Consider the following 72,089-nt stretch of genomic DNA (forward strand, 5'->3'; position numbering starts at 1 on the left):
TCTTTGTTTTCTTTAAAATAGACCACATTTTGCATGACACAAACACACCATCAACCAACCTCTTTACTTTTATGTACATGGGGTCTTTTCTTGGTCGATTGTTTATTGCTAAAAATGACAAAGATGGAATTTGGGATATGCTTTTCCTTTCTGTAAAGAGCATAGAAGATTATGATGAGTGGAAAGAAGATAATTTGTAAATCTGACATCCATAACACTGCAAATTTTAGACAAATATCTGAAATATTCAAATACATAGAAAGAAACAGTTTTGTTTGTTTGTTTTGAAGAACCCCATGAGAACTGCTGCTGGCTTTCTGTATCTTGACCTTAAGCTTTCTTTCAAGGGCGTTGTTGGGGAGATATTCTGATGTGTCACATTGAGAAGTAAGCCTACATAGAATTAACTTGATGAGTCATTCAGGGTAGCTCCCAACCTGAGAATGGGTTACACTCCCATCACCCTTTCCAACCTGATTGTTTGCAGTTAACGTCTCTTTCCCCAGGTAACCACACATGGTGATTTAGACTACCTGGCCAGCCCACAGAAACCCATTTTACCCAAACTGCCGCTGAGATGGTCCTGACCAAGAGCCATGGCTCCGGTAGCTGTGGCTTCAGCAATGTGGGGATAGCCAGAAAAGCCCACTTGTGCTGTCCAATGACTCATATGTCAAGGATTCATGTACCAGAGGCCTGCATGTCCAAGCTGTCTCTTTGTTGACATGCATATTCTTTAGTTGCTGAAAACCCTACAGTTTTCATAAACACCAGGTTCTCTCAGAACAACAAGAAGGGTTAAAAAAAAAAGTTGTCTCAATAAGAACTAGTATTTTTCTATTATTAGAAATTTAAAAAAAAAGAAAAATTGGTTTCAATCATCATATTCTTAATCACATTATTTAAAAATGACAGAGCTGTGTTCTCGAAATAATAACCATTAAATAAGTTGTCAGCCAAATTATATCTGAACAATAATTGGTCTTTCTAGACCACAGTAACTCAGAGATCTGTGCATAAACAAAGCTTCCTAAAGTGACAGGAGTATTTGCTGATGCCCAGCTACCCAGGATGGAAGCGTTCTAAAGGCAAATGCGTGCCATGGAAATAGCTGCAAATTGGCACGGAACCTCTCTTGTCAGCTTGCCTGTGCTGTGGTTTTATGATTACTATTGCCTGTATCATCAATTTGTATTTACTATGTTCCACTCTTAAGTGAAAACACAGTTTACTGCATAAACCACAAAAGCCTCTTGTTATTCTTCTCAGTTGGGCATTAATAATACATCCTGATGTCCTGCTCATAAATGCAAGTGCATTTACAAACTGCACATTAACCACTGAGGCCCCCCCGAGCCCAAGGCCCTCTCACAGGCATCAGAGGGAAGAGAGAGGGAGCATCCCGCAGGCCTCAGCCCAGCCCCTGCTGCAAGGCCTACCGACGGCCCAGCCCTTCCTGGTTCCTCCACCTGCCTGTGGAGACTTCTAAACTTTGGATCTAATCAGTTTTCCTCTCTCAAGCGAGGGATAATTATTTTAATAATTATTTTCAGAATTTGATTGATTCTATTTCAGCCATGGAAAGCCAAGGCCAAGTAAGACACCCCAGGCACATAAAACTTTTCCCTTGGGGCATCCTTTTTACTATCCTTTTCACTATTTCAAGACAATCCTAATAATTTTCCGTGCCCTTTCCCCACAATAACTGATTCAAAATAATATTCTTTTGCCAGGCTCCAACCTGATTGTTTGCAGTTAACGTCTCTTTCCCCAGGTAACCACACATGGTGATTTAGACTACCTGGCCAGCCCATAGAAACCCATTTTACCCAAACTGCCGCTGAGATGGTCCTGACCAAGAGCCATAGGTGATTTGAGGAAAAGGGAAACAGCACCCTCCAGGAGACCCACCCCTGTCACCCTGTGAGTGCAGTGGATCTGCAAGACCCAAACTGGACGCTAAGCCACCCAGCACCTCCTGGTGGCATTCCTGCCTGTGTCCACCCTACCATGCTGTGGCCCTTGATTCGTGAGTATTTTCCTTCCTTCCTTCCTTCCTTCCTTCCTCCCTCCCTCCGTCCCTCCGTCCACCCCCTCCCACCCTCCTGTGGCCCTTTATTTACCAGTATTATCTTTCCTTCCTTCCTTCCTTCCTTCCTTTCCTCCCTCCCTCCCTCCCTCCCTTCCTTCCTTCTTCCCTCCCTCCCTCCCTCCCTTCCTTCCTTCTTCCCTCCCTCCCTCCCTCACTCCCTTCCTTCCTTCCTTCCCTGCTCTCTCTCTCTCTCACTCCTTCCCTCCCTCTCATCCTCCCTCCTTCCTACCCTCTTGTGTCCTGTTGGAATCAAGGGCTTTGGTGTCACATAGGCTTGGGTTTGAGGTCAGCTCTCTCATTTACAAGTTATGTGACTGACCCCTCAAGAAGTGTATCCAGTCTTCCATCAGTGGGCCTGAAGAAATACCTCCTTTGCAAAATTTCTGTGAAAATTAAATGAAATTACACGTGTGAGAAGAGTACCCAGCACAGCCTGGCACATAAACATAATCCTTTCCTCCAGCTCCTGCTCACCTTTCTCTCTTCCTGTGTCTAGTTCCCCTCTATTCAACTACGCCATCTAACTTGCTCTGAGAGGTTTGATGCCAGGTCTCGTTAATATCTAAGCATGCAGTGAATTCTTATGATTTTATGCTGCCTCACCACCCATTTTTAGGCCTGCCCTGAGTGGTCTGAAATCCAGTCATACCCAGTTATTATATCTTCAGCTTCTTTAAAACTTCCCCTTCCCATGCACTGCAGTCATCTGGTTCCTTATCTCACCAACCCCAGCGTATCTCACAGCTGCTGACCCCGATGAAACCTGACCAAGCCCAGAGTCAGGTAAGAAAGGTCCCCATCATGTGTGCTTTCTTGAAGCCAGCCAACCACCGCTCCCCAGGGGAAGGCCCGAGGGATAACGCCCACCAGCCTCACTAAAGGCCCAGTCCCGCAGGTCCTCGCTCTCTGGGACTCCCTCCTGCTGGTTGGGCCCTCTGCTGTCTGCAGACTTCCTGGCGGCCTGGTGGGCAGCCCACTTGCCGCTGGGGTCTCCAGGTGATGACCCGCTTCTGTTTACCAGGTGCTGTGCCACGCTGCCTCCTCTGAGTCTGGCCTGACCCACACACTGGCCTAACGCCGGGAGCCCTCCAGGCCAACTAGAGGAAATTACAGCAGCAACCCTGATTCTTATGAGGATTGCTTTCTCCACATTAATCCATAATAACAATAATTACGCCGGGGAGGAGGAGCTCACTGGCAGGGTCTGGTGGGGAGGAGGAAGCGGGGTCCCAGTCGGGTTCCATGGGGTCTCCCACCGCCCCTGCCGCGGGTCTCAGGACCTCCAGCGGCAGGAGGAGGCTGATGCCCAAGACTGTCAAAGCCTCCCACAATTAAATATCCTGCACTATTTTCTGGTTGTTAACAACAACAACAAAAAAATACATGACTTCTTAGATTATTTTAGATACGTATGTTAAGAATTGCGTACAAATTCAAATGTCTGTCTACTGATCCTCAACCAATAAGACCTCAATGATGATAACAATAGTAAATCACACTCATATCCCTACTGTTCACTTCAAAGACTGTCACGCCTTCATCAACGCCCAGGCTAGATTTATTCACTTTCACCCACCTATTCCTTTAAAAATCCAGGTGAATAAGAAATCCGTGTGGTCACCCACATTCACTCAAAAGTATTCATCAAGTAAAGTTCAAGAAATAATCCAGTTAGCTGTGACTTTTCACCAAATTTCTTGGTGCTTGAATGGTTAAACTCCATACTGGCAATGGCATTAGATTTTTAGTAGAATTATCTAGATGCACTCATCATATGGAAGTGCTTTTTATGACCATTAAGTTTACATAAGCTAAATGGGATGTGCTCTTAATAGCAAAAGAAGAACCTTCTCTTTCACTGGTCTTACTCAGCTATCAATAAGCATGTTTCCCCTACTAACTAATTTATAGAATCTTAACAATGGGGAGAAACGTGGAGACCATTTATCTATGTACTAACTCAAAGCAGAAATTCACCTGCCCACCCCATCCCCCCAGTACGCTAATCACTAAGAAGGAACATGATATTTAGTTGTCTTGTTTTCTTGTGTTTCTCTAAATAATAAAATGCCTAAGCGTTGAGAAGAAAGTTTAAGATGACCTCAATAAATTATGCATGGATATGAAAGTGGTAACTAAGTTTCATCATGAACAAGTTTTAGAAGGAATATTAAGTTTTAGAAGGAATATTACCTGAAAGAGTTATGTAAGAAATATTTACTTGGCTTCTATTTTAAGTAGAGTATATTTTAAGCAATGTAAGAGCAACAAAGCTAATACTACATGGTTTGTTCCTCAAGGAGTTTACAATCTAGTAGAGACTATTTACAGAAGATATTTACAAAAAAAAAAATTGTAAGCTAAAATGTAAATGCCATCAGAAAGATAAAATATAAGTGATCTGGGTGTTTAGAGCAGAGAAAATACACTTCCTACTGAAGAAATGAGTTTAAATTGTTAATAAAATTTTTAAAGCATTAGAGCTATGTTTCTTCATTAAATACTTCCCTAAACATCTGAATCACTGGAGTCCATTAGAGACCTCACACACAGTTAGTGCAGAATAAATCTTTGTTCCATGAACCAATGGGCAAAACATTAGAAATAACAGACATTATTCTAAAGGTGAATTTTTACCTGAAATATAGTATGATCCTTTATCCTGAAAAGGACAACCTCAACAACCATGGAAATGGCCACATTTTCCTATGGGGATAGATTAAAAATGATCAAGATCCTTTGGAGCTGATCCTGTAATGTTCTTACCCTTCTCAAGCACAGCTTCAATTCATATAGAAGAATCAACATCTAGAGTTCATCTCACTGGGACTTTTTAAATACTGAAAAATAATATATAAAAAGAGTGAACGTAGACAAATCATCAAACTGGGTTAAGGAAAGTTGCTTTTGCTTTGTTAGTAGTGCTTGCTGTAACTACACAGAGAGTGATACAGGTCGAAGACTTTCACAGCACCGGGCAGCGGTCTGTAGGTCTAATGAGCGTCCTCTCTGCAGCTGCTCAGCCTCGCTCCAGATTGTCACTAAAAGTGACTTGATTTGCATAATGTCTTAGTTTGGTCCTCACAGGAGTAGACCTTGAGACAAGGATTTGAGCTCAGGTAGTTTATTGGGGAGGTGAAGGAAACATCACGGTGCGAGCAGGGCCATGAGACAAGGGAGTGAAGACAGCCAGTGCGTGCAGCCTCATTAGACCGGTAGGCCCTGAAGCCCCAGAAAGCTCCAGGAACCACAGCAGAGCGTGTGCCCAGAGGCCTCGCCTTGCATCCAAGCGATGAAATACTGAAGGGATTTATCCTCCACCTCTCTCATTGGCTGAGAACGACTCCTATGGGATATTAATTCCCTCCCCAACACATCAAAGTAACCCCAGTGCTGCTCTGTTGCATGGGCCAACACTGTGGGTTTTGGTGGCCAGAAAACAAGCCCATAGATAAAGGAATGCAGGAGCAGACAGTAAGTCAGGCCAGGGCACAGCAGCAGTAAGCAAGGAGACACGTGTGGGCACCACAATACCTGTTCCACTTTGAATGTGTGACTTGGCCATGACAAGCATTTTAAAAGCCATCATGCTTGAGGTCTGAGAGGACACAGAGAAGCCTCCTCCAAAGCTCCACTGTGGAGCCTACTGTCCTTTGTTGCACAGCGTTGGTAATAAGCTAACTGACTCACTCTACTCTTTTCCTCCTTTTCTTATAACTCTGTAAAAAAAAGAACACACACACACCAATCCTAAAGTCAGGTCGGAAGCAATGCAGCCTCACTGGAATCACAGAAGTGAGCTCTGAAGTACCATGATTCTCCCATAGCAATTTCCCCAGACCAGCTGCAGAGAGAAAGGAAACTGGGTGCTCTGGCCACACTGCCAACAGGATGCAGGCAACCAATGACACCTTTCTTATTTGACTCCAGTAATTTAAGAAAAATTATCAAAAGTTTATGCTGACAAAGCTGAAAACATTACTGGTAGTTCTAAAATACATTAATATATCTGAAGCCTGTGATGGTTTTCTGTTGACTATCCAGAGACTTAAAGAGGAAGCTTTCCCTCGAATATCCAGCAGCCGTCCTCAGCTCCTCCCAAGCATCCTGCCCACAGCCCGCCTTCCAAAGCATCACTTCCATGACGATGCCTCTGTCAAACTAGCAACTACATCCCTCAAACGTCAGTGGACAATGACCCTTCTAGTCACATTTTTAATAATTGTACTCTTCTGCACTCGTGCCCAAGCAATGGAATTTGACTCACGAAATCTAAAGGAGAAATCGTTTCCATCTAGATTTGAGATTTCTGAAAAACATTTCATTTTCAGGGTTATCACTTTTTGAATTTCTGAAAGAAAACACATTCTCTACAGTCTACCTACGTTTCCATCAGGACTGCCTCTGTGACTGTCAGTGTCTGGGGTTGGAGGACACTGTGTGGCCAACAGAGACACACACAGTTGGAATCTCTTGAAAATACTATAAATAGATAAAGTTGGTTTCTTCTTATGTAGGTTTAAGCATGCTTCCTAATGTATATATTTCGATTGTTTCTTCCTCAGTTCATCTGCCAAATACTTACTGTCCAACTTCCTCTGAGTGCTCATCGCTGTGGTAAGCGTGAGGTATGCAACAGTGAAAAAAACAGTCTCTTGCACTGCATAACTCATTGCACAAACAATGTCAGAATTGTCGTGATAAAAATCAAATACAGAATTGAACAGAATGCTGCCATCTGCATCTGTTTGATTTTGTCACCCCGTGCCCTTCAGTGCTATATAACATACTGTCCTGTGATGAAGACCAAGTCCTTTACATGGCCTGGGAATACCGGCAGATCTGTCTTTACTGTAGCTACTAGGAATTTTTTTCTCAAAAAGCACGATTAAGAATCAATTTTAGGGCCAGGCACCGTGGCTCATGCCTGTAATTCCAGCACTTTGGGAGGCTGAGGCAGGTGGATCACTCGAGGCCAGGAGTTCGAGACTAGCCTGGCTAGCATGGTGGAACTCCATCTCCACTAAACATACAAAAATTAGCTGGGCATGGTGGCACACACCTGTAATCCCAGCTACTCGGGAGGCTAAGGCAGGGGAGTTGCTTGAACCCAGGAGGCAGAGGTTGCAGTGAGCTGAGATCGCACCACTGTAGTCCAGCCTGGGAGACAGAGCAAGACTCCATCAAAAATAAATAAATAAAATAAAATAAAATAACAATTTTAGGAAAATTTTAAGAACATATTCCACTAAAGAAGAGATCTTTCATTCCACATTCCATAGTTCTTTTGCATACATAGCAAATAGGGTACCCTACGTGGTTTTTCTAGAGAAATATGCAGAGATGTGTTTCAGATACGCAAATTAATTCCATTTAGAAACCCTAAAATAGTGGTCCTTTAGTTCTTAGAAAAGCATGGAAGTAAAACATAGACATGAATTCAACAAGAAGGAAAAACTTCCCAAGGTTTAAATACAGCAAATGCAAATGTACATTTTGGGCTTAGGTTTGAATTTGTAAAAACTGGAAAATTCTAAAAATATTTCAGAAAAAAAGTCATAACCTCAGGCCAGTTATCCAGCATACTTGATGCCAGCTGTCATCTGATAATGATATAGGTAGAACATATTTTAACATATAGGTAGAGAGATTATTATTTATATATTTTTTCAGTTATGTGTGTTTCTCTAGCTCATTTAGAAAGATTTTCTTTTCTCAGGTTTTCTCAGGGTAAGACAAACACTTTCATAATGAACTCCCACATGTACTGTAGCAGAACACTCTAGAAGTCTACAGTTTGATCTCATAACAATGCTACTTCCTCTTATTGTACCACAGAGGAACTGAAAAAGAAAACATATTTTGTAACTTAATTCAGTATCACTATGGAAAAATAGCAGAGTGCAATTAGTATCAGGCCTTCCAATCTACATAATTCCAGCTTTCTATTTGCTTCTCATAATACTCAACACTTAGACATATTATACTTTTATTTCTAATCTCTATTTGTTTAAATAACACAAAAGCTTCTTCAAATTTCAACTATTATTTATATAGAGTCCTTTGGAAGTTTTATTCTTCTTTTTAATTTAGAAGTTTAGAAGAGAGGGTCTTGGGGAACCTGAAGGCCAACTTCACTTGCCCGAACAGTGGGCCACACCAGGATAGAGGAGGTTCCAATTCAAGCCATTTCCAGTCCATCCTTGAAAACAATTAAGTATGCATAGAATGCATAGGCTCAAAGCTAAGTCCCTTTTAGCCACTGAGATTACATATTCTACTATTTTAAGTAACATAACCATTATGCAAGTCTACAATCATTTGATCCTAGAAAAAATTATGATTACAGGCATGCGTTGGAGATACAGTTGAGTTCCAGACCACAATAATAAAATGAATGTCAAAATAAAGCAAGTCACATAAATGTTTTGGTTTCCCAGTGCATATAAAAGTTAGGTTTGCCCTATACTGTAGTCTATTTTGTACTAGCATTCTGTCTGAAAGTATACAGACCTTAATTTAAAAATATTTTATTGCTAAAAAATGCTAAAGATCACCTGATCTTTTAGCGAGTCCTAATCTTTTTGCTTGCGGACAGCCTTGTCTCGATGTTGATGGTCTTGACTGATCAGGGTAGTAGTTGATGACAGTTCTGCTAACTGTGGTGATTTGTTAAAATTAGACAACAATGAAGTTTGCTACATCAATTGACTCTGACTTTCATGAAAGATTTCTCTGTGGCATGTAATGCTGCTTGATAATATTTTACCTGCAGTGGAACTTCTTTCAAAATTGGAGTCAGTCCTCTCAAACACTGGTGCTGCTTTATCAACTAGGTTGTGGTAATATTCTTTACTTTCATTTCAAAAATGCTCACGTTCAACCTTCACCAGGAGTAGATTCCATCTCAAGAAACCACTTTCTTTGCTCATCTATAAAAAACAATTCCTCATCTGTTCAAGTTTGATGATGAGATTGCAGCAATTTAGTCACATCTTCATGCTCCACTTCTGATTCTAATTCTCTTTCCATAGTCAACACATCTGCAGTTACTTCTTCCACTTGAAGTCTTGAACCCCTCAAAGTCATCTATGAGGGTTGGAATCAACTAAGTCCTGTTAATGCTGGTAATCTGACCTCCTCCTATGAACCACGAATGTTCTTAATGGCATCTAGAATGCTGAAGGCTTTCAATTTACTTTACCCAGATCCATTAGAGGAATCACTGTCTATGGCAGCTATAGTCTTACAAAATGTATTTATGAAATAATAAGACTAGAAAGTCGAAATTACTCCTTCATCCGTGGGCTGAAGAAAGGATGCTGTGTTAGTAGGCATTAAAAACATTAATCTCTATTTCTATGTCCATCAGAGCTCTTGGGTGACCAGGTGCATTGTCAATGAGCACTAATTTTTTTTATTTTAATTTCCAGGATACATGTGCAGGACATGCAGATTTGTTGCATAGATAAACGTGTGCCATTGTGGTTTGCTGCACCTATCAACCCATCACCTAGGTATTAAGCCCCACATGCATTAGCTATTTATCCTGATGCTCTCCCTGCCCCCTCATCCCCCCAACAGGCCCCATGTGTGTTGCCCCCCTCCCCGTGTCCATGTGTTTTCATTGTTCAGCTCCCATTTATAAGTGAGAACATGTGGTGTTTGGTTTTCTGTTTCTGTGTTAGTTTGCTGAGAATAATGGCTTCCAGTTCCATCCATGTCCCTGCAAAACACATGACTCATTTCTTTTTATGGCTGCATAGTACTCCATGTTGTATATTTGCCACATTTTCTTTATCCAGTCTATCATTGATGGGCATTTGGGTTGATTTCACATCTTTGCTATTGTGAATAGTGATGAGCACTAATATTTTGAAAGGAATCTTTTTTTCTGAGCAGTAGTCTCAACAATGGGCTCAAAATACTATGTGTAAACAGATGTGCTATCATCCAAGCTTTGTTTTTCTATTTCTAGAGCACAGGCAGAGGAGATTTAGCATAATTCCTAAGGGCCCTAGGATGCTTAGAATAGTAAATGACCATTGGCTTCAACTTCAAAGTCACCACATGTATTAGTCCCTAACAAGAGAGTCAGCCTGTCCTTTGAAGCTTTGAAGCCAGGCATTGACTTCTCTCTAGCTATGAAAGTCCTAGAGGTGATATTCTTCCAAGAGAAGGCTGTTTTGTCTACCTTGTTCAGTGTAGTGACCTTCATCAATGGACTTAGCTAGATCTTCTGGATAATTTGCTGCAGCTTCTCCATCAGCACTTGCTGCTTCACCTCGTACTTCTAATATTATGGGGATGGCTTCTTTCCTTAAAATTCATACCAATCTCTGTTAGCTTGAAATTTTTCTCTGCAGCTTCCTCCCCTCTCTCAGCCTTCAGAGAATTAAAGATAGTTAGGCTCTTGCTCTGGTATTGGGGGAACCCACCCCCAACATTTCAACGTAGGTCCTTTCTATTTTCCCTAACTGTTGGCTGGTCTGAGAAATAAAGAGAAAGAGTACAAAGAGAGGAATTTTACATCTGGGCCTCTGGGGGTGACATCACATATCAGTAGGTCCATGATATCCCCTGAGCTGCAAAACCAGCAAGTTTTTATTAGGGATTTCAAAAGGGGAGGGGGTGTACGAACAGGGAATAGATCACAAAGATCACATGCTTCAAATGGCAAAAAAGGAAAAAAAAGTTCACATGCTTCTGAGGCCAATAAAGATCACAAGGCAAAGGGCAAAGCAAGATCACAAGGCAAGGGCAAAATTAGAATTACTGATGAGGGTCTATGTTCGGCTGTGCACGTATTGTCTTGATAAACATCTTAAACAACAGAAAACAGGGTTCAAGAGCAGAGAACTGTTCTGACCTCAAATTCACCAGGGTGGGATTTTTTCCCTATCCTAATAAGCCTGAGGGTACTACAGGAGACCAGGGCATGTTTCAGTCCTTGTCTCAACCGCATAAGACAGTTACTCCTAGAGCAGCTGTTTATAGACCTCCCCCCAGGAATGCATTCCTTCCCTAGGGTATTAAGTATTAATATCCCTTGCTGTGAAAAGAATTCAATGATATCTCTCCTACTTGCACATCCATTTATAGGCTCTCTGCAAGAAGAAAAATATGGCTCTATTCTGCCCAAGCCCTCAGGCAGTCAGACCTTTGGTTGTCTTCCCTTGTTCCCTAAAATTGCTGTTATTCTGTTCGTTTTCAAGGTGCACTGATTTCATATTGTTCAAACGCCCATGTTTTACAATCAGATTTCATATTGTTCAAACATACGTGTTCAACAAGCTATTTGTACAATAGTTGTCCTTAGGTGACGTACATTCTCAGCTTACACAGATAACAGGATTGAGATTAAAGTAAATACAGGCATAAGAAATTGTAAGAGTATTATTTCAGAACTGATAATTGTCCATGAAGTCTTCACAATTTATGTTCAGAGATTGCAGTAAAGACAGGCAGGCATAAGAAATTATAAAAGTATTAATTTTGGGAACTGATAAATGTCCATGAAATCTTCACAATTTATGTTCCTCTGCTGTGGCTCCAGCCGGTCCCTCCATTCTGGGTCCCTGACTTCCTGCAACTCTCCGGGTTAAGCTTTGGCTTAAGAGAATGTTGTGGTTGGCTTGATCTTCTATGCAGACCACTCAAACTTTCTCCGTATCAGCAATAGGCTGTTTTTTTTTTTTTTTTAATCATTCATATGTTCACTGGAGTAGCACTTTTAATTTCTTTCAAGAAATTTTCTTTTGCATTTATAACTTAGCTAACAGGTACAAGATACCACGTTTCCAGCCTATCTCAGCTTTTGTTTGACATGCCCTTCTCACTAAGCTTAATCATTTCTAGTTTTAATTGAAAGTGAGAGATGTTGTGATAATTCCTTTCACTTGAACACTTAGAGGCCATCGTAGGGCTATTAACTGGTCTAATTTCAATATTGTGTGTCTCAGGGAATAGGGAGTCCCAAGCAGAGACAGAGAGATATGGGGAACTGCTGACTAGAGAATCAGTCAGAACACACATAATATTGATCAATTACTTTCTCTGTCTCATATGGGCACGGTTCATGGAACCCCAAAACAATTACAATAGTAACATCAAAGATCACCGATCACAGATCAACATAACAGTTACAGTAACAATAAAAATGTTGAAGATATTTTGAGAATTAGCAAAATGTGATACAGAGACAAAGTGAGCACATGTTGTTGGGAAAATGGCACCAATAGATTGCTCAACATAGGGTTGTCACAAACTTTCAATTCTTAAAACACCACATCTGTGAAGCACAATAAGACAAAGCATGCCTGTATTACACTATCAGTTGAAAGGCAAATGTGGTAGCACCAATGGGAAATTATTAGCTAATAATCACAGTGTGTTAAAGAGAAGCAAGGCAATGTGAAGAATGCATCAGTATAGGAGAAAAATCATCTTTAAATCTCTCATCAATTTCCACTGGGTGTTTTGCTGAAAGCAATTGTAAATTTGAGATACGTACTGATTTCAGCAGCCTTCTCAGTGGTTGTGGGCTGAACCCATTAATCAATCAGCTAAAAGCTGATTGTAACTTTTCCTTTATATTTAAAATTGAGCTTTCCAAACAGCAGTGGATATCAGAGGCCAGGAGCCCAGAAGCTTTTCTGTGTTGGGGTTTTGCCTTTCATTTTTCAATCTCCAAGTCCCTGTGACTTTGGTGGGGCCACACCCACTGGGCCACCCTGCATCTGTTCCCTTCTAATCCCTTGACGTTTGCAGAGAAAGTAGTTTACATTGCCACTTCTTCAACACTCCTTGTGGTTTGCTGTGTCAACAGAGTATTTCTGATGCTGCATTTGGTTAACTGACCAATTTGTTCCTCCATCTTTTTATGCCATTCCCTTGAGACAAACCACACTGATAGAAGTGGTGTTTCTTCTCTCAGGTGTTTGCATGTGCATGTACATGTGCCGTATTTCTCAAGAAGATACCACAAAATGTGTTTAAGCAATTAATGCTTCTTTGGCAATAAAAAACCATGTTTGGATGAGAGAATTTTAAAACCGGAAGGGATCAAGAAATTATCTAACCCAAAATCAGCCTGAAGAGAAAACTTAGGTCCAGAGAAGGGAAGTAACTTGTTCTGAGTCAATAAAAACTAAGAAGGTATCCTTTGACTGGCCAAAGTTGCTATCTTCATTTCCCTCTGAATTTCCTCCCGCCTCCTTTCTCCTTCTCAGTCTTCACTGCGGATTCATCTTCTCTAAGCATTAGTGCTTCCACAGTTCCATCTCCCAGCCTTCTCCCATCCTGGCGTGATCATCAAGCAGCCTTCTTCATGCTAATGACTTCCATGATCTCATCTACATGGATGAATCTCAGATATTCCAGTTAAAGCCTCTTTCGCCTTCTCCAGACCTCTACTACCAATGACATATTGGAGGTCTCCTTCTGAGCCACCTCACTCCTCAATGTGCCCAGCGTACCCATCCTAATGGGTTCCTCCTCCCATAGTTCCTACCTCAGCAAATTACTCCACTATTCTAGCCATTGTCCCAAAGCAAAGATAATTATTGAATCGCCTTCTGCACACACACACGCACACATCCACCAGTCCATTAGCTACCAGTGTTCCTCCTGCATCCCTCCAGAGTCCACCTTCTCATCTCAGCTCCACTATCACTTCTTGGACTCTGGCTCTTCTCTCCTCTAACACATCTTGATGAGAGACATTCCTCTGTCTCCAGAGGGTTCCAGTTGTATGCCACATTCCTCCTCCAGCAGCCATAACAGTCAACTGAATCCTAAGACCCAGTTAGCCCCATAGAATAATTCATCAAAAGTAATGAAGCTGGTCTGAGAATTCTCCATAGTACCAGCTTCAGAGAACAGAAGCTTCAGGAGGAGAAAATGGCCCAACGCCACCATACCACTGAGCTGACTCTTCAGAGCTGTGGCTTCGGCTGATTACAGCCCTTTCCTGTGAGAGCTAATTCCCCCATTTCTCATGTTGCTTGATTGTAAATCATGATATCAGCCCATAATCCACGAGTATGTTTTTTATTAACAGTATAACCCTCTAAATCTATATAAAATTCTGGAAATGTCACTGTAGTTACAACTCTCAAGTTTTAATGTTTAGTATTTGTATTATTGTAAACTTTTTTGCCACCCATATTTAAATCGTTTTGCTGGGGTCTAATAATTCAAGTGTCTAGTTTGTTGAGTTTTGGCTAATGCACATCGTCATACAGCCCAATCACACTCCAAATACTGACCATTTCCTCCACCCAGACGTGTTCCTCATTTGCTGTCACTGTCGTCCCTCCTCCCCATCTCCCCATCCCCACTGCCACTCCTGTTTTAGGCAAGCTCTGATGAACTGTTGATCACTACAGTTTTGGCTTTTCTACAATTTTCTATCAATGGAATCATACAGTACATGCAGTTTAGTGTGACGCTTGTGAGACTTCTCCATGTTGGGTGCATCAGTAGCTCATTCGTTTTTACAGCTGAGTGTTTCTCCATGTTAAGACTATACTGTATTTTATCTACTCAATCTCCAGTTGACAGCCATTTGGGTTGTTTCCAGTTTTGACTACAATAAATAATGCTGGTGTGAATACATCCAAGTCTTAGTATGAATGTACACATTCTCATGCATAAAAGCCTAGAATCGGAATTACTGAATAACAAGGTAAGTATACATTTAACTATAAAATGAACTGCAAAACTGTTTTCCAAAGTGGTGCCACCATTTTCCCACAAGCAATGCGTGAGTTATGGTTGCTTCACATCCTTTCTCACACTTGGGATTGTACATTTTGTGTTTTATTTTTAAAGTTTTAGCTATTCTAGGGAGTACCTAGTGGTTCCAATATTCATTTTCCTGAAAACTAGTAATATTGACCAACTTCTCACATTATTGGTCATTTACATAACTTACTTTGTGAAATGTCTCTTGAAATCCTCTGCTTGCCGGGCGCGGTGGCTCAAGCCTGTAATCCCAGCACTTTGGGAGGCTGAGACGGGCGGATCACAAGGTCAGGAGATCGAGACCATCCTGGCTCACACAGTGAAACCCCGTCTCTACTAAAAAATACAAAAAACTAGCCGGGCGAGGTGGTGGGCGCCTGTGGTCCCAGCTACTCCGGAGGCTGAGGCAGGAGAATGGCGTAAACCCGGGAGGCAGAGCTTGCAGTGAGCTGAGATCTGGCCACTGCACTCCAGCCTGGGCGACAGAGCCAGACTCAGTCTCAAAAAAAAAAAAAAAAAAAAAAGAAATCCTCTGCTAATATTTCTTAAAAGCTTGCGTCTTATTTTTGAGTTGTGAGTGTGTTTTTTTAATATATGTTCTTGATAATAGTCATTCTTCAGATATGTGTTTGGTAAGTATTTACTCTGAGAGTTGCCTTTTCATTTTCTTACTTTAAAGAAAAAAATTTAAATTTCAGTAAAGTCTACTTCATCTTTTTATTTACTTTATGGTTCATTTGGCAGGAGCTGGGGGCTCAATTTAAGAGACTGTCTACTCAAGGTCATGAGAATTGTCTTCTCTTTCCTTCTGAAAAATGTATGGATCTTATATGTTGACTACGATACATTTTGAGTTAAGAGTTGTGAATTATGTGAGATGTAGTCTAAGGAAGTTTTGCTTTTGTCCCCGCTTTTTTTAATAATTCACATATTTGACAGCTTTAGACCAAGTCTTTGAAAAGAATTTGCTTTCACCATTGGAGCCTGCTTTCACCTTGGAGCCCTTGTCAAAAATCAATTGAACATATATGTGTGGGTCTATTTCCAACTCTATTTTGTTATGTTGGAACATGTTCATGCAGGCAGAAAATCCTTTAGCCGATATCACACTGTCTTGGTTGCTGTAGCTTTATAATAAGCCTTGAAATCAAAAGGTATATAATTTCCGACTTTGTTTTTCTTTCTAAAATATTTTTGGCTTTTCTAGGTCCTTTGATTTCGTATAAATTTTGGTGCCCCTCCCTTGACAATTGCTACAAAAACTTGCTGACTCCGGGGAAAATTACTACCTTAGCTGTCACGTCTTACAATATATACAATGATCTATTTCTCCATTTATTTAAGTCTTTGATTTCTCTCAAAAAATTTTTGTAGTTTTCAGTGAACAAGATGTATACTTTTCACTCGTCTTTTCTTAAGTTTATTCAAAGGAATTTTATCTGTACTTTTGTAAACAGAGTTGCTTTGACAACTGAGTTGTTCCTTATTTCAACATCCAATAGGTGTTCTCCTTACTGATATATAGAAAATCAATGGTATTTTTAACCTCAACCTTGTTTTTCGTACCTCGCTAAAGTCACTTCTTATCTTTAGCTTTCTTTCTGTGGATTTCCTTGGATTTTCTGCCTGCATTAACATGTTAACTACAAAAAAAGTTAATTTTGCTCATTTCTGATCTGTATTCCCTTAGCTTTGTTTTCTGACCTTACAGAAATTCCCATGCAGTGTTGAAAGGGGATTCTGGCTTGTCCATAATCTCAAGAACATTGTATTCAGTCTTTTACCATTAAGTGTGATATTGGTTATAGATTTTTCATATCTGTCTCTTATCAGGTTGAGGAAGTTATCTTTTATTTCTAGTTTGCTAAGAGTTTTACTGTTTGAGTCAAATTCTATGAAATGCTTTTTTGACCAATTGAGAAAAATCCTATTTATTCTCCCTAATTCTGTTAATATGAAATATTATGATTTGTCAATATGTTAATATGAAATATATTGATTTATTTGCCAACTATTAAACAATCTTGCATTCCTGAGATGCAACCCAGTTGTTTATAACTTATTACGTTTTGTATATTGTATCATTTTCTTTGAAAATATGTTGTTAAGGATTTTTGTGTTTATGTTCGTGGGGGACATTTCTCTGTCTTTTCTATTCTCTTTTATTTCTTTGGCTTTGGTGCGAGGATAATACTGGCCTTGTAAGATGAGTTGAGAAGGGTTATTTTGCCTCAATTTTATGCAACAGCTTTTATGGCTTTAGTGTTTTTTTTTCCTCCTAAAATATTTGATAGAATTAACCAATGAAGCCAGCTGAGTCTGGACATTTCTATTTGTGAATATTTTAAATTATGAATTCAATATGTTTCATTGATATGGGACAGTTCAGTTGTCTGTTTCTTCCTAAGTCAGTTTTGGTAAGTGTGGTTTCTTTAAAAATACTACTATTTCATTTAAGTTGTCATGAGATTTTCTCATTTTTCTTTCACTATCTATAGAAACTGGAAGGATGTCCACTCTTTTACTCCTGATATTGGAATTCCCTTTGGTTTAATATGCTTTCTTTTATTTACTTTCTTAGATGGAAATTTAGATAATTATTTTATGCTTTTCTTTCTTATAGCAATAAATATTCCTTAAAGCAATAAATGAACCCTCTAATACTATCTTAGCTACATCTCATAACTTTTGATATGTTGTGCTTTCATTGTTATTGAATTCAAAATATTTTCTAGTTTCCCTTTTGATTTCTTCTTTGGCCAGTTAATTTTTTGTATTTTTAGTGAAGACAGGGTTTCACTGTGTTAGCCAGGATGGTCTCGACCTCTGGACCTCGTGATCTGCCTGCCTCGGCCTCCCAAAGTGCTGGGATTACGGGCATGAGCCACCACACCCAGTCTCAGTATATAGTTTATCTTGATGAATATTCATGTGCACCAGAAAAGAATAAGTATTTTTTCGTTGTTGGGTGGAGGATTCCATCCATGTTATTTAGATCAACCGGTTTGGTAGTGTTGTTCAAGTCTCTGTCTTTATTGATTGTCTATTTTCATCAATTACAAAGAAAGGAGTATTGAAATTTCCCACTATAATTGGTCCTTTTTCCATTTTTTCGTTTAGTTTTGACAGTTTTGTTTAATATATTTTGGACTCCGTTATGACACACATATGTTTCAGTGTTATCTCTTTCTGCTAAATTAAATATCATAGTAAAAATCTCTCTGTAGCAAAACTCCTTACCATATATTTTTAATACTAATATAATTTTTCTTTGTTTTACTTACCGTTTTCATAATATATGTTTTTCACTCTTTTTACTTTCAAACTATTTGCCTCTTCGTACTATTCAAAGTACATTTATTATAAATAGCATATAGTTGGATATGTTTGCTCTTTGTCCTGTCTGATAATCTGGCTTTATTTGAAGGTGACATATGGAATATAACTAAGAGATAATACTATTTTCTAATCCTGAACTAGTCTCATGGACACTAAAGCAATATTCCATTATGCAAATATTAATTTCCTTTCCCTCAGTAATCATTTACTTTCTTTCCACTTATTATTACATTTACCTATGCCCTCCTCAATATAGAACTATTAGGCACAACAAAAGGATTAGCCCATAAAGCTAGTAGCCATATAAATCAAACCTATACTTTCCTTTTCATTCATCCCCAATGACTCCGGGAACAATTGGATAAACATAAGCATATAGGATTATCTCATCTGCTAGGTAGACAGGAGCCTAAAGATCTTCAGATGAGGAAGGAAAGTTGACAATTATCATGCCCTTCGGAACTTAGGCAATTATATTCAAAGGCATTGCCATTTTGTCTCGTTTAGCAATAGAAATTCTAGAAGCAATCTGGGACCCATTTTATGAGGTCAAGTGAAGAAAAGGGAAATTTTTGAGGAGGGGTTTCAAGATAACTCCATAGAGATATCTCATACTCACCTGATCCACAAAGAAGAACTTAAATATTGAGTAGGTAATCACACTTCAAATAGATGATCCAAGAGAGAACACTGGAATTCAAAAGAGAAGTGACAGGAAACACCTAAATAAAGGAGAGGGATCAGGAGCCTACTCGGCCAGGATTGACTGGGAGCCTGGAGAGACTCCTCAAAGCAGGAAAAGGAAAAGAGATGCTCAGTGTTCCCATCGGGGACTCCTGCAATCCTAGCCATGGTGGAGTTCCTCAACCCTCATGGCCAGAAAACTGACAGAGTGAGTTTTCTAAAGACTATGCAATGACATTGCCCCAGAGAGAGAGAGAACACTGGGTTTCACACCCCCAAACCCTAAGCAGCTACAGTACAGTGTCATTCTTCTGCATATGGATATCAAATTTTCCTAGCACCATTTATTAAAGAGAGTGTGAATGAAGCTGAACCTCCATCTCTGACCATGTGTAAAAATCAACTCAAGACGAATTAAAGACTTAAATATAAGACCTGAAACTATAAAACTACTAGGTGAAAACACTTCAATATATTGGTCTAGGCACATTTTTTATAGCTAAGATTTTAAAAGGACAGACATCAAAAACAAAAATAGACAAATGAAACCATATTAAATAAAAACCTTCCACACAGCAAAAGCAACAATCAATAGAGTGAAGAGACAATCTGTAGAATGGGAGAAAATATTTGCAACCTGTTCATATGAGAAGAAACTCATATCCAGAATATACAAAGAACTCAAACAACTCAACAGTAAAATAATAATAATAGTAAATCCATTAAACAGTAGGCAAAAGACATGAATAGACATTTCTCAAAAGAAGATATACAAATGGCTAACAAGTATTTTTTTTTAAACGCTCAACATCATTAATCATCAGGGAAATGCAAATCAAAATCACAAAGAGATATCATATCACTCCTGTTAGAATGGCTATGATAAGACAAAAAATAACAGATGCTGGCATAGATGCAGAGAAAAAGGAACACATATACCATCGGTGATAATGTAAATTAGTGTAGCCACTATGAGAAACATGATAGGGATTTCTGAAAAAACTAAAAATAGAACTATCATATGATCCAGCAATCCCACCACTGGGTATTTATCCAAAGGAAAAGAAATCAGTTTATTAGAGATACCTGCACTTGCATGTTTACTGCAGCACTATTCACACTAGCAAGATATGGACTCAACTTAAGTGCCCATCAAAGGATGAATGGATAAAGAAAATGTGGTGTATATTGTGAACCCCATATATCTGAAGCAGTTCTCAATTTAGGAAATTTATTGTGCCAAAGCTAAGGATGCCCACCCATGACACAGCCTCAGGAGGTCCTAATGACATGTGCCCAAGGTGGTCCAAGCACAGCTTGGTTTCATTCATTTTAGGGAGACATGGGACATCAATCAATATGTGTAAGATGAACATTGGTTTAGTCCGGAAAAGTGGGACAACTCAAAGAGGGGAGGAGGCTTCCAGGTCATAGGTAGGTAAGAGACAAATGATTGCATTCTTTTGAGTTTCTGATTAGCCTTTCCAAAGGAGGCAATCATATAGGCATTTATCCCAGTGGGCAGAGGGATGACTTTCAATAGAATGGGAGGCAGGTTTGCCCTAAGCAGTTCCCAGCTTGACTTTTCCCTTTAGCTTAGTGATTTTGGAGCCCCAGGATTTATTTTCCTTTCGCAATATATACACAATGGAATACCATTCGGTCACAAAAAGGAATGAAACCATGTCATTTGCAGCAACATGGATGTAACTGGAGGTCATTATGTTAAGTGAAATAACAAGACACAAAAAAACACACATCACATGTTTTTACTCATATGTGGGAGCTAAAAAAGTTGATCTCACAGAGGTAGAGAGCGGAATGATAGATACCAGAAACCAGGGAGGGTGTAGGGTGGAAGATGGGGATGAAGAGAGGTTTGTTGATGGATTCAAATGTACAGTCAGATAGGAAGAATCAGTTCTAATGTTCGATAGCAGAGTAGGGTAAATATAGTTAGCAACAACGCATTGTATATTTCAAAGTAGGTGGAAGACTTGAACTGTCTACAACAGTTAAATGGTTAAGTACTTAAGGTGATGATGGATACCCCAAGTACCCTGACTTGAGTAATACACATTCTATGTGTATAGCAAATACTGACATGTATTCCATAAATAAGTGAAATATTATGTATCCATAAAAAATGAGTAAAAATGATTACATAACTGACAATATCTTCTCCCTTCCCTCTTCTTTCATTTCCAGTATATCTTTCAATTGGTCCAATGATCTGTCTTAATGTCACACATGTGAAGTTGTGACACGTATTCATTTATTCATACAAACCATTCCTTTAATCCTTCATTTCAACACATTTCCCCAATTTAGTAAGCAGGTGTTTTGATTGTCTGTGCTAGTTTTCTAATAATACACCGTTCTGTGGATGGTATAATATATACATCTATTGTATGTGGCACTTTAGCCTATTGTTGCATTGTATCCTCAGTGAAACAGGGTCCTTGATATGAAGATACCTCGGTAGAGGATCTAAATTGAAATAAAATTTATTTTTCTAATCATCTGATGATATTCAAAGCATTTGCTCCCATTACCAAATCCAACTCCAAAATAAGTGTTCAGCACATTCAAAACCCATCCCTATCCTTCTGGGGCCACAGGCAAAGGCCAGTGGAGTCCACCGCCTAACTGTATCCTCTCAGTACATAAAATCCTTTAGTCTATAGTTAACTTATAGGAAAAAATAATAAAAGTCTCATATTGAGCCTGAGAGGTAGTCAGAGAGATCTGCCTTTCTTAACTTGCTTGAATGCCCCCATGACCACTAACCTTGTGTACATAATAGGCCACCTCCAGGGAGGACTAGAACATTCTTTTATTGCCTCCCTTCCAAATGTGAAAGAAAGTTTTACTGTTGAGTATCAACATGACACACTTTGATTTTTTCTTTTTATATCTGTATTATTTACGGCTGTGCAACAAATTATCCCCCAAAACAATGTAAGATAATAGTACTTATTCTCTCACATAATTTCTGAGGAAAAGAAATTCAGTAGCAACCTAGTTGGGTGGTTGTGCCTTAGAGGCTTTCATGGAGTGGTGGTCAAGCTGTCTGTTATGGCTGCAGTCCTGAAGGCTTGAGTGTGGTGGCTGGTGGATCTGCTTTTCATCCCACTTGAATGGCTGTTGTTTCTCACGATGCTGGCCTTTAAATAAGGCTGGAAATCACACTGTAGCTGGCTTTTTCTGGAATGACTGACACAAGGGAGACCAAATGAGTAAGTTATCTCTACTGGTCACATAGACCATCCTTAATATGACAAGCGAGGGAACCACACAAGATTGTAAATACCACGAGGTAGGAATTATTTGGGGCCACGTTGGAAGCTGGCTTACAAAGCCTATAATGTTCATAACATTGTACCCCTTACTATGATTTCTCTTTATTTCTAGTCATCTAAGACCCATATTCCAGATCATATCATCAATTTATTGGCTGTGGCCCAAGAGTCAATATCAATCCATACCTCATTTTTGTTAATATCACTTAGTTTTGTTAATATATTTATGAACGCCACTCTGAATTCTGTCCATTGAGTGAATGAATCTTTCCCTTCAATAATTGTCTAGCCATGAGCAGGCTGCAATGCAGCCAACTTTGAGACCAGTGTGGGCCCTCCACATCTGAGCTACATTGTGTAAGCTGTGCTACTTTTGGGGATCCTGCAATATTAATCTTATGGGGATACTCATTCAGATGTGAAGTTAAGTAAGTCATCAGGGAGATGCATGTGGGGCTCCTAGACAGCGCTGCCACTTGCTTGTGTTTGCAATGGGTTCCTTCAGTGGATTCCCCTGTGACACATTCTTGAATACACCATTTCTTTTTGATGCAGTTCCTTTGTGCAGTTAGCTCCCAATTAGAGTATTCATCTGATATAACCCATTACATGCAGAGTATTCCAGGTTTCAAAATAATTTGTGTCATTCAGTAATAGATACAGTTTCTATCAGGGATCAATAAAAGGCTAACAGTGGTCTCTCAAAAAGAGTTTACCTGGCAGCCATCTCAAGCAGTTTTCTAATTTAAAATATTGAGTGGTCATCACTGGTTGGCAATCAAGGGCTTCTGTCAAACGTCCTGTCAGCATGGGTATTTGTTGTGGACACTTTCTTTTTTTTTGAGGCAGAGTCTCGCTATGTCCCACAGGCCAGAGTGTAGTGGCGCAATCTCAGCTCATTGCAAGCTTCGCCTCCTGTTTTTCACTGCATTCTTCTGCTTCAGCCTCCCGAGTAGCTGGGACTACAGGTGCCCACCACCAAGCCCAGCTAATTTTTTGTATTTTTAGTAGAGATGGGGTTTCACCATGTTAGCGAGGATGTTCTCGATCTCCTGATCTCATGATCCGACCACCTCAACCTCCCAAAGTGCTGGGATTACAGGCGTGAGCCACCGCAACCAGCCTGTAGACACTTTGGGTTGTGGTTGTTTTTTCATGATTTTTTTTTTTTTTTGAGACAGAGTCTTGCTCTGTTGCCAGGCTGAAGTGTAGTGGCAGCTAGCAGTGAAATTTTTTGTTGTTGTTCATCTGAAAATGGCTTAATTTAATACTTCAATTTTGAAAGATAGTTTTGAAGGATATAGAATTATTGGTTGCAGTTTTATTTTTCTTTCAGTCTCTTGTGACATTCCAACATCCCCTGTCTTCCATTGTTCCTGTTGAAATATTGTCCACCAATCTTATCGTTGTTTATCTGTATGTACTAAGTTATTTTTTGGCTGCTTTCATGACTTTTTCTTCATTTTTACTTTTTTGGAAATTTGATTATGATGTGTAGTCTAGTTTCTTTACATTCACCTTCTTCAAGATTGATCTCTTGGATCTGTTTAGTTAAAGGTATTCACCAACTTTAGGAATTTCAGCCATTTTTTTCCCATTAGGATGCCTTTTATTTCTTTTTCTTGTCTGATTGCTCTGGCTAGGACTTCCAGTATTATGCTGAGTAGGAGTGGTGGGAGTGGCATTCTTGTCTTGTTCTAGTTCTTAGAAGGAATGCTTCCAGTTTTTGTCCATTCAGTATGATGTGGCTGTGGGTTTGTCATAGATGGCTCTTGTTATTTTGGTATGTATTTCTTAAATGTCTGGTTTCTTGACCTTTTTTTTTTTAATCATGAAGGAATGTTGGATTTTATCAAAAGCTTTTTCTATGTATATTGAGATGATCATATGGTTTTTGTTTTTAATTTTGTTTATGTGGTGAATCACATTTATTGATTTGAATATGTTGAACTAACCTTGTATCTCAGGAATGAAGCCTATTTGGTGATGGTGAATTAATATTTTGATATGCTGCTAGATTTGGTTTGCTGGTATCTTGTTGACGATTTTTACATCTGTGTTCATCAGGAATACTGGCTTGTAGTTTTCTTTTTTGTGGTTGTTGTGTCTTTGCCAGGGTTAGTATAAGGGTGATGCTGGCTTCATAGAATAAGTTAGGGAGGTGTCCTACTTCTAAGTTTTTTGGAATAGTTTCAGTAGGATTGGTACCAGCTCTTCTTTGTACATCTGGTAGAATTTGGCCATGAATTCATCTGATATGGGGCTTTTGTTGGGGGGGGGTTAGTAGATTTTATAACTGATTCAATTTTGAAACTCTCTATTGGTCTGTTTAGTGTTTCAATTTCTTACTGATTAAGCCTTGGGAAATTGTACGTTTCCATGGATTTGTTCATTTCCTCCAGATTTCCTAGTGTGTTTGCATAGAGGTGTCCGTGATAGTCTCTGAGGATATTTTGTGTTTCTGTGAGATTAGGTGTAATGTCACCTTTTCCATTTCTGATGATTCATTTCATTTCTGATTTTCTTTGTAAATATAGGGTAGTGCATCAATCTTGTTTATCATTTCAAAGAACCAACTTTTGGTTTTGTCGATCCTTTGTTTGCATTTTTAGGTATCAATTTTATTCAGTTCTGCTCTGATTTTAGTTATTTCTTTTCTTCTGCTACCTGTGGAGTTACTTTGTTCTTGGTTTTTTAGTTACTCTAAGCGTGATGATAGATTGATAATTTGAAATCTTTTCAACTTTTTGAATTTTGGGTTTAGCATTTTGACCATGCTATGTGGAGATGTGGTGTGGTTAATTTGTTTGCTTTTTCACTTACCGAGTTTGGAGTTCTATGCGTTTCCTGAATCTACGAGGTAATGAAGGGTTACACAACTTGGTAAGTTGGGGGCTATTATTTCTTCAATTAATTTTATTCTCCATTATCTCCCTCTTTGCCTGTGGGAAGTTCAATTATACCCGTCAGAATATTCCATATTGTCTGAAAGTGCCCCACAAGTCACTGAGTCTGTGTTTCTAAATCTTTTTTTCTCTTCAAATTAGATGATTTCTGTTGATAATTCTTCAAACTGAATTTTTTTTGCCTTCTCTAATTTGCTGTTAAGTCCAATTCATCTCATTTTCAATTTAAATCACTTTTTTCATTTTATTTTCATTTGACTTTTTGCATATTTTCCATTTCTTTACCAGGATACCATACCTATTCACTTGCTGTGACTATCTTTTGCTGTAAGTTCACATTTGATTTTACAATTTGTATTTTAAATTTTTGGCTTTAAAACCTTTTTGCTTTAAATTCTTTTATCTATTAATTCTAATATCGGAGAGGTTTTATAGTCTGTTCCTAGTGACTGCTTTTCCTCTTGATTCTGTCATCCTTTACCTAATTTTTCCCATGTGTAGTAATTTTAAGTTGTATACTGGTCATTGTGGTTGACACTACAGAGATTCTTGACTTTGTTATTCTATTCTGAAGAGTGTTTACTTTTGTTCTTGAATGCAGTTTAATTACTTACTCATCACCCTGCACATGTGGAGGCTACATTTTTGTTATCATACCAAATGTCCAGGTTTTCTTTTCATCTTAGAACTCATCTTTATTGTTGGGACATAACAGTTTTTCCTAAGTTATGGTCTCTCTTGGATTTCAGTGGAAAGGCCAAGTTCTTTTAACTTGACAAGATTCAAACATCAAACTCTGCCTCCCCTGTGATGGGAAGCAGTTAAAATTCTGCTTAGATTTTTCAGCCTTAATGTTTTTGCTTTCTTCCAACCTCCTAGTATTCTCTTGCACAGCTCATGGGCAAGCCAAATATACGTGGGTAGTAGATATTTGATTTGTGTGCTCTTTCCTCTGTATCTCCCTCCTTTCAAGATTTTTTTCCTCCATTTCCAGTCTCTCTGACAACCCTGAACTCCATATTTTCACATATTATCTGAATGAAACAGTACTGTTTTTTCCGCTTGAATTCTAGCTATCACCACAATGTGTGCACTAGGGATGGTTTTTAGGACAAAAATGGTGTGAATGTAGCTCTCAGTGAATTTTTTTTCCCTCCAGGGTCAAATTTCCTCCAGGTTCAATCAGTTTCCTCCTGATTTTGCTTATTCTTCAGTGACTTCTAATAGTTGCGCTTTAAAAAGTATTTCATTCAGAGTTTATAATTGTTATGTTCAAGAGGATTAGTCTGATCAAAGATATTTCTGGATTTGACTGTTTTGAGTATTTCTGGATCTGGCTCCATAAACTATGCTTAAATATTAATTGGACTTATGGGTTTATGGTTTACTAAATCAAGCAGGCAATATGTATTCAAACCACAAACTACATGAAGATAGGCCTGTGGTTACAAATTCTCAGGTATGACTCTTCATTTGCACCCAGAACTCAGGCTGAGAGAGACAAATTCATTTGTCATCTGACTGTGCAAAAGTAAAATTTTCTTTTCACTCTTTCACTGATGGTATTTCAAAAGTCCAAGTTCCATATAAGATCTCCAGCTCAGCAATCAGCCTTGCATCACAGGACATACCTGAACTCCTGTCCCTGCGAGGCCATTTAAGCCCATTCTTTTTGGTTCTTGATACCAGTAGCTCCTGCTATGGCAACTAGAGAGACAGTTTACCGTGTTTATTTTCCAGTTTCCTGTTGGTTTATTTCCAGTACAAACTATTTACTTAATATACCATTTTGATGTCTAATAGGACCTTCAAACATTAGATACCAAAAATAGAGGTCCTGAATTTTTCTATCAATTCCCTTTCCTCCAAACTTCTAATCCCAGTAAGTAACATTATTATTCACCTCCTTTCTCAAGTCCTTTCAATAGTCCTCCAAAACGCATCTTAAATCGGCCCACTTAAGTCTCCACTAACATCATTCTAACATCAGACCTTAGCATCTTTTGCTTGGTTTGTTGCAATGCCTCCAACTAGGCTCCTTAGTCTATCCTTCTCTGACATATCCTCCACGAGCAGCCCAACTACATATTTTAAATAAGGACCATATTATGACACTTCCCTGCTTAAAGCAGTTTAATACTGTTACATTGTTTTTCGTGTAAAATTTCAAACCCTTACGTGGGTCATAAGATTCAGCATGACCAGAATCACACATGTCTCTTCGATCTCTGCTGGCATCACTCCTCCCATCTCTCGGTTCACACCGGCGGGCACCCCAGTCTTCAAACACTTCCTTTACCCACAACCTGGAGAAGTAGTTTTGCATGTGGGAGAGTGGAGGTAGCTTATGCCTAAGTTCTGATCACAGACGCAGTGATGGTACCATCCTCTGACGTGGTAACTGGGAACATGTGACCCCAGCCCACAAGATGAGAAAAACTGTGGCTTGGCGCTCACGCTGGGAGCTGGAGGCTGGAGCTGTTCCTACTTGGCCATCTTGGAACCGCCCCCCAACTCCGGTTTTTTTTTTTTGAGACGGAGTCTCGCTCTGTCACCCAGGCTGGAGTGCAGTGGCCGGATCTCAGCTCACTGCAAGCTCCGCCTCCCGGGTTCACGCCATTCTCCTGCCTCAGCCTCCTAAAGGTTGGAGAGACACAGAGATTTGCACTTGTGGTTACTGCTATTGTTGGAACCAATGAAAATGTTTTCCAGATTATTAACTTTTAGTAGTTGAAGATTTTTAAATGGAAAGATTGCTGGGCGAGACAACCTTGCCGTCTGATTAACGGTATGGATTTCTTCTTTATAATGTTCAACTAGAGCAGGAATTGGCAAACATTTTCTCTAAAGCTCAACACCGTAAATATTTTAAGTTTTACAGGGTAGGTATTCTCTGTTGCAGTCACTCAACTCTAGCGTTTAGTGCAAAACTGACCATTGAAAATACGTAAGTAAATGGGTGTGGCTATGTACCAATAAACCTTATTCATGAACACGGAAGCTTGGATTTCATATAGCTCTCTTGTGTCATGAAATATTATTATTCTTTTGACATTTTTCCAATTATTCTAAAACAATAAAAACCATTCTTATCTTGCAGACCATAGCAAACAGGTGCTGGGCCAGATCTGGACTCCCTGGGGCCACAGAGCTTCATTTGAACTAAGTAGAAACCTGCTCTGGTTAGGTCTTCTGTATGTCTTTGAGGCTGGGAGGTAGCCTGGAACAGGCTTACTTTTCTCCTGGGACTCTCAAACTCTAACATATTCCAGGATAGTGATGCTGTTGACAATCTGTGGTCCTAGTGTATCCTAGTGCATTTCAAAATGAGGCCCCAGTCTTTAATTCACACTGTAAAGCTCCCACCCCAAGCCAGGGCCCAGAAAGTTTTCTCTGGTTGTCCACTGCAACAGCCAGAGAAAGTTATGAGTTAGCCAGAGGATGAGAGTGCCACCTTCAGTCTACCGCCCATTGACATAATTTTAGTTGAGAGTGAGCAAGAAGACTTCTCTGGCCAGTGTTTTCAACAAGACCACAGGGAATGGGAAACCAGGGGCCTCCTATGTCCTGCCTCCCAAAACTATCTGGAGCTTAGGAAAATGTTGAAAGAAGCATTTTATAGCAAAAGAAACATACACTTGGGCGATGTATAGGGTTGGGTTTGAAAATACCAGAATTACCTCTCATTGCAAACCCAGAGAAAATTGCGCCAGCTCTCTGAATTTTCATGTCCTCATGTCTGAGGTGAGTGTAGTGATGCCCACCTAGGCTTCAAGGGCCTTGGGCATAGTGCGAGCCTGGTTAATGACTCTCACTCAGTCCTGCAATACATATATTTATCAGGTGCCTTAATCTGCACAAAACACTGTTCTTAAAAACAAATTAGACATAGTCTTTGCTTTCATGGAGTTTACAGAGTAGCAGAGAAGACAAAATTAAGTGAATATTAAGAATAAAATAAGAAGTGCTGTGACAGAAGAAAAATAGGCAGCTCTGAGAACATGTGCCAGGAAGGCCAAGGGCTCTAAGGAGCCAGGGAAGGTGCCCTACAGATAACGCTTAAGCTGAAGCCTTCAGAAAGAAGAGGTAATTTAGTCATGGCCCAGTGAGATAAGGGACACATGTGAGATTGGGGGGGCCTTTGAATGCTTAGCAAATACTCACATCTTACTGTGTTCTTAAGAGCTCCAGACCCGGATTATATTTTTTAAGAGAGGAAGAAAGGGTTGGTTGCAATACAAAACTAAAGCTAACCAGTCCTGGGCTCCTGAGGCATTACCTCTTCTTTCTTCTAAAGCAGAGCAAAATTAAATGTCCATCAATGATAAACTGGATTAAGAAAATGAGAGACATATACACCATGGGATACTATGCAACCATAAAAAAGGATGAGTTCATGTCCTTTGTAGGGACATGGATACAGCTGGAAACCATCATTCTCAGCAAACTATCGCAAGGACAGAAAACCAAACACCGCATGTTCTCTTTTTTTTTTTTTTTTTTTTTTTTTTGAGACGGAGTCTCGCTCTGTCACCCAGGCTGGAGTGCAGTGGCCGGATCTCAGCTCACTGCAAGCTCCTCCTCTCGGGTTCACGCCATTCTCCTGCCTCAGCCTCCCGAGTAGCTGGGACTACAGGCAACCGCCACTTCGCCCGGCTAGTTTTTTTTTTTGTATTTTTTAGTAGAGACGGGGTTTCACCGTGTTAGCCAGGATGGTCTCGATCTCCTGACCTCGTGATCCGCCCGTCTCGGCCTCCCAAAGTGCTGGGATTACAGGCTTGAGCCACCGCGCCCGGCCTGCATGTTCTCACTCATAGGTGGGAATTGAACAATGAGAACACCTGGATACAGGGTGGGAACCATCCCACACCGGGACCTGTGGCGGGGATGGGGGAGGCATAGCATTAGGAGAAACACCTAATGTACATGATGAGTTAATGGGTGCAGCACACCAACATGGCACATGTGTACATACGTAACAAACTTGCATGTTGTGCACGTGTACCCTAGAACTTAATAATAAATAATAACAAAAAAATGTAGGGGAAAAACAGCTTTGCTCTTTTCAATAACAGGGAGAGGGTTAACATTTAGCTCGACAAGGATTCATTTCCTTTAGGCTTCTAAAAAGTTTGCAATTCAGGAATATTGATCTCTCTAAAGTAGAATGTTGGCCTTTAGTAAGCAATAAAAGAAAAGCATAAACAATCTCTTCCCCGCCAAAGAATTTTGTTTTATTATCTAAGCACCCCATGCCTCTGTGAAGGTTCCAGGCCAGGCCATTCATCAGTGCCTCCAGCAAGAATAGTGAAATACTTGGGGGAAAAAAAGAAAACAACAACATGCCTTACTGATGAGGCATCAGAAATGTTTGATTTCCATTTTATGACTTCTAGTATTAATAATTCTAACTTTTCTACACAAGTAAATGTGAAACATCAGAATACAATGTCTTTAGAAATAATTAATGTTAATATGTTCCAGATAATTTACATATTTACTCTTACTTCTGTCACCTCCTCAGGTGACAGAAGACAAGCACATACGTGCCTTATTTGATCGTGTAGCCAGGGTCTCTTCCCTTAATCTCAATGTATTTGAGTAGCTTTCTAACATTTCTAATCACATTCATACTCAACCTTTAACCACCCCAGTTCACATTGTTTCTACATAATCTAGTGCTTCACCAATACTGACTTCTAGAACCTTAAGGGATGATCCTGAACGATGATGAAATCACTTGAAGGTTCCCGTCACAGGATATAGAAACATTTTTATAAAGAATGCCAGTTCCATTAAGGCCAGTCAATAAAATAAATAATAAACGAATGGAGCATTCTCATGTAATCTCAAATCACTTGCTGATGTCGTGTTACATGTGTATTAGTTCTTATTGCTAAACTTGCGAAAAAACAAAATTTGAAGAGTGATTTTTTAAATGCACAAACGAGAATACATTAGAAAGAAACAGATCCGTGGCTATTTTTGTTTTACAAATACCAGAAAGTTTACAAGCCCATGTTTTAATCCCATTTTTCTCCCACACAAGAAGAACCCAGGAGTCAAGTGAGCTGAATGGGCGTCATTACTCAGTCTAGGTTTCAAATCCATGCTGTGATGAATGGGCGGTTTTCAGGTTATTTACAGTGCTAGGGAAAGAAAACAGCAGGAAAGGAGCAGTAGTTTTCTAACATGCTGGGTAAACTTGCGCTAGCCATTCATATGTTTCGATCTCAGTTTTCTTTCCACTTCATGATGACCATAGCGAATGTAACTGAATTCCCTACGCGCTGTGAACATTAGTTGGTACAAAAGTTATTGCTGGTTTTGCCATTCAAAGTAATGGCATTCAAAGTAATGGCAAAACCAGCACTTACTTTTGCACCAAAGTAATAGCTTTTTCCCAGAGCACCCTGACCGTGTGTTGCTAACTCTCTGCAGATAATTTTTGGTGGCACTTTCTTTTTTGTGTGTTTCGGTTTCTTTCTTTTTGTTGTTGGTTTTTGGGATTTCTTTGTTTGTTTGTTTTTTGAGACAGGATCTCACTCTGTCTCCCAGGCTGGGGTGCAGTGGCACAATCATAACTGACTGCAGCCTTGACCTCCTGAGCTCAAGCGATCCTCTCACCTCAGCCTCCTAAGTAGCTGGGACTACAGGCGTGTGCCACCATGCCTGATTAATTTTTTTGTTTGCTTATTTTTTATAGAGACAGGATCTCACTCTGTTGCCCAGGCTGGTCTCAAACTCCTGAGCTCAAGCGGTCCACCTGCCTCAGCCTCCTGAAGTGTTAGGATTACAGGCGTGAGCCTCTGTGCTCAGCCTATGATCACTCTTGCTGTGCAGAAAAATGACACTTGCAACTCCACAGGCAGAAGAGTATAGTAACTACAGAGATCCGCTCTTATCTGCAGTTCCATTTATTTTGTGTAATGCTACCTCCTCTGTTTGTCATAACTTGCTGTTTTCCATGTTTCCTCTGCTCCTTGATGAGACCAGATGTTTTTTCTCCCAGTGGAATATGAGTAAAGCAAAACTGTACTTATCATCTTTAAAAATAAAATATAAAGATAACAAACACTAGGATCTGAAATTCATATAATTTGGGGAAGAAAAAATCTAAAATTCTAATTGTAATCAATTTTCAGAACCTCATAGGTTGAAACACTGCTAAGTTTTATTATTTTTATTTTACTAATTAAAATTGCTTAATTCAATACTATGAAGAGCTAACGCTTGACAAATGGGTAAATTAATTAACTCTAAAAATAAAAACTAGAAACTTTCAAATGGAAAAACACTCATTTATGACTAGGAGTAAGGTGAATAAGAGACAAACAGCTCCAAAGTAAATTCTTCCCAGAGTTATACAAAATTTGTATTAGAATCAATTCATTATTTATAATAATTAACTCTTTAAATTTAACTTTTAATTTTTAGATAATTTTAGACTTACATGTAGATCTAAGAAATAATACAGAGAGGACCCATGTACTCTATCCAGATTACCCAATGATAATTTCTTTCAAAATAATAGCGCACTGCCACAATCATGATATAGACAATGTGCACTCAAGATACAGAACAATTTCATCACCAAAGAATCTATTTTGATACCTTGTATAGTCACATCTACACTCCTCTGGGCCTCCCTCTCACCTCTGGCAACTTCATCTATTGTCTATTTCTATAATTTTATCATTTAATAATTCTTTATAAGTAGAGTTCTACGAGGTGCAATCTTTCGGATGAACGTTTTCCCCAGCATCATTCTCTAGAGATTCATCCAAGCTGTTGTGAATGTAAACAGTGCGTTCTTTCTTACTGCAAGTAGTATTCTATGGTACGGACACAGCACAGTTAGTTTAACCATTCACTGACTGAAAGAGATCTGGGTTGTTTCCAGTTTGGCATGATTATGAATAAAGCCACTATGAACATGCAGGTACCAGCTTTTGCGTGAACAGAAGTTTCATTTATCTGGCATAAATGGCCAAGAATACAATTGCTGGGTCACATGTTGGTTGCACGTTTCATTTTTTATTTCATTTAATAAACTATTTTCCAGTGTAACTGCACTGTTTTACATTACCATCAGCAATGTGTAAGTGTTCCAGTTTCTCCACATCCTCAACAGCATTTGTTACTTTAATGTGCATTAAACTAATGGCTAAAGATGTTGAATATCTTTCATATGCTTATTTGCCATCTGTATATCCTCTTTGGTAAGATTTCTACTCATGCCTTTGCATATTTTCTAAATGAGCTTTTTAATGGTTGAGTTTTGAAAAATTTTACATATCCTAGATATTAGTACTTTGATTAAAATGTAGTTTTCAAATATTTTCTCTCATTTTTGTTTGTTATCCTAACAGGGCCATTTGCAAAGTAAAAGTTTAAATTTTAATGAGGTTTAAATTATTATTTTTTTCCTTTTATGAATTGTGTTTTTAATGTCAAGTCTAAGAACCGTTTGCCTAGCCTTAGATATCAAATATTTTTTTCCTATTTTTTTCTAGGAGTTTTATCATTTTAAATTTTACTTTTAGGTCTGTGATTAACTATGAGATAATTTTTGTATAAAGTGTGAGAATTGGGTTGAGGTTCACCTTTTGGTCTATGGATGTTCAATTACTCCAGCATCAGTTGCTAAAAAGGATATCCTTCCACCATTGAATTACGTTTGCACCTTTGCCAAAACTCAGTTGAACATATTTGTGTGGGGCTACTTCTCAGTTCTTGAATTTGTTCCATTTGTCTATATAACTATTCCTTCACTAATACTACACAGTCTTAATTACCAAAGCTACATAGTAAGTCTTGAAATCAAGTAGACTGACTCTTCCCACTTTATTATTCTTTTCCAAAATTATTTTAGTTATTTAAGTTCTTTTTTATTTCCTTACAAATTTTAGGATAAGTCCATTGATATCTATAATTATAAGAGTCAATCCACCAAGTAAGACATAGCAAAGTGTATACATACACACCAAAAACACATCACATTTTGTAATTTTGATAGGAATCACATTAAACTTGTATAAGAATTGCATTAAACCTCAATTTGAGAATTAGCATCTTTAATATGTTAAATCTTTCAATCCATGAACATGGTATGAGTTTTTTTTTGTTTTGTTTTTGTTTTTGAGACGGAGTCTGGCTCTGCCGCCCAGGCTGGAGTGCAGTGGCCGGATCTCAGCTCACTGCAAGCTCCGCCTCCCGGGTTCACGCCATTCTCCTGCCTCAGCCTCCTGAGTAGCTGGGACTACAGGCGCCCGCCACCTCGCCCGGCTAGTTTTTTGTATTTTTTAGTAGAGACGGGGTTTCACCGTGTTAGCCAGGATGGTCTCGATCTCCTGACCTCGTGATCCGCCCGTCTCGGCCTCCCAAAGTGCTGGGATTACAGGCTTGAGCCACCGCGCCCGGCCGAGTTTCTTATAGAATGTATATGGTTGGTCATTTTTTAATCAATTATTGTCCATTTCTGTCTTAATTGGTGTATGTAGACTATTTATATTAAACGTAATATTATTGACATCTGAAGTCTTCCATTTTTGTCTTCCATTTATCTTTTCTGATTTTCCTTTCTGTTTTTCTTTTCCTTCCTTCCTGTTAGTTATTTAAATATTCATTTAGAACCTTGTTTTGATTTATCTACAATGCTTTTTATTCTATTTCTTTGTGTAGCTTTTTTAATGGTTACTCTAGGGAGATATATATATATCTTAGCACAGTCTACTGGTGTCAACCTTTCACCAGGTCAAGTGAGGTTTGGAAAATTTACCTCTCTTTACCATCACACATCTACAATTGTCTTACATATTTATTCTATACACATTTAGGTACACATCAGTAAGCACAATAGTTTTTGCTTTACATATCACATAAATTTAGAAAAGTCAAGAGAGGAAACATGTATTGTATTTATGCATATTTTTCTCTTTCCATTATTCTTTCTTCCTTCCTGATTGATATGGTTTGTCTCTGTGTCCCCACCCAAATTGCATGTTGAATTGTAATCCTCACGTGCTGAAGGAGAGCCTGCTGGGAGGTGATTGGATCACGGGGGACAGTTTCTAATGGTTTAGCACTATTCCCCTGGTGCTGTGTCATGAGTGAGTTCTCACGACATCTGATTATTTAAGAGTGTGCATCACTTCCTCCTTCGCGCTCTCTCTCCTGCCACCGCCATGTGAAGAAAGCACTTGCTTTCTTTTTGCCTTCTGCCATGTTTGCAAGCTTCCTGAGGCTTCCCAGTCATGCTTCCCGTTAAGCCTGCAGAATTGTGAATCAATTAAACCTCTTTTCTTCATAAATTACCCAGTCTTGGGTAGTTCTTTATAACAGTGTGAGAACAGACTGATACACTGATGTTCCAAGTTTCCTTCTCGTATCTTTTCCTTTCTTTGTAAAGAACTTCTTTTACCGTTCTTTTAGGAAAGAACTGCTGGTAACAGTTTCCCATTCATCTTGATTTCTTCTTCATTCCTGAAGGATAATTTCAGTGTATAGAATTCTAGGTTGACAATTGCTTTCTTTCAGGTCAGGACTTCAAAAATGGTGTGCCCCTTCCTCTGGTTTTTGTAGTTTCTGATGAGGAATCATTGTCATTTGAATTTTATTTTCTCTACATGTAAAATATCTTTTCTCTTTTGTGACTTACAAGATGTTTTGTCCTTAGTTTTTAGATGTTTGACTATGATGTGTCATGATGTAGATATATTTGGATGTGACCTATTAAGGGATTCTTCCAGCTACTTAAATCTGTAGATGTGTGAATCTTGTCTAAATTGGAAAGTTATTAGCTGGGCACAGTGGTGTATGCCTGTAGTCTTAGCTATGCAGGAAGCTGAGGCAGGAGGATTACTTCAGCCCAGGAGTTTGAGACTGCAGTGAGCTATGATTGTGCCACTGTACTCCAATCTGGGTGACAGAGTGAGAGACTGTCTCTAAAAAAAAAAAAATTACAATAATTGGGGAAGTTTTCAGCCATTTTTTCTTTAATGCTTTTTCAGTCTTAGCTTCTTTCTCCTGCCTTTCTGGGACTGCAGTGACACAAATGTTAGATTTCAGCCAGGCACAGGGGCTCATGCCTGTAATCCCAACACTTAGGGTGGCCAAGGCAAGAGGATCACTTGAACTCAGGAAGTTGAGACCAGCCTGGACAACATAACAATACCTCATCTCTACTAAAAGTTAAAAAAAAAAAAAAAAAAAAAGGCCAGGTGTGGTGTCACATGTCTCTAAGTCCCAGCTACTTAAGAGGCTGAGGTGGGAGAGTTTCTTGAGCCCAGGAGGTCAAGGTTGCAGTGAGCTGTGATCACACCACTGCACTTCAGCCTGGGCAACAGAGCAAGATCCTCTCTCAACAACAACAAATTAGATTTTTAGTTATTGTCCTAAAGGACCCCGAGGCTTTTCTTTCAGTCTATTTTCTCTTTCTTCAGATGGGGTAATTTTTATTGCTCTTCCTTCACATTTGCTGATTCTTTCCTTCCTCATACTCATTCTTCTGTTAAAGAGCCAACCAACTTGGTTTTTAAATTTTGGATTATTACATTTCTACAGTTACAAAAATTCCATTTGGTTCTTTTTTATATTATTTATTTACTTAATAAAACTGTCTTTTTTTATTTGTTTCAAGCATTTGTTTATAGTTTAATGAAACATTTTTGTGATAGCTACTTTAAAATCTTTGTCAGATAATTCCAACATTTCAGTGTTAGCACCGTTGATTACATTTTTTCATTCAAGTTGATATTTCCCTGGTTCTTGATGTGGCAAGTAGTTTGGTTTTGAAACCTGGATACTTTGGGTGTTTTATGAGACTCTGGATCTTATTTAAGCCTTTCTGGCCTCCTCTGACACCACTTCAGTAGAAGCAGGTGGGGAGAGCTGCCTCATTAGCACCAGATAGGGGTAGAAGTGCACATTTCCCCTTCCCATTTCCCAACTATGTTATAACCCCTACAGGGGACAGGATCCTCAGTATTGCTGGACAGAAGAGGGAGGGGAGGCTTAGCTTCCCACTAGACCTCTGCAGACACCACTCTGACTGCGAGTAGCAGGAGTGCCTCACTACTGTCCCCACACTGTCCCCACATAGCCTCCATCGACCCCCCAGGGCCTCGGTACTCCTCAGAACGGCAGCAAAAGTCCTGAGTCTCCACTAGGCCTCCTACAACACAACCTTTATTCCTGTTGGGTGTGTAGGAAGTACAGGCTTCCCACATGACCTCAAATGACCCTGGGAAGGGGGGTCTCATTGCTGGCTGGCAGGGGTAGAAGTCCAAGCTCTCTACTCTGCCTCTTCTGACACCACCCCACGCAGGGATTGAGGGTCCCGATAAGAGTGGAGGTCTAGGCTCCCCATTCACCTGGGTTGGCCATCACTTTTTCTGTGGTGTTTGGGTGCAGCAGTAGAGCACGTGTTATCTTAAACTTTTCTATCTGGCTCTACCGCTCCCTGCCTGAGCCTTTGTCTAGAGAAAGGCGGCTTTTGTTGGGGCTCTTTTCATCTATGTCCGTTGGTGTTTACAGGTTGCTGATTTCTTTAGCTCCAAGTCTAGAACAAAGGAGGCAAAAAAGAAAATCTAGAGAACCCACCATGATGCTCTTCTTGTGTTCCCACATCCCTAGACAGTGCTTTCTTCTCCCTACTCTTCAGAGTCATCTTATGTATATATATTTTTTACATATAACGTTCAGGGTTGTTAGTTGTACTTAGTGGGGGTAATAGGGAAAACTACATCTACTCTATCTTCCCAGAAGTGGAAGTTCCAACAATTAACTATTTAAGAAATTTATCTGCCATTTATTTTTCTGAAATATTTAAGAACCTTTTAGATTTGCCAATTCCTCTAATTGAAGCAAACGTTTCAGGGAGGCAATCGGTAAAGAAAATGAAGCATCCATCTAGCATCATCCCACTGGGAGGAAAGAAGGAGACCAAAAGAAGGTAAACAATAGCAAAAAAATCTCTGAAGGAGTAAATCAAGGTGGAGTTGACAGATAAGGGGGAATAAAACTACTCCAAAAATGAAAAGCAAGTCTCCAAGATAGAATCTGAGCATGACAAACAAATGCCAACAATATCAGGTAAACACGGAATGTTTCAGGTACACAATGCAAATTGTTATTAATCAGAATTAGTACTTGGCAGGTTGTATTTTAAGTGACTACCTATGGAAGCCATTAAACCTTAACTGTTGGAAGGAATGGAGAAAAGGAAGGAAGGAGAGAAGGGTAAGGGAAGGAATGTTTTTGCTGTCTTCCATCTGCAGTACTGAACCTAATCATAGATCAGGTTGTGCCTCATGGAGTTGGGATGCCAAAAGTGATGCATAAATGAATATAATGGTGTTTTTAGCCCTGTTGCATGCTTTCCTGGGTCTTAGGTCTTTAAACATGGCCCTTCCTGGCATCCTTATCATTTTACTGAACTACTCACTGCAGGTAGTGCTTCAGTTCAACAATGAGGGATTCTTTCTTCCACAACTTCCCTACACCATGAACTTGGAAAGTGGATCATCTCTGACAGCTAAATTCCAAAACAAACACTTAGCAGATTGGAACATAATTACGCCAATTTATTATCAAAAGCCAGAATAGCTCTCAGGCCAGCCATACCTGATTAAAATTAGAAAGATGCTGGACTACCTTAGAAATAGTGTGCCAAGAAGAAGGAGAATGATCAGTAACGTGAACAGAGAAAAGAGCAAGTGAAGAGTAAATTTCGGCCCTGTGTCTGCTGCCCTGTGCACAGGAGAAGATGTTCTATCGCCAGAGAGCGGAAACCTCTTCATGGGGCAGGATGTCCCGTGAAGGGGATGGGCTCATGGGGCTGCCACATCAGCTTCCTCTTCCTAACAGCCCCTGCTCCCCTGCTCCCCTGCTCCCTGAGAAGCTCCTGATTGTAATTTGGCTCCCATGAAGACTTGTCTGCGAATAGAGAATAGGCTGCACAGAGGAGCGAATTATCTACTCTGCTTTGAGTTCTTATTGTAAAGTAATAAATTGGTATTTTGGTTTTTAATCATCAGTCCCTGGTGAATTTTGTGTGAGTGAGTCCTCTCACTCAAATACTTCTGAGAACACGAACAATCACATTCTGAGCCTGAAAAGCCAAGGACCGGGGTAAGGCTAATGGGCCTCCTGCATTCCTGGGGAGACATGCCTTGTGGACAGCCAGTCTTCCTTGGGGATAACTCTCATTGCTTGTTCCCTTCAAATGTAACAAGTAACCTCCACCCCGCTTCAGGTCAGACCCCTGGATGCCTTACACTTACCCCCCAGGCACCATCCAGCTGAGACACCACATGCAGGTTGCCAGGCTAGACCTTCACCAGGTACTGCTGCTGGGTCTGAGTCCCAAACTTGCCTTATCCAAGTCAGCTACTTTCAGTTCCAGGTGCTGGCCCCTGACCATCGGCCTCCACACACCATGATTGCCATGTCTCAGGACACAGCACAAGCCAGGAAGCAGCAAACACAATTATAATGGGTTGAATACTTTTAAGTACATTTACAACCTCCCCAAACATTATAAATCGTTATTATTGCAGACTTTGGGTCTGAGGCCCACTGAGAAAAACTTTTCAAGCAATTCAATGCTTTCAGCATTCAATACTGTCTAGTATTTAAGTGCATAATGGAATTGCATATGCGAGGAATGTTTTATCAATATAATTGCAAACACGACCCATGCATCATGTAAAACAAGTCATAAATCATAACCTGCCAGTAAGTCTTGTCAAAGCATCAAAACACAACTCAAGATAAAAATCAGCTAATGCTGTTTCACGCTTGAATTCAGCTTCCAAACAGAGAATTGTTTGAGCTCACAGAGATTCAGGTAGGTTAATAAATAGATATGTTTTTGTGTCCAGCAACTGACCCATATCAAATAGTGACTGTATGAACCAGGGGGCTTCCTGGGAGTGGGCGTGCTGCCTCTAGAGTTCAAAATTACCCCCCTTTCTTCCTCCCGCTTGTAAGTTAAGGGCCATCCCTCAGGCCCTCAGCAGCGGCCCTCGCACCTCAGCCCTCTCCCAGCTCCATCCAGATCCAGCGCTCAAGTACTGAGCAATGTCAAAGGGTGAAAAAGAGTTCCAGATTTAGCAGCTGCCACCGCACAATACTGGGCTGCAGGTGCGCCTGGGTTCCTTCCTTCATCCACTGAAGTCCTCCACCTTGCCTGTTTCCAAACAATTTCTAAGATAATGGATTAAATGAAAAATACAAAATGTTATTACTTTTTCACGTTCACAGACGTCATAACATGCTAAACCTGAGAGAGATTTCCACTTCAATGGACAAAAAGATTTTCCCAATCTTTGGCCAGCCATGCTAGAAAAATTGCACAACTCTCCATGTTTTTCTTATCTTTCCTACACATTCAAATGTAATTTACTTAAACCAGCATGTCTCAATCTGTGTATCAGGTTCTATGAAGTGTTAGAAAAAACATCTCAGATTCTGCATTTGGAAGTGCTCCATGAGATATCTAACGCTTAGAGGCTCACAGGAAGCATTAGTACATTCAGAATCTGAAAGATTCTAAGCAGTCTTGTGGTAAAGAACCAATTAGACATTAATTAATTCTAATTATTGATTGGTATGTTTGCATATGTACGTATGTGCATATGAAATATCTATTTCCGAAAACTTTACTGAGGTATGATACATACAATAAAATGTACTCATGTTTATGTCATAGTTTAATTTGTTTTAACAAATGTGTACACCCATGAAACCACCACCACAACACAAAATATAGAATATTTCCATCACTTCCAAAAATTTTCTTATCATTCCCGCCATAAATCCATAACCCCAGTCTAATGACGAGAAGAACATTCCACAAACCCAAATCAAGCAGCACTGCACAAAAGACCTGACCAGTATTCTTCAAAACTGTCAAGTCATGAAAAACTAGGAGAGAATGAGAAACTGACCCAGACCACAGGAAGGGAAGGGAACATCACAACTAAACACGAGATGCTGGATTGGACTCTGGAGCAATAAAAAAGTATTAACGGAAAATCTGGTGAAATCAGAATAAAGGCTGGAGTTTACTTTAATAGCATTTTCCCTAAGTTGTTCCTCAGTTTTGATAAACATGTCACAGTACTGCACGATGATACCGTGCGGGGGCAGTGAAAGTGAGCGCAGAGAGTGGAGACACTCCCTGCCCATTTGCTGTCTCACAGTTTCCACAGGTCAGGAGTCCCGGCAGGCTCAGCTAGATCCCCTGCTAAGGTTCTCTGGTCTGCAATCAAGGTGTCGGTCTGGCTGCATTCCTTCCAGGAACATGGGGTCTTCTTCCAAGTGCATGTGCATGTTGGAAGAATTAGTTCCATGTGGGCTTATAACTAGGAGTCCGGGTTTTCTGCTAGTTGCTGGTGGAAGCAGCTCTCCGGGAATACAGGTCCTCAGGTTCCTCTCCACACCCCCCTCCTCCTAGGCCCCACACAAAGTGCCTGCCTGCCTCCTCCAGGCCAGCGAGACACTCCCTCAAGACTATTAAGACAGTCTTACATAACGTGACATAATCATGGGCATGAGAGCTTACAGCTTTGCTATCTAATATAATCAAGGGAGTGACATCCTGTTGCCCATTGATTAGAAGCAAGTCACAGGCCAGATGCAGTGGCTCATGCCTGTAATCTCAGCACTTTGGGAGGTCAAAGTGGGTGAATCACTTGAGCCCAGGAGTTCGAGACCAGTCCGGGCAACATAGTGAGACCCCTGTCTCTACAAAAAAATAAAAACAAATAAATACAAATAATTGGCCAGGCATGGTGGCACACACCTGTGGTCCTACATACCTGGGAGGCTGAGATGGGAGAATCGCTTGAGCCCAGGAGTTCCAGGCTGCAGTGAGCTATGATTGTACCACTACACTCCAGCCTTGGAGACAGAGTAAGACCCTGTCTCCAAAAAAAAGGTGGGAAATGGAGTGGGGGGCGGGTCACAATCCTGCTTACACTCAAAGGAGGTGGGGCAGGGCAGGTGTATTACTCAGGAGTTATACCAGGTGGCAAAGGTGAAAAGACTATCTCAATTCTTTTTGTGTGTGGTGTGTATGGATTTCACCATCCATTTTAGGATGGACTATTAGAGGCACAGAGGCACGAAATAAATCAATTTCAAGTATATACATGGTCAATGACGTAGCAAGGGCTAGTCCACAGGTCTTTTTTTATTATTATTATTATACTTTATGTTCTAGGGTACATGTGCACAATGTGCAGGTTTGTTACATATGTATACATGTGCCATGTTGGTGTGCTGCACCCATTAACTCGTCATTTACGTTAGGTATATGTCCTAACACTATCCCTCCCAGCTCCCCCTACCCCACAACAGGCCCCGGTGTGTGATGTTCCCCTTCCTGTGTCCAAGTGTTCTCATTGTCCTCAGGTCTTACAAAAGAAAAAAAGTTTCTGAAACTATAAGCTTTGTTACTTAGCTTTTAAGCAACAGAAGTTTTTTGTAGTCCATTTAAATTCTTGACTTTTTTGTTTTGAGTTTTTTAAATTGTTTTGGTGCATGTATTTTCAGTTTGATTAACTTTACTGGATGCCCAATATATTGGTGGGCACAAATTAGAACGTTTACAGAATGAGCGTGTTATTTTTAAAAGAACTGTATTGGTCCATTTCACGCTGCTATAAAGAACCACCTGGGACTGGATAATTCATGAAGAAAAGAGGTTTAATTGACTCACGGTTCCTCAAGCTTAAGAGGAAGCATGACTAAGAGGCCTCGGAAAACTTACAATCACGGTGGAAGGAGAAGTGAAAGCTGTCAGCTGCGCAAATCCAAAGGGATCTTGAAAATACATCCCCTTTAAAAAGTTGTCATCCTGTGAGTTCATGTCCTTTATAGGGACATGGATACAGCTGGAAACCATCATTCACAGCAAACTATTGCAAGAACAGAAAACCAGACACCACATGTTCTCAGTCATAGGTGGGAATTGAACAATGAGAACACTTGGACACAGGAAGAGGAACATCACACACTGAGCCTATTTGGGGAGAGGGGAGAGGGGGAGGGATAGCATCAGGAGATATACCTAATGTAAATGACGAGTTAATGGGTGCAGCACACCAACATGGCACATGTATACATATGTTACCCACCTGCACGTTGTGCACATGTACCCTAGAACTTAAAGTATAATGAAACATTTTTTTAAAAAGGAAAAAAAAGTTGTCATCCAGGGCATAACACTGTTCTACATATTCACTCTCCTCTTCAAATCCTGGCAGGAGAGACAGCGAGTGAAGGGAAAAGTGCTACACACTTTCAAACAAACAGATCTCATGATAACTCACTGTCACAAGAACAGCAAGGGCGCAGTCCATCCCCACCATCCAATCACCTCCCACCAGGTTCCTCTTCTGACATGTGGGGATTACAATTGGTGATGAGATTTGGGTGGGGACACAGAGTCAAACCATATCAGGAACAAGCACAGTAAAACAAAGTTTGCAGTAAAGCTTTATCAAGATTTGGAAAGGCATAGATTCGATTTAGTGGGAACCCGTATTACTTCCTATGATGAACATGTCCTCATTACTTCTCACACAAATTCTGTCCCTGAACTTTTCTTCTTCAAGGATCATGCTTGGATTATGTCACGATAAACAAAATATTCTTCAATTATAAGAGAAAAATGTCATCTGGCATATTACAAGTGGCACTAGCTTATATTTGGGTCAATTAAAAGACCTTTGCTTAGGGTATATATATTACAGGACAAAATCATAGTTGTGTTGTTCCCAAGGGTGGAAAAGTAGGTTTTTTATTGTTGTTTTATTTGTTTTGTTTTAAAAAGAATGGCATGGATATTTGTGTCAGAAACCCTTGAAGAGATTCCATTCTAAAAGAAAAGTAAGACTCTGACTTAATCTTAAGAACACAAGTTTTCATGCAATGCAAAACCCATGTATACTGTAACATAGTATAACAGGCATTTCTAAATGACAATTAAAATGACGCATTTCTGTAAAAAATAGCATCTTAGCTTCTCCTCTATGCTGACTAGTCCAAAATAAGAATCACAGGAGAATTCCGAGAATTAACAAAATAGCAAATTTAGTTCAAAAAGTAGTCTTTCATGCTTTGCAGAAAACATAGAATTGAAAAATCAAGCACATTATGTTGGAAGCATTGAAAGGAATGAATAGGAAGTGTTGGGTAAATGGTGGCAATTGTTCCAACCCATCTTTGAATCAGGAACAGAAGTGAATACAGGAAGCAGCTAAACAGGATCCATTCAGACTCATCTGTCCCTCCTGTCTCCAGGAAGTCCACGGGGAAACCATGGCATGACAGCTGGTGGGACATGAGCACTGAGAGAAGCCACAGAGGGGCCACATCAAACGTTCCAACAAGCCATGAGGAATGGTGGGCCATCTTCGGAATCAGACGAACACCGCACACAGAGCCATGCATAGAGAAGAAGCCGCAAGTAGACCACTGCCTAAAATCATCCATGAACTGTGACTGAAACCAAAAAGCCTCAGAATATTGGAGCTATAAGGAACCTTAGATATCCTCAAATAAACGAATTCATTTACATTTTTTTAGTGAAACATATAACCACGTTTGAAAATGGCATACTAGGAGGTACAATTTAAATTGTATTTTTATGTGTATGTTTTATTTTAGAATAACGTTTTATTAACCTATATTTCTAAATTTCAATGCTGTTTCTATTTCTACGACACTGTGTCAATGCATTTCAGATTTTGCAGTATTTCAGCGTTTGCTCAAAGCCTTTACTTTAAGAGATGATCTGATATTGCTCGTGTATCTGAAATCAGACAGGTGACTAGCAAGATAAAAGAATGTTACTTTAAAAGCATACATCTTCTTGGGATCCAATTATTTGTGAGTGCTCCTCAGCTCCCTCAGGAAAAGAAACTGCTGACATTCTGGTGAAGAAACAGGTAGAGCTCAGGCTTCCCTGCTCTCCTTTGCGGGTACGTTCCTTTAACAAATGAAAGGTGAGCAGACGGCAAATTGGTCTTCATCTTCCCAAAACTTATCAAAAAAAAAAAAATTTTCTCCCATTTTGTAGGTTGCCTGTTCACTCTGATGGTAGTTTCTTTTGCTGTGCAGAAGCTCTTTAGTTTAATGAGATCCCATTTGTCAATTTTGGCTTTTGCTGCCGTTGCTTTTGGTGTTTTAGACATGAAGTCTTTGCCCATGCCTATGTCCTGAATGGTACTACCTAGGTTTTCCTCTAGGGTTTTTATGGTATTAGGTCTAACATTTAAGTCTCTAATCCATCTTGAATTAATTTTCGTATAAGGAGTAAGGAAAGGATCCAGTTTCAGCTTTCTACTTATGGCTAGCCAATTTTCCCAGCACCATTTATTAAATAGGGAATCCTTTCCCCATTTCTTGTTTCTCTCAGGTTTGTCAAAGATCAGATGGCTGTAGATGTGTGGTATTATTTCTGAGGACTCTGTTCTGTTCCATTGGTCTATATCTCTGTTTTGGTACCAGTACCATGCTGTTTTGGTTACTGTAGCCTTGTAGTATAGTTTGAAGTCAGGTAGCGTGATGCCTCCAGCTTTGTTCTTTTGACTTAGGATTGTCTTGGAGATGCGGGCTCTTTTTTGGTTCCATATCAAAAGAAACTACCATCAGAGTGAGCAGGCAACCTACAGAATGGGAGAAAATTTTTGCAATCTACTCATCTGACAAAGGGCTAATATCCAGAACCTACAAAGAACTCAAACAAATTTACAAGAAAAAAACAAACAACCCCATCAAAAAGTGGGCAAAGGATATGAACAGACATTTCTCAAAAGAAGACATTCATACAGCCAACAGACACATGAAAAAATGCTCATCACTGGCCATCAGAGAAATGCAAATCAAAACCACAATGAGATACCATCTCACACCAGTTAGAATGGCGATCATTAAAAAGTCAGGAAACAACAGGTGCTGGAGAGGATGTGGAGAAACAGGAACACTTTTACACTGTTGGTGGGATTGTAAACTAGTTCAACCATTATGGAAAACAGTATGGCGATTCCTCAAGGATCTAGAACTAGATGTATCATATGACCCAGCCATCCCATTACTGGGCATATACCCAAAGGATTATAAATCATGCTGCTATAAAGACACATGCACACGTATGTTTATTGCGGCACTATTCACAATAGCAAAGACTTGGAATCAACCCAAATGTCCATCAGTGACAGACTGGATTAAGAAAATGTGGCACATATACACCATGGAATACTATGCAGCCATAAAAAAGGATGAGTTTGTGTCCTTTGTAGGGACATGGATGCAGCTGGAAACCATCATTCTTAGCAAACTATCACAAGAACAGAAAACCAAACACCGCATGTTCTCACTCAGAGGTGGGAAGTGAACAATGAGATCACTTGGACACAGGAAGGGGAACATCACACACCGGGGCCTATCATGGGGAGGGGGGAGGGGGGAGGGATTGCATTGGGAGGTATACCTGATGTAAATGACGAGTTGATGGGTGCTGATGAGTTGATGGGTGCAGCACAGCAACATGGCACAAGTATACATATGTAACAAACCTGCACGTTATGCACATGTACCCTAGAACTTAAAGTATAATAATAATAAAAAATAAAAAAAATTTTAAAAAGCGAAACTCATGGCAAATTATATACATACACGAGCACATGCATGAACCCCAGGCTTCCTGTAAGCTACCCAAATCCAAAGCGATCTTTAAAATACATCCCCTTTAAGAAGCTGTCATCCTGGACATAACACTGTTCTACACATTCACTCTCCTCTCCAATACATCTCAAAGAAAGCAAAATACCAGTACTCCTAGCAGACTCGTGATCATTCTTGGTCTTCCCAGAAGGAAACGAAATGACTATCCCTCCTGAGGTACAAATTACCTTTGTGGCACAATAATCAGTATTTTGGCCATATGTAGCTGATTTCTCAGGTTCTAAGCACCCCTTGTGCTAACAAACCAATAGAGCCAGGTCTGATCAGCATTAAGACCTCTACATCCCTATTGCCAACCACACACTTTTAAGATGTGCTCTAGCCTGACAGGCTTCCCTTGTTACAAATACTAGAATAAAATGAATCAGATACTCAAGGACACTAAGGGAAAATCTAACTGACTATATCCTTTCCTTTCGATCTTAATTCTTACCTGTGTTCTCCGAGGGAAATCTAAAATAACTGCCAGGGTCCTGAAAGGATCCAGACACATCTGCAAGCTTGAGGCATTTTGGGTGCTGCATGAGCACTGGGAAAATCAGTCATGGGGATCAAGGACTCCCTGGTGTCCTGTATACTTGCCGTGTCGTGTAATTTGTGTGCATTAGCTAATTTAACGCCTACAGTGACCCTCAGAGCAGAGGTTCTAAGAGTATGTCCATGGATCCCTGGGAGTTTCCCATGGCACATTATTTTTTATTTTTTTATTATTATATATTTTATTATTGTATTAAAACTTAATATTGTATTGTATTAATATTGTATTAAAATTTCTATAATATTTTAATAAGTTTGTGTATATTTAAATGATGCTATTTTTAATCATTTACTTTTATAATTTTTATAACTTTTTTTAATACTACAATGACATTATTTGCCTTTCTCACTGCACTGACATTCTTTTTAAGCTCTGTGGACTCTTTTTTAAATTTATTTACTTATTTATTCTTTATTATATTTTAAGTTCTGGGATACAGGTGCAGAACGTGCAGATTCATTACATGCTCCATGATGGTTTGCTGCACCCATTAACCCGTCATCTATATTAGGTATTTCTCCTAATGCTATCCCTCCCCTTTCTCAGCACCCACCAACAGGCCTCGGAGTGTGATGCTCCCCTCCCTGTGTCCATGTGTTCTCATTATTCAAATCCCACTTATGAATGAGAACATGTGGTGTTTGGTTTTCCATTTCTGTGTTAGTCTGGTGGGAATGATCATTTCCAGCTTCATCCATGTCCCTGCAAAGGACATGAACTCATCCTTTTCTATGGCTGCATAGTATTCCATGATGTATATGTACCACATTTTCTTTATCCAGCCTATCATTGATGGGCATTTGGGTTGGTTCCAAGTCTTTGCTATTGTGAAAAGTGGCACAATAAACATACGTGTGCATGTGTCTTTATAGTAGAATGATTTATAATCCTTGGGTATATACCCAGTAATGGGATGGCTGGGTCAAATGGTATTTCTGGTTCTAGATCCTCGACGAATTGCCACACTGTCTTCCACAATGGTTGAACTAATTTGCACTCCCACCAACAGTGTAAAAGCATTCCTATTTCTCCACATCCTCTCCAATATCTATTGTTTCCTGAATTTTTAATGATCGCTATTCTAACTGGCATGAGATGGTATCTCATTGTGGTTTTGATTTGCATTTCTCTAATGACCAGGGATGATGAGCTTTTTTTCATATGTTCATTGACTGCATAAATGTCTTCTTTTGAGAAGTGTCTGTTCGTATCCTTCACCTACTTTTTGATGGTGTTGTTTTTTTTTCTTGTAAATTTGTTTATGTTCCTTGTAGATTCTGGATATTAACCCTTTGTCAGATGGATAGACTGTAAAAATTTTCTCCCATTCTGTAGGTTGCCTGTTCACTCTGATGATAGTTTCTTTTGCTGTGCAGAAGTTCTTTAGTTTAATGAGATCCCATTTGTCAATTTTGGCTTTTGTTGCAATTGCTTTTTGTGTTTTAGTCATGAAGTCCTTGCCCATGCCTATGTCCTGAATGGTATTGCCTAGGTTTTCTTCTAGGGTTTTTATGGTTTTAGGTCTTATTTAATCCATCTTCAGTTAATTTTTGTATAAGGTGTAAGGAAGGGGTCCGGTTTAGTGTTCTGCATATGGCTAGCCAGTTTTCCCAACACCATTTATTAAATAGGGAATCCTTTCCTCATTGCTTGTTTTCATTAGGTTTGTCAAAGATCAGATGGCTGTAGATGTGTGATGTTATTTCTGAGGCCTCTGTTCTGTTCCATTGGTCTATATACTGTTTTGGTACCAGTACCATGTTGTTTTGGTTACTGTACCCTTGTAGTATAGTTTGAAGTCAGGTAGCGTGATGCCTCCAGCTTTGTTCTTTATGCTTAGGATTGTCTTGGCTATATGGGCTCTTTTTTGGTTCCATATGAAATTTAAAGTAGTTTTTTTCTAATTCTGTGAAGAAAGTCAATGGTAGCTTGATGGGAATAGCACTGAAGCTACATATTACTTTGGGCAGCATGGCCGTTTTCACAATATTGATTCTTTCTATCCATAAGCCTGGAATGTTTTTCCATTTGTTTGCATCCTCTCTTATATCTTTGAGCAGTGGTTCGTAGTTCTCCTTGAACATGTCCTTCACATACCTTGTAAGTTATATTCCTAGGTATTTTATTCTCTTTATAGCAATTGCGAATGGGAGTTTACTCATGATTTGGTTCTCTGTTTGTCTATGATTGGTGTATAGGAATGCTTGTGATTTTTGCACATTGATTTTGTATCCTGAGACTTTGCTAAAGTTGCTTATCAGCTTAAGGAGTTTTTGGGCTGCGATGATGGGGTTTTCTAAATATACAATCATGTCATCTGCAAATAGAGACAATTTGACTTCCTCTCTTCCTATCTGAATACGCTTCATTTCTCTTGCCTGATTGCCCTGGCTAGAACTTCCAATACTATGTTGAATAAGAGCGGTGAGAGAGGGCATCCTTGTCTTGTGCCAGTTTTCAAAGGGAATGCTTCTAGCTTATGCCCATTCAGTATGATATTGGCTGTGGGTTTGTCATAAATAGCTCTTATTATTTTGAGGTATGTTCCATCAAGACCTAGCTTATTGAGCGTTTTTAGCATGAAGGGGTGTTGAATTTTATCAAAGGCCTTTTCTGCATCCATTGAGATAATCATGTGGTTTTTGTCATTAGTTCTGTTTATGTGATGGATTACATTTACTGATTTGCATATGTTGAACCGGACTTGCATCCCAGGGATGAAGCCAACTTGATCATGGTGGATAAGCCTTTTCATGTGCTGCTGGATTCAGTTTGCCAGTATTTTATTGAGGATTTTTGCATCAATGTTCATCAGGGATATGGGCCTGAAATTTTCTTTTTTGTTGTGTTTCTGCCGGGTTTTGTTATCAGGATAATGCTGGCCTCATTAAATGAGTTAGGGAGGATTCCTTCTTTTTCTATTGTTTAGAATAGTTTTTGAAGGAATGGTACCAGCTCCTCTTTGTACCTCTGGTAGCATTTGGCTGTGAATCCGTCTGGACCTGTACTTTTTTTGGTTGGTAGGCTATTAATTACTGCTTCAGTTTCAGAACTTGTTATTGGCATATTCAGGGATTCGAATTCTTCCTTGTTTAGTCTTGCGAGGGTGTGTGTGTCAAGGAATTTATCCCTTTCTTCTAGATTTTCTAGTTTACTTGCATAGAGGTGTTTATAGTATTCTCTGATGGTAGTTTGTATTTCTGTGGGATCAGAATCATTTTTTGTTGTGTCTGTTTGATTCTTCTCTCTTTTCTTCTTTATTATTCTGGCTAGCAGTCTATATATTTTGTTAATCTTTTCAACACATCCTCTCCTGGATTCATTAATTTTTTTAAAGGTTTTTCATGTCTCTATCTCCTTCAGTTCTGCTCTGATCTTAGTTATTTCTTGTCTTCTGCTAGCTTTTGAATTTGTTGGCTCTTGCTTCTCTAGTTCTTCTAATTGTGATGTTAGGGTGTCGATTTTAGATCTTTCCTGTTTTCTCCTGTGGGCATTTACTGCTATAAATTTCCCTCTCAACACTGCTTTAGCTGTATCGCAGAGATTCTGGTACATTGTGTCTTTGTTCTCACTGGTTTCAAAGAACTTATTTATTTCTGCCTTGATTTTGTTATTTACCCCATAGTCATTCAGGAACAGGCTGTTCAGTTTCCATGTAGTTGCAGAGTTTTCAGTGAGTTTCTGAATCCTGAATTTAATTTGATTGCACTGCAGTCTGAGAGGCTATTTGTTATGATTTCCGTTCTTTTACATTTGCTGAGGAGTGTTTTACTTCCAATTACATGGCCAGTTTTAGAATTAGTGCTATGTGGTGCTGAGAAGAATGTATATTCTATTGATTTGGGGTGGAGAGTTCTGTAGATGTCTATTAAATCTGCTTGGTACAGAGCTGAGTTCAAGTCCTGAATATCCTTGTTAATTTTCTGTCTCATTGATCTGTTTAATATTGACAGTGGGATGTTAAAGACTCCCACTATTATTGTGTGGTAGTCTAAGTTTCTTTGTAGGTCTCTAAGGACTTGCTTTATGAATCTGGGTGCTCCTGTATTGGGTGCATATACACTTAAGATAGTTAGCTCTTCTTGTTGCATTGATCTGCATAATGATAAAGTACCATTATGAAATGCCCTTCTTTGTCTTTTTTGATCTTTGTTGGTTTAAAGTCTGTTTTATTAGAGACTAGGATTGCAACACATGCTTTTTTTGTTTTTTTCTTTCCATTTACTTGGTAAATAGTCCTCCATTCCTTTATTTTGAGCCTATGTGTGTCTTTGCATGTGAGATGGGTCCCCTGAACACAGCCCACCAATAGGTCTTGACTCTTTATTCAATTTGCCAGTCTGTGTCTTTTAATTGGGGCATTTAGCCCATTTACATTTAAGGTTAACATTGTTATGTATGAATTTGATCCTGTCATCATGATGCTAGCTGGTTATTTTGCACATTAGTTGATGCAGTTTCTTCATAATGTCATTGGTCTTTATATTTTGGTATGTTTTTGCAGTGGCTGGTACCAGTTTTTCCTTTGCATATTTAGTGCTTCCTTCTGGAGCTCTTGTAAGGCAGGTCTGGTGGTGAAAAAATCCCTCCGCATTTGCTTGTCTGGAAAGGATTTTATTTCTCCTTTGCTTATGAAGCTTAATTTGGCTGGACATGAAATTCTGGGTTGAAAATGCTTTTCTTTAAGAATGTTGAATATTGTCCCCCACTCTCTTCTGGCTTGTAGGGTTTCTGCAGAGAGATCCACGGTTAGTCTGATGGGCTTCCCTTTGTGGGTAACCTTTCTGTCTGACCGCCCTGAACATCTTTTCCTTCATTTCAACCTTGGTGAATCTGACTTTTCTTGAGTAGTATCTTAGTGGTGTTCTCTGTATTTCCCAAATTTAAATGTTGGCCTATCTTGCTAGGCTGGGGAAGTTCTCCTGAATAATATCCTGAAGTATGTTTTCCAACTTGGTTCCATTCTGCCCGTCACTTTCAGGTACACCAATCAATCATAGGTTTGGTCTTTTAACATAGACCCATATTTCTTGGAGGCTTTGTTCATTCCTTTTCATTCTTTATCCTCTAATCCTGTCTTCATGCTTTATTTCATTAAGTTGATCTTCAATTTCTGATATCCTTTCTTCCGCTTCCTTGATTTGGCTATTGACACTTGTGTATGCTTCACGAAGTTCTCATGCTGTGTTTTTTCAGCTCCATCGGGTCATTTATGTTCTTCTCTAAACTGGTTATTCAGTTAGCAGTTCCTGTAACCTTTTATCAAGGTTCTTAGCCTCCTTGCATTGGGTTAGAACATGCTCCTTTATCTCAGAGGAGTTTGTTATTACCCACCTTCTGAAGCCTACTTCTGTCATTTTGTCAAACTCATTCTCCATCTGGTTTTGTTCCCTTGCTGGCGAGGAGTTGTGATCCTTTGGAAAAGAAGAGGAATTCTGGTTTCTGGAATTTTCAGCATGTTTGTGCTGGTTTTCCCTCATCTTCGTGGATTTCTCTAACTTTGCTCTTTGATGCTGAGGAACTTTGAATGGGATTTTTGCGTGGGCATCCTTTTTGTTGATGTCAATGTTATTGCTTTCTGATTGTTAGTTTTCCTTCTACAGTCAGACCCCCCCTTCTGCAGGTCTGCTGGAGTTTGCTGGAGGTCCACTCCAGACCCTGTTTGCCTGGGTATCACCAGCGGGGGCTGCAGAACAGCAAAGTTTGCTGCCTGTTCCTTACTCTAGAAGCTTTGTCCCAGAGGGGCACCTGCCAGATGCCAGCTGGAAGTCTCCTGTATGAGGTGTCTGTTGATCCCTGCTGGGGAGTGTCTCCCAGTCAGGAGGCACAGGGGTCAGAGACCCGCTTGAGGAGGCAGCCTGTCCCATAGCAGAGCTCAAGCGCTGTGCTAGGAGATCTGCTGCTCTCTTCAGATCCGGCAGGCTGGAACGTTTAAGTCTGCTGAAGCTACACCCACAGCCACCCCTTCCCCCAGGTGCTCTGTCCCATGGAGATGGAAGTTTTCTCTATAAGCCCCTGACTGGGGCTGCTGCATTTCTTTCAGAGATGCCCTGCCCAGAGAAGAGGAATCTAGAGAGGCAGTCTGGCTATAGCAGCTTTGCTGCGCTGTGGTGGGTTCCGCCAAGTTAAAACTTCCAGATGGCTTTGTTTACACTGTGAGGGGAAAACCACCTACTCAAGCCTTGGTAATGGCAGATGCCCCTTCCCCCACCAAGCTCAAATGTCCCAGGTCAACTTCAGGCTGCTGTGCTGCCAGTGAGAATTTCCAGCCAGTGGATCTTAGCTTGTTGGGGTCCGTGGGGCTGGGACCTGCTGAGCAAGACCGCTTGGCTCCCTGACTTCAGCTCCTTTCCAGGGGAGTGAACAGTTCCGTCTTACTGCGGTTCCAGGCACCACCGGGGTATGAAGAAAAACTCCAGCATCTAGTTCGGTGTCTGCTCAAATGGCCGCCCAGTTTTGTGCTTGAAACCCAGGGCTCTGGTGGTGTAGGGACCCGAGGGAATCCCCTGGTCTGTAGGTTGCAAAAACCGTGAGAAAAGCATAGTATCTGGGCCAGACAGCACCTTCCCTCACCGCACAGTCCCTCACAGCTTCCTTTGGCGAGGAGAGGGAATTCCCCAACTCCTTGCACTTCCCAGGTGAGGCAATGCCCCACCCTGCTTTGCTCACCCTCCGTGGGCTGCACCCACTGTCTAAGCAGTCCCAGTGAGATGAACTGGGTACCTCAGTTGGAAATGCAGAAATCACCTGCCTTCTGTGTTGGTCTTGCTGGGAGCTGCAGACCGGAGCCGTTCCTCTTCAGCCACCTTGCCTGGAACCAGTTCACTGCATGGACAATTGTACTGATGATGCACAAGCAATGTTGGCGGAAATTGCTGGTGCCTTTGCACAAATCAGTGCAGTGGTATGAAACTGTATGGGTGGCCATTGGATTCTTCATTACCAAAGTTAAAAAAGAAGTCAGTTTTATTTAAGAAAGTTTTTGATAAACATGTAGCAATTTTTTATTTTATTAAATCTCCACCCTTGAGTTCCCATCGTTTTATTATTCTGTGAGACAAATGGGAAGTTCTCACAAAGTGCTTCTGCTGCATATGGAAGAAAACTGTCATTTAAGGAAAAGCACTCATACAGGTACCTGAGCTGTGAGCTGACCCAACTTCTCCTTTCATGGTACACCATTTTTAGACTACTTGTGACAATGACTGACACGTCAATTATGATTATATGGATGGGTATCTGGAAGCCGTTTTCTTGAAAATGAAGTAAGCATCTGACTTGAAGAAAAACAACTAAGAATATTTGTTCCCAAGTAAAAAAAATAAATAGACCTTTCAAGCAAAAAAAAAACCCAAAAAACAAAAAATCTTATTTAGAAAACTGTATCTATCATGGTGAGCTTAACATCTTTCCAATCTTAAAGACTTTTTTACGAGGTCAGTGAAAATGTTGACAAATGTGGGGGTTTGGGTTATCATGTAATAAAATGGATAAACATTTGGAAGATCCTCATAACTCAGGGAACCCATGCATGACGCTACAAAATCATTCAAGGTAAAAGATCCATTCAAAGTGCAAGTTAGACTAATGGATTCAGTGTAATCAAATAAAAAGTTCCCTAGTGTGGTTTCAGATTACACATTGCAACTAGCCATCGGGAAACTACAACTTGTGGAGTTTTGGTGTAGTCCCCGAGAAGAATACCCACAACCTTCTTGAAAGCTATTAAAATATTCCTCCCTTTTCCAACTGTATTCTGTGTGAGGCCAGACTTTCATTATGCATTTTAGCCAAAATGACAAAAAACAAGATTGAATGCAGAGGCAGATACAAATCCAGACGTTTTCTATTACTAAAGAGACATGAATGATACTAAAGAGATTTGGGAAATGTAAAACAATGCCACTGTTCTCACTAAAGTATTCTTTGTTTTGGAAAATATGCTTTTCATTAAAAATGGTATTTAGTTTTAAATAAGCATATTAAAGATATTTTCAAGCTTCTTATTTTTACTTTCTAATACGGTAAATTAATATGAACTTTTGGGATCCTCAATAATATTTAAAGGAGTTAACAGGCACTGCAACCAAAAATGTTGAGAACTGCTGCTTTACAGGTAAGTACTACAATGGAATCCCATTTGTCTGTCAAAATCCAGACTGGTAGTAGAAATGTGGGTTGAAGAAAGTTGAACAAGTTAGGGAATCATAAATTGATAATATGTTCATACTTTAATCACTTTCCTTTAAAGAAAAGTATGCAAACATCGATTTCTGCCACTCTTTTGATCTAAGGATAAAACATTTTCTTTGAGTGTGGGTCTGCCTTTTGGAGTTTTGCAGTGTCTTTCTTGCATAAACTATACCCATAAAGCCATATCTAAGATTCCTAATTTTTTTAGTGAAGAACGTTATTTAAAACACTGTGGAAATCAACCCAAATGAAGGCCTTTCTAGGTTTCCAAACTACTTTACACTATTTTTTCCAACTTTTAAACTGTAATCTCACTCATAGCTAATTCAATATAAAATTTTAACCCATCGCTTATACTCTCCTTTCAAAACATCCAACTTAAATTTCATAAATGCAGAAACTCTCTACACACAGACATTTTGAGGACTTACAGAATATGTAAAATATTTTATTTACACTAAATTTCAACAAGCAGACACACATTTGGAAATAAATGCAATGATATCGGTAAGCATGCATTCTTTGGGTAGAACTGCTATGGTTGACTTAAAATGCACATTGGTAAAGCATAAAATTTGTAAGAATTTTTTTTAAAAGATCCATTTCTTATAATAAGGGAAATTGGCCATGTTTACAGATTGGGAAACCTGTAGGTGTGGCTGTTCTAAAATTTCATATAATCTCTTTCATGCATGCATCTTACTTTTTTACTTTAATTTTGACTTACCCAGGTTCACTCCAGAATTGACTGGAGATGCCGATTTAACCCAGGGTTCTAAGCTGAATTGGAAAATATTCATCTAGTTACTCAAGAGGCAACCAATCTTCTAAAAGTAGAGACTGAACAGTCAAATAAGTCTAGTTCCTCATGAAATAAATTTCTATGTGGCTCCACTCCTTTGAAATAGGAAGGAATCATCCTTTGTATTTTGAGATGAATATCTGCTATCTGTCTTCTCTTCTTCTCAACCAAAACCTAAAAGATTTCCCTAAGTCTGTGGTTCAGGGATGGAAGAAAAAATAATGTGCTTCAAGTAAAATAGTAATAGCTAATTTTAAAACATTTCTAGTTAGTGACTAGAATGGGTTAGCACATTTTATTGTCATATCACAAGACAAAATTATCTCAAAGCCCACAGTCACACAGCCTCCCCACTTCCTGAAATGATAGCCCTGTGCCAAGAAAGATAAAGGTAGAAGGTCCAGGTTTTTCAGGAAAACGGCATGGCTGCATTGTGGTCAGACACAGCTTTAGAAGATTCTCTCCTTCTAACTAAGGAAGCAGACTGGAGAAGCGCCTGTTGTCCAAGCTACTTCCAACACAAATTCCTAGAAAAACATACACCCCTTTTAGAGAATTTTCTTCTAAAGGAGACCTCATGCGTAGACAGTAATATGAAGACTTCAGTGAACAGGTTCAGAAGTTAATCACAATATTAACTCATAGACTCACTGACTTTCTTTCTTGTTAGCTGAGTTGAGAAATGCCTTAGACCTCTCGAAGTCTTTCATGAATGCAATGCTTTACCTCTTGATTTTTTACTCTTTCCAAGATTAAAGTCTGTGATATACTTAACTCAGAATTTAGGCAAACTGAAGGTGAGATGAAAGGCAATAACCAAATAAATTCATTTAAAATTATTATTTTTTTCATTTAAAATTAAATTGTGATATGTTGTAGGTAATTTTTAGTTTAGTTCTCACTTCTCTGTTTCCTGTTTTTTATTAAAGTTGAGTATCTTTCAGACATCTGAGAAATGTAGAACATTATTTGGCATTTAGCAACTTCACACACTGGAGATAGCACCTTAAATTTCTCTGATGATACATTTTGGAATTGTTTTCTAACCTCAGCATATTTGTTGGTGTCCTAATTCTGATGATATTATCCAGAAGTGACCGTGAAGAACACATTCGGTAGATTGACTAATTGGAGATAGCCTGCTCTTTGAACTTTACCCATAGAGCTGCATGGTAATTACAATTGCAATTCATAGTAACATGTTTCAGAAGAGAAGGAAGTCTCTGAACACGCATGAGTATCCCCTCACTAATCATAAGCTATCACCAAAAGCATAAAATCATGGACTTTTAAATCAATAATTGATGCTAAATGTCATCTAGTTGAGTCCCAAAGAAATCAGGGCCCAATTTTCTCAGATGAAAAAGAAAATTACAATTGTTTTCAAAAGAGCATAATAATTTTTCTTCTGAAAATATAAAGCAAATTGTTTAAAAATAAATGGAGTGTTTCACACTTAGGTTTGTAAAATATAATAGCTTGAATTGGATTTTCAAATATGCTGTCACCTAGAAAACTGATATGAGGCCGTTTCGACTCCAGCAGCCCAAAAGTGGATTTTAGTGCAGCATTAAAACAAGTAACCTTCCCAAAGCCAACAATGGGAACTCAAAGAATGACTTTCAGGCACTCCCAGATAGCTGGAACTGTGAGTTTGGGGCTAGAGTGGGGAGAAGTGGGAAGGAAGCAGTCAAGAGAACCGAAGAGGTAATTTTGTCAGATTCACTGCTCAGCACGTTCACAGAAAGCAGCATTTGTTAGTTCCTCTCCTTTCGTGATCCAACATTATCCACTTTTCTCATGCTTACATCAGCAACTAAACACACAACCTCTTAGTGTCCTGTTTGTAATCCATTATTTAAGGAGCTCATGCATAATCCATCACTACCATTGCCTCCTTGCTCATAGTACTACTGCACATGCAAGCAGTACTAAACCAGGAACTATATAAGAAATGACGACAAGAAAAAGTTATTCATCTTAAGCAATGGAAAAGGGCTATATGTATCTATTGGTTGACCATCTGGAGGTGACCCAGGTTGCAAAAAAGTGCATTATTTGAAAGGCAATATTGCATTGTCAAAAGTGTGCATAGGTAGACAGACATGAGTTTACTTGGACTTTTGGGAAATTAATTAACCTACACGGTGCTCAATTTCCTCACTGGTGAAATAGCTATTTTCATACTCTCCTAGTTGGGATATTGTGAGCATTCAAGAAGACATATGTAAAACTCTGGCCCAGTGTCTAATCCATCCACAGAAAGGACTCAATAGATTGTAACAGAAACAGCAAGAGAGTCCATAAGAAAAGCATTTCCTTAAAAATTCTTCTAAGCCTAGAAACAGTAGTCCAGGACTTGGCTTTAAAGCAGATAAACTAATGACTTCCCTAGAACAAGGTTTTCCTAGTAGTGGTCTGAGTCTATCAGTTTTCCATATTAAAGATTTCTTGTGGGGGAAAAATGCAGTTGAAGGCTTCCTACGGTCATGTAAGTTTTAGATATTGTAGGTTAAGAAAGACCAGTATTTCCCTACTAAATATTTCTTTGGGATATGCTAATGAGCATTGAAAATGTCCAAGAGAGTAATATAGTATGAAGCGCACCGCAAAAACCTATTCATAGCAGAATTTTTTAGGGAGTGTAGTATGGGACAAGTGATTTATGGAAAAAATACTGGCAATTGCTGCCATAAAGATACAAGATCACAAAAAATTAATTTGACAATGTAAATGGGAATATTGCATGAAACTCAGAAGTCTTCTTTAATAATTTTATTGACAATTAGCAACTCTGCAAATCTCTTTCTGACTTTTTATTTGTATAGTCTAAACATATACCGAAAAATTCAAACATCTGTTGTCCTGAAGGAGCCATGGGTTATGCCAGTCCTTGTCTCCGAAACTGTTGCCAGCACAGCTCGGGGGCTTGGCAGTGCCATTAGCTCAGTACTGAGCCACAAAACCAGAAATCTGATCTTCAAAGGGACCATGCTGGGTGGGCCAGAGCGAAGCAAGGTTTCAGTAGAATGAACTAAATTCCCTTCTGCTCAAGTCTGTGCAGAACTTTCTTGCCTTACAAAGTCGTATGAAGACATATCCCTTAGTTTCTGCTTCTAATTCTGTCTTCAATAAAGAAGAAAAAGAAAGTCAAGAGGACCAAATGGGGAACAAACTCTAGGCTACCCTTGATAGCAAAACTATTCCATGTCATAGTTCAGGCAAAATCCAAGACTCTCAAGTCAAGCAAACAAGTACTAAAGTGAGTCACTGGCCCACAGATTGCACTAATCACCAAATCCTGAAACCCACCTTCTCTTGCTGAATTTGAGCAGATAGTAACCAAGAATACAAATGGAGAAAGCGGGTTTGGCATGTGCCAAAGCATTAATGGGTGAAAGTAGCTCCCTAATTGTTACTTAAGGGACACTGTGGGCTTACATCTCCCCCAGAAATATCTCTACCTGAAAGCTTATGACTGGCAGTCTTTCATGCTTTTAAGTTTTTAAGGCCTGAGCACAAAACTGCAAATCTCCCTTTGAGGGATGGCACATGAACCTGTGCATCTCACACAGAACAAGTACTCACTGAGTAGCCACTACATGCTGGGCACTGTTCTAGATGCTGTTGATACAGCAATTGATTAAAAAAAAACTAAAGTCTCTTCCCCCTTAAGAATTTGTATTCTACCATATCATAGCTATCAACAATAGAATGTTTCTGATATTCATTTTGATGTTACAGCCTACTTGGAACCAGATTAGAATTAGTTTGTCAAAGCAAGTTCAAGAGATGATGAACACTGCCCAGGTAGAGCAGGCCAAGACACGGCCATTAGACATGGCCATTATGACTGTCAGGAAAGGAGGAAGTCTAAGACCCTGGGCACTGAATCCCTGGGAGTGTGTGTGTGTGTGTACGCATACTTACACACACCATGTTTGGCATGGATACTGGAAGTAGTCATGCAAAGAAAACTGAGGCAAGTTTGCCAACCTCAAGATTTATCCTAGGCCTGCCTCAAACAAAAATGGTATACGAAAGAACAATAAATTGATACCCACAAAGTACTGTGCCAAAGCAACATTGCCATCTCTATTGTGAGTCTGATGAGTTTCATTAACTATTTACACAGGCTTTGCTAATTGCAAAGGGCACTTGGGGAATTCTAAGAGGGTGCATACTTTTAATGGGAGAATAGAAATTCTGCATCTGACAACACAGAGTTTTAAAATAAGCTGGGGGAAGCAACATGATGCAAATGGAAATGTGACAGGCCCTAGTGTCCTCCTGGTTTAAAGAGAGCCCCTGAGGTTGTGCTTGGGCCCATGACCCTTGTCCCAGCCCAGCTGTCTGAACCAGGGGGGGCACCGGATCCCATCTGGAAAAATTAGGTTATCATTCTTGGTAGTTTGTAAATGGAGCTATACAACCTTAATTTAGTGTGTAATACTCTTTTATCTAGAGTATCTCACTAATTCCACACAAAAAAAGAAACTTAGGAGGGATTGCTGACCCAGTTTTAAAAACATAATATTGAAGGTCATGGAATAACCTCTTCTCCCCTATCCCACAGGTGAACTGAAAAGCAACTCATAATAAAATGGAAAGCAGTATGAAATAGGTGTAAAGAAACTGTTCGTGTACCTGACGGTTTTGCAAATACTGATTTTCGTATCATGGAGAGGCTCTAGATTGTGTTTTCCAAAGATGGCTAAAACGGTATCATCTCCCATTCCCTATGCTCTTCTAAGACCTTGCCATTCATTTTCCCATTAAGAGGTAAAGTCCAGTTCGCCTCCTGTTGAATCTGGTTGGGCTTGTGACTCGCTTGTAACCAAGAGAATGCAGCAGAATTAGTGCTGTGTGATTTCTAAAGCTAGATCACAAAAGGCAAGTGGCTTCTGCCTTCTAAGCTGAGGCATTCGCCTTTGGATTCTGTGCCACTGTGGAAAGAGCCTGACCATCCTAAGACCACCATGTTGTGAGGAGGCCCAGGTCACATGGCGAGGTCACGTAGATGTTCCAGTGACAGCCCCAAATGAGTGTCTGCTGACAACCAGCATCAGCCACCACACACACAGATGATAACATCTCCAGGACTCTAGTTCCCAGGTGCCTGCATGTCCCCAGGCTCCGAATCCTCCAGCGGAGGCCCAGACACTGTGGAGCATGTGCAACGCGTGCCATCCCTGTCATGTCCTGTCAGAGTTCCTCACCCACAGTATTCAGGAGCATATAAAATGGTTGTTCTATGCCACTACAGTTTGGAGTTGTTGGTTTCCCAGCAGCACAAAATGGAACAGAGGCTTAAGTTTACTCTTACCCTAGAATTCCAGGAGATCCTACTATATTCTCTTTTACTCTTCTGTAAATTTTGAGGATTTCTAGTAGGTTGTGAGGATTTCTATCACTTGCTGTCAAACCACTGAAATTAATATAAAATTGGTATTCAAAATGGGGTTGCAGAGAAAAAGTGTCAGAGTGGATCGGGACCAGCAAGAAGTTACTGTCCTGGGGTAGAGAGCCACAATGCACGTTTAACGATAGCAGTATGTCTTGTTTCTTGGGAATCAGATGTTTCACTTCATCAGATAGCTAGACTTTAGAGGAATTCATCATTTTAAATGTCAGAATATCGGATTGAGTTATTGATTCCTTATGGCCTTCAGCAAAGGTCAGAGAAGTGGCAAGCCTCAGTCAATGCTGCTCAGTGGAAGTCAACAGAAGAGAGAATAGAGGACAGCCCACTGACGCAGAGAGCTAGAGCACAGCACAGCATCCACTATTAGTCTGGCCAAACTATGGTGGCCACCATGGGTGTGTGTGTGTGTGTGAGAGAGAGAGAGAGAGACACAGAGAGAGAGATGGAGGGAGAGAGAGATTATGAACTGATTGAAAAGATTACCAGCAGTTGGATTCAGGATACACAGGAGGAGCCAGAAATGTTAGCAAGCCCTTCAGCATGTACCTTCTCCACCACCAAGTAAAAGTGATGATTCCTCCCCTTGTAATACTCGATTGTCTGTGATGCAACATTTTGGCAAGACTCCAAAGCAGACTTGCGAAGAAATGCACCCTGAAATCCGGGCCAAAACTCCAATCTACAATATTGTGCTCATGCTCTGAGGTCATTAAGGAAAAAAATCATGAAAATAGGTGGAACCCCAGAATTTCCTCTAAGAATCAGAAGACTCACAGGCATGGCTTAGCCCTGAAAGTCTAGCCAGCCAGGAGATTCACCAAGATGTTTCAACACTATTCCGGACAAATACAATTCTCAAAAATGAAACCGGCACATGGCTGACCAGAGTTTTACAAGAATGGTCATGCAAGAAAAATCCCTCAAACTAACAGCCCCCTGAAATGTTCAAGCATAAGTATAAACAATGTTGGTAATGGCTGATTGTTACTAAGACCTCCCTGTCCCACCTCCACAGGGAAAACCCCCCAGATGCTCTGGAAGAACAATGGCCAAGCAAAATTCTCCTGGAGGACAGAGTCTGTGGCAGTCCTTCTGGGTGACCAGGTAATTTACTTTGTCACCACATAGATTAATCAGCAAATTAACATTCATGAGCATTGTCAGTCATTTCATTTACTTTATCATCCCTGTAGAAGCCTCCAGTCTCAACCACCAACATGCAACATGATCTTGGTGATTTGTTCAGCCTTCCTCCTTTATTTATTTATTTATTTTTTGAGATGGAGTTTCACTTGTCGCCCAGGCTGGAGTGCACTGGCACGATGGCTCACTACAACCTCTGCCTCCTGGGTTCGAGGCATTCTCCTGCCTCAGCCTCCCGAGTAGCTGAGACTACAGGTGCCCACCACCATGTACAGCTAATTTTTCTACTTTTAGTAGAGATGGGGTTTCACTATGTTGGCTAGGCTGGTCTCGAACTCCTGACCTCCGGTGATCCACCCTCCTTGACTTCCCAAAGTGCTGAGATTACAGGCATGAGACACCATGCCCGGCCTATTAATTTTTTTTTTTTTTTTTTTTTTTTTTTTTTTAATGAGACAGGATCTCGTTCTATCACCCAGGCTGGAGTGCAGTGCAGTGGTACAATCACAGCTCATAACAGCCTTAAATTCCTGAGTTTAAAGATCCTCTCACCTCAGCCTCCAGAGTAACTGGGGACTACAGGTGCATACCACCATCCTCAGCTAATTTTTTTTCATTTTTAGTGAAGATGGGGTCTCACTATATTGCCCAGGTTGGTCTCAAACTCCTGCCCTAAAGTGATCCTCCCACCTCAGCCTTTCAAAGTGCTGGGATTACAGGTGTGAGCCATTGCACCCACCTTTTTTCTCACTTTGAAAATGTAAAAAATTAAAACAGAAATAGGGGAAAAATGAATCTCACCCAGAGGTAACGGGCTCCAAGAACAGTGGCTCCAAAAAGTCTCTCGAGATGAGGGATGGACTTTTCCTTTGTCTCTTCGTTGTGGGGGCGGGCGGCAGTGAGTGTGTTCGCAGTCGTGCTTGTATCCTGTTACATGGGATGTCTTTTGATGTGTGGGATGACAGGTGTGTGTCATGGAGGGACAGATGCTGGTAGTGTCTTGGGTACTGTTCCCTGGAGCAGAACCTGAGAAGGGGATGTTTGTGCAAGACATTTATTAACGGAGTGCACTCATGAGAAACATGTGGGGGTTGGTGGGAGCCGTATCTGGAAGGGAGGAAAGAAAAGTGAAAAAGGATGTGGTCTCCGATGCAGTCGGGCTTCAGCCTGATCCCATGGGGCCTCTGGGGAATAAACCGTACCACAGAGTCTGCTCAGTCTTGGGGGCATGAACGCAAGGTGGTTTTTTTGTTTGTTTGTTTTTTGTATTTTTTTTTTCCATAAAGCAGTCAGTTATTGGCCCAGCACTACAGGAGAAGATATAAAGAGCCTAGGTCCGTTCAAGGGAAGGGACTTCCCTATCTCCCGGGGATGCTGGCTCCACTTTTCAGCCACCTGCCCAAGATGCCTAGGCCTGTAGGAGGGACCAGAGGCAGATGATGTAGACAATGATGATGTCACAGAGACAAGTGAGAAATAACGGAAGCAGCTCCATTCCCCCGGCAGCTGTGCAGAGAGGCCTGCAGGTCCGAGCCATCAGTAGCAGCCCCTGGGATATCCAGGACATCAGCACATAGAACCAGTAAAAGGGTCCTCCCTCATAGCGACGCATGTCATAGACTCAGATTTATACAGACAAAAGTCGAGTAAACCATGAAAAGAGTCTCTGGTATTTTCAACAATATCACCACACAGGAACCGTATTGATTTCCTTGTAAGTATTTAGAATTTTCTCTCTCATTTAAAATGTCATATCCGGTTTTTATCATCTCTTTTAAATTTGTAGAAGAGCATTTCCCAAACTCTACTAAAGTGACAGATTTCCATATCCATCTATCCCGCCAACATCCAGGCACGTGCAGGGTACTGGGAGAGGCAACAGGTCCCATATCAGTGGACTTCACAGTGTGACGGGGATATTCAACCTGCACCTGTTCCTTGCAGGTGCAGGTTGAATATCCCCATCCAGCTCTTGGCTCTTCCAGTCATTTAGGCTCCTGTCTTTCCTGGAGGAAGCCTGGTATTATCTCCTGGGGACACTGGGTCGACTTTTCAGCCACCTGCCCAAGATAGATGGGACCAGGGGCCAGATGATGTGGACAATGATGATGTCACAGAGAGAACTAAGATATAAAGGAGGCGACTTAGCGGGCAAGGTGATGTGCTGGGTTCTGAAAAAGATGAGAAATACCAGGCCAGGCTGTGCTTTGCGTCTTGGCCTCTCCATTTTCCTTCCTGACTTTTTTCAGCCACAGTGACTCTCTAAGACCTAGTTTTGGCAGAAGGAAGTACCAGAGGGAGCTGAGTTGTTGAACATTATGTGCGATCACGTAATAACTGCAATCAGAAGGGAAACACGCAGAGTTCTGGAGAAAGAGAAATTTGCGTTTGTGGACACCTGCTGGGAGCTAGGCACTTTCAAACAGTTCCTGTCACCTAACTTAAGTATCGTTACTCAAGTGTTACTTAAGTATCATGCAGAGAAGTCGAATGATTAGAAAAGTGGCGTGACTTATACAAGCAACATAACAGCTAGAATTTAAACGTAAAACTGCCCGATTCCAAATCCACACTCTTTCTACTACAAGGCCTTGCCCCCTCCTCTGGGCTACACCGACATCAGAGTTGCAGGGGAAGAGGCCATGTCTAACGAGAGCCCCCTTTACACGCCAACCTAGTCATGGTCACGGTGGTGTGATGACTGAAGACAAAAAGGAACCAGGATGAAAAATTTGTCTCTGAGGACCCAGAGTAATAAAATCCCAGGATAAGGAAGGCCTTTAGCGGATATATGGCCTGCTGTCCCGTTCAGTCTAGAAAACGCCTCCTCAGGGTCCTGCAGACGGTCACCTCCCTCTGCGGGAGGACGTCCAGTGGGAGGGGGGCCACTTCCCTGACCCTAATGTCAGAAGGTGCTTTCTTAGGTTGAATCAAAATCTCTCTGTGTCTTCTCATTGCTTCCTGTTCCTTTCTCTGGAGCAACACAATGTAAACAAGGTTATTTTCTTTTGTGCACATCAGAATTTCATATTCAAAGGCCATCATCAGCTCTCTTGTCAGAAGGGGTCCGGGCTGAACACCCTCTTTTCTCTCAATGATCCCAGCTATGACACAGTTTTCTCACCTTCAACATCCTGGAGGCCCAAGACTATTCAAATATGCCACATATATCTCTAATCACATCCTGTGATTATGACTTGGATAGAAGACAAACACTATTTCCATAATGATGAACATAAGACATTTGAGATTTTTTAATTTTTAGAGTTGTTATTTTGAATTTTTTACCTTCTTAAATCTAAAAAATACTCCCTTTAGAACTCTTCATTTCTTTCCTAATTTCTCTATCCTACTCTCAAGCAGGATCCACCTGCCAAACGCATTGCTCATTAGGCTGTGATACCAAACTGCACAGGAAAAGCTTAATCTTCAAGAACCTGTAGCTGTCCTCCTAGACATCCATATCTCCTTGCCCTAACCCTTTGATTTATGTTACTGTTTTTAAGTCCCATTTTCCAGGCATTTGCTAAGCCAGTAGAGAACTGGGTCAGTTTCCAAAGTCCTGCTAAGAAGTTAATGTTGAATAAAATTTTTTTCAATGCAGCAATTGATCCGCCGTCATTGCCTGTTTGGGCTTCCCAACCACAGCTCCAGGCAATCAAGGAGAAGGCTTATGCCATTTAAACATCTCCCTTCCAGCAAAAGAATCTGGATTGCTTTGTCAGAAAAGTAAAAAAGAGACATGTCCAAATTATAACTCATCTCTCTACCTTCAGCCTTATCAACTATTTTAAGTATCATAACAACTACTCACCAATTGCCTCAAGTCTCATTTTCTCAATGTGATTTCAGTCACTCGGTCTTCAAAGATTATTTTATAGAGCAGCAGACAGGCCCCAGACCAACTCTGTTCATTTCTCAAACTCCTGTTCCATGCCCAGAGGCATCCCCTTTCCAATGACTAGACAGGGGCTGGGGACATTTAGAGGCCTGGGTACATTATCTCAAGTCTGGACAACTATGAAGAGTCAACCCAGTCCCAGAGCTCCTTGCAGAATTGGCTGAGGCTGCTGTTGCAATCCCATTGAGGTTCAAATATTAATAACTTCTGGCCCAACCCAATCGTCTCACCTCCAACAGGTGTTGTTCCTCAGCCTTAGTGGGAAATAGTGTTATTTCCCATTAAATCAGCCATCTGCATGTAAATATCACAGTCTGTTTCCCGTGAAAACCAAACAACTATATATATACACACACACACACACATACACACACACACACACATATATACACACACATATATATGTGATAGAAGAAGGAAAGACATCCAAAGCTGTAGGTGACCTAGATTGGACACATATAGTTGCCTCTTGTTGTCGGTGGGGGATTTGTTCCAAGACCTCCCTCAAATACCAAAACCTATGACTGCTCAAGTCTCTGATACAAAGTATTGCATATAACCTATGCATATCCTTCCATGTGCTAACTCAGGGGAAGACCACAAAGAGCCTGTGTTCTCTTTAATATTCATTTTATTCTTCGTTTTAAGGCATTTGCCTCAAAACCCTGCAAGGTTACTCATCACTGCCAAATTGGAGTCTGTGAGATTCTTCGGAAGAACCATTCATATTACAAGTTTATATTCAAGTGTCAGTCACTGAGGGATTATTGGGGGCAGTCTGACTTTTTAATGATCGCCATTCTAACTGGTGTGAGATGGTGTCTCACTGTGGTTTTGATTTGCATTTCTCTGATGGCCAGTGATGATGGGCATTTTTTCATGTGTTGTTGGCTTCATAAATGTCTTCCTTTGAGAAGTGTCTGTTCATATCCTTCACCCACTTTTTGATGGGATTGATTTTTTTCTTGTAAATTTGTTTAAGTTATTTGCAGATTCTGGATATTAGCCCTTTGTCGGATGGGTAGATTGCAAAAATTTTCTCCCATTTTGTAGGTTGCCTGTTCACTCTGATGGTAGTTTCTTTTGATGTGCAGAAGCTCTTTAGTTTAATTCGATCCTATTTGTCAATTTTGGTTTTTGTTGCCATTGCTTTTGGTGTTTTAGTCATGAAGTCCTTGGCCATGCCTATGTCCTAAAGGGTATTGCCTAGGTTTTCTTTTAGTTTCTTTCAGGGTTTTTACAGTTTTAGGTCTAACATTTAAGTCTTTAATCCATCTTGAATTAATTTTTGTATACGGAGTAAGGAAGGGATCCAGTTTCAGCTTCCTACATATGGCTAGCCAGTTTTCCCAGCATCATTTATTAAATAGGGAATCCTTTCCCCATTTCTTATTTTTGTCAAGTTTGTCAAAGATCGGATGGTTGTAGATGTGTGGTATTGTTCTGAGGGCTCTGTTCTGTTCCATTGCTCTATATCTCTGTTTTGGTACCAGTACCATGCTGGTTTGGTTACTGTAGCCTTGTAGTATACTTTGAAGTCAGGTAGCGTGATGCCTCCAGCTTTGCTCTTTTGACTTAGGATTGTCTTGGAGATGTGGGCTCTTTTTTGGTTCCATATGAACTTTAAAGTAGTTTTTTCCAATTCTGTGGAGGAAGTCATTGATAGCTTGATGGGGATAGCATTGAATCTATAAATTACCTTGGGCAGTATGGCCATTTTCACAATATTGATTCTTCCTATCCATGAGCATGGAATGTTCTTCCATTTGTTTGTGTCCTCTTTTATTTCATTGAGCAGTGGTTTTTAGTTCTCCTTGAAGAGGTCCTTCACATCCCTTGTAAGTTGGATTCCTAGGTATTTCATTCTCTTTGAAGCAATTGTGAATGGGAGTTTATTCATGATTTGGCTCTCTGTCTGTTATTGGTGTATAGGAATGCTTGTGATTTTTGCACATTGATTTTATATCCTGAGACTTTGCTGAAGTTGCTTATCAGCTTAAGGAGATTTTGGGCTGAGATGATGGGGTTTTCTAAAAATACAATCATGTCATCTGCAAACAGGGACAATTTGACTTCCTATTTTCCTAATTGAATACCCTTTATTTCTTTCTCCTGCCTGATTGTCCTGGCCAGAACTTCCAACACTATGTTGAATAGGAGTGGTAAGAGAGGGCATTCCTGTCTTGTGCCAGTTTTCAAAGGGAATGCTTCCAGTTTTTGTCCATTCAGTATGATATTGGCTGTGGGTTTGTCATAAATAGCTCTTATTATTTTGAGATATGTCCCATCAATACCTAATTTTTTGAGAGTTTTTAGCATGAAGGGCTGTTGAATTTTGCCAAAGGCCTTTTCTGCATCTATTGAGATAATCATGTGGTTTCTGTCTTTGGTTCTGTTCATATGATGGATTACTATTATTGATTTGCATATGTTGAACCAGCCTTGCATCCCAGGGATGGCAGAGACACAACAAAAAAAAGAGAATTTTAGACCAATATCCCTGATGAACATCGATGCAAAAATCCTCAATAAAATACCAGCAAACTGAATCCAGCAGCACATCAAAAAGCTTATCCACCAGGATCAAGTGGATTTAATGTCTTAATGAACTATTTAGTTTATAATTAAGAATTTCTTGGCATTGCATGTTGAATCTGTTGAGATTATTTGGAGAGTTATGAGCTTTGCAGGAGATATTCATAACTTATTACATATCTAGAATGGGTTAAAATGGATTTCTCACCTTGAGGATAAACATTTATGCCTTCATTTTCAGTAGCGTAGTAAAATAAAGACAAGGGAGAAATAAGGAGGCTTGGTTTCACTCCTGCCTGCACCTCTAAATTGTTCTGCAAACTTTTCCAGGTTACTGTGCTTCCTGGTGTCAGTTCCGTATCTGTGGAATGAAGAAGGTGTCCTTGATGTAATTCCAAATCTAACACTCTATAACTGTAAGATGACATCCCTAGCCCTTTTATATAATTGTTGTAACTATTAAAGAATAAAAGCATAGAACAGGAAATGCCTAAAAAGACTGCTTCTACAGATGAACTATGGAAATACCTCCTTAGTGACACTTTAAAACAATCTGCACTGTACTAAGAAAATAGTACTTTGAACTATCTGTAGACATAGCAACTAACAGGATGTCTGCCACACAGCACCAGCTGAATACGTTCTTGATAAATGAGTAAATGATTGTTACGTGAATGCATGTTTCCATTCCTGTCATTATCCCACAACAACTCCAAAGGGAATACAATAAATTCTATCCAATGAATGAGCCCATGTCTCAGATATTTTACCTTCATCTGTTTACTAATCTACCTCACAAAAAAATGATATCCTTGTGGAAAATATTTCAATAGAGAAATAATATCCAACTGTGATCTAAATGTTTTAATTAAGCCAACATGTAGTTTAAATTGTTGAGTTGCTTATTAGAGCGATCTTTTTAACTTGTTTTGGAGTGAAAGTGCTTTCAAAATGCTTCCATAAGAATTGGAGGGCTGCAAACATATGGCCTATGTGGTGAAATCCAGCTCCTGTTCTTAGACTTAGCCAAGGACAGTTTTTAAAGGGATTCAATGTTTGACATTTTGGTGGGTTCAGCATAAATGCAGAGGGTTGGGGCCCATCTTACTCCCAAGGGTGTTCTTACACATATTTTAATGCCTTCACTTTGAAACTGACCTGATCTCTTCTCACTGGCCTCATGGGATGGGTTTTGCTGTCTCCACAGTCTCAGCTTCGAGTCCCAGCTCCACTACTCACTGGATATATTTTCTTATCCATAAATTGTGGATAACCACAGGAGATTATTATATGAAGTTATACCAGTAAAATGCTTAGCAAGGTACTTAACATATATTAATGATTTCTATGAATATGTTTGCACAACTTGTTATGATTATGGTAAAGCATATCATTAAATCCTTGGAATTATTTTTTAATCTATGAAATAACTTTAGATGATTACTAAAAGTTCTGATTTTGAAATTTTTAAGTCTACATCCCCTCTTTTATAAACTGATACACCATCAAGTAGATTTTTGTGTCTAAGATGTAATTATTTCCACTGTATTTTCAAATACCCAACTGGAAAGATCATGGAGAAGTATTGCCCAAGGAAGCTGGATATCCCAAAAGCTGGAAGCCAAAAAATAATACAGAGATAAATATCTTGTAGTTGAATACTGACTAAAGAAATGATAACATATCAGTGTACTTAAAACACTGTAGAAAAGCAGAGAAGCTAAAAATGAACTGCTTCATGTGTGAATTCTATTGCTACTCGGAAATGCATCTAAGAAACATTACATGAAAAGAGCAAAATATCAAGGACTCTGAACCACCACTGTCTACGGTGGGCTATCAAGTCAAGTGTAGTTTATGCATCTCTCCACAGTTGCATTGTTGCTTACAGTCCCACAAGGTGCCTTCATGCTCCGTGGCAGCCGTAAATAGCAATGTATTCAATCACACACCTATAAAAGCAAGGCAACTAAGAGTTCACACCCCTCAGGGCTAAAGGCCTGGATTATCCCATTGGTCAAACCACCCAGACCCACTGAAATGTTGGTTAGTGGTGAAGAATCTTGAATGGGCAGTAAAGAAAGAAAATGGTAAATACTAATTTGGGTCCCAGGACCAGCTGCATGAGGGGACCCTGTAGCTTGGGTTACAGACACCCTTTCAATCTTTACAAGAGACTGCAAATGACCCTCTCCGCTTTCTGGGAAAAAGTGAGGTCATCTTGTTCTCTGGCCATTTAGTTTGTAAAGAACAGAGGTGTGCCAGGTTGCTTAAATCAATTCTCCAAATGTGGTACTCAAATAGCAGCACATTTTCTTACTGCATCTGTTCTCTGGATGACAGTCTTCCCCCCAATTCAAATAAATCTATTACAGACTGAAGTATGAAAATCAGGTACATTTTTGAGATCCTAAGAAAAAGCGAAGGGAATCTCACAGAGAAGTAGAGAAGTGAAGGGAATCTGCCTGCAGCTCCAGCCTGGATCTCCAGATCTCCAAGGCTCCCCATCTCGACTATCAGACTGTGGGGTACTTTCATGGGAAATTTTGAGAAGCACAGCCTGAGGTGTTGAAGATAATGAAGAAAGAAAACTCAGAGGACATCTCTGAAACTACACAGCCAGGCCTAGAGGAGAAATGAAGTAGGCTCCTCACTGTCTGAGCCCCACACAGTCCATGGTCTCTCCCCATCTTACTGGACCATGAGCACCCTTCATCAGCAGA

General features: G+C 40.0%; 2 long non-coding RNA genes across 2 annotated transcripts in view; both read left to right on the forward strand.

The window, feature by feature from the left end:
* The first annotated feature begins 27,896 nt into the window (after positions 1–27,896).
* LOC112611284 lies at positions 27,897–38,649 on the forward strand. The gene is made up of 4 exons (XR_003116626.1): positions 27,897–27,952; positions 28,171–28,257; positions 37,950–38,165; positions 38,523–38,649. It is a non-coding gene; the product is annotated as an uncharacterized LOC112611284 (long non-coding RNA).
* Positions 38,650–64,448: 25,799 nt separating this feature from the next.
* The window catches only part of LOC112611652, an 18,274-nt gene continuing 10,633 nt past the window's right edge, over positions 64,449–72,089 (forward strand). Inside the window, exon 1 of the long non-coding RNA XR_003116702.1 lies at positions 64,449–64,644. This is a non-coding gene — a long non-coding RNA (uncharacterized LOC112611652). The remainder of the gene's footprint in view (positions 64,645–72,089) is intronic.

The sequence above is a fragment of the Theropithecus gelada genome, chromosome 18 (genome assembly GCF_003255815.1).
Source record: "Theropithecus gelada isolate Dixy chromosome 18, Tgel_1.0, whole genome shotgun sequence".
NCBI lineage: Eukaryota > Metazoa > Chordata > Mammalia > Primates > Cercopithecidae > Theropithecus > Theropithecus gelada.